This window comes from Eublepharis macularius, chromosome 5 (genome assembly GCF_028583425.1).
Source record: "Eublepharis macularius isolate TG4126 chromosome 5, MPM_Emac_v1.0, whole genome shotgun sequence".
NCBI lineage: Eukaryota > Metazoa > Chordata > Lepidosauria > Squamata > Eublepharidae > Eublepharis > Eublepharis macularius.
In genome coordinates this window covers 172760715-172831410 of record NC_072794.1, presented here as the reverse complement: position 1 = coordinate 172831410, position 70696 = coordinate 172760715, and the positions used below count along the sequence as shown (strand labels likewise).

Below are 70696 nucleotides of genomic sequence, written 5' to 3'. Positions count from 1 at the left end.
GCTACTGCACATCTCAATGGGATTTGCACAAAAGAAGTGCCAAACAAATTATGGCTATTGCCTCTCACGGCAAACCAGAAATTTAAAGGCAACAGAAGTTCTAATAAATTGCTTCAGAACAGAAATTCCAGTCAGTCCAAAGTAGTAGCTTGCTACTTGCATTTCAGTTAATACCCCCCCCTCCCAAGCTGGAATAGCAGAAGAACTGAACAGGAGAATAAGAAGAATAGTCCGAGACGGTTCGGGGTCCTTCACTCCTACTTCTTGAACATCTGTGAGTGAATACTTATCACGACCTGAGACTGTATTTAAAACAAAAACAGGAAGAGTTTAAAATATTGGAGTACTGCAATATGTTGAAATGAATTTGGAAAAAAATACAGCAATACGTTTTTGTTATCTAAGTTTTTGTGTTAAAGTTTCCCTGTCCCAATGGCTGACTTGATCTCACCCCTAACTACCCTTGATTAATTGATTCCAGTTTTTTAAAAAATTTGTCTTGGGGCTTATGGCAGAGAACTTGGTTTCAGAACAGGAAAATTTCTGGTTAAAACATTTCTTATGACTGTGAACATGGCAAAGAGCTTAAGTAGGGTGATGGGAAAGTTCAAGAAGCTATTGCTTATTTAAAGAAGACATCCAGTAGCTAAAAGATTCTGAACTTTAGAATTACCATTTTTATTCAATGCCATGTCTCTGACATGAACAGTTCATAGCCACTTAATAAACAGAGACGCTTTGGTTTGGCAACAGGTTGGGAGGAGTTATTGTTGACTGTCATGAAATTGCTGATAATTTTCCCATTTGTTCCATAGAAGTCCTATCTGGAAATAGGTCCACGAGAAAACTTAGCTACAGCTCTGTACAGTGTGTTGGTTAGGGTTGTGATCTGCCAGGAGATGAGGGGTCAGGGGAAAGGGGGGTCTACGTGGTGCATGCAGTGAAAACCAGAAATGATGTCATGTTGCTGAGGGTTGCCAAGTCCCCTTACTCTCCCGGCAGGAGGGGGGGGAACCTTCTTAATGTTCCTAGCATGCTCCTTGCATGCATGCAAAATGTGTACTCAGTCCCATGCCTTGCACAATGATGTCACTTCAAGGTGGAGGAGTGCACAGCGCTTCACAGTGGGCTGATTTGGGCCCCAAACAGGCCTGGCCTAAACTGGCCTGCTGTAAAGCAGGGGAGCACTCTCGGGTGGTGCAATTATGTCAGTGACGTTGTTGCACTGGCCCCAGGAGCGCGCATGGGAGACCTGTTCCCTGCCTTTTCCTGCACTGACTAGGTAAGTGGTGGCAGGGGGTGAAAGGTGGGAGCAGGGGATCATCGACCCCCACCAGGGGAATGAGATCCATATGCCGCTCTAGGAATCACCGGGAACTGTATGGTAAAACCATAGAGTTTCCAGAGATTGATGTGACATCACTTCTAGGCTTTCTCTGGAAGGGACATCATACTCTGCGAGATACTGGCAATTTAAAGTTTTTCTCCCTACTGCCAGAATGCCTGAATTGAAAGTTTCCCCCTCTGGCAATTCTGGGAAGACACAATTGCCAGGGACAGGTCTTTTTCCATAGTGGGAGACGTGGCAAACCTGGTGTTGGTGTGTTGAAAAGCTGTGTGTGAAATCATTCACCGAAAACGTCCACTACTTACTTCACAATAGTCCGTTGTTAGTTCTGCTGCAGTGCCCATATTCGCTGGAACAGGCACCTTCATCTTATCCATGGCACCTGAAACGGGGTAGAGGGGGGCACGCAATCCATGACTTTTTGCTCAAGAGAACACCTGGGTGCCCACTTTTGTTCCTAGGAGGCCTTGACGAGCTATAATAGAGTGGCTGCCAACTCTTCCCCAGATTCCTGATGCCTCCTCTCTGCCCCAGTACGATCTCCTTCAGAGAGCCCCGCAAAATTAAACAAGGGCTTGTTCCGCCTGCCTTTTCCATTGGTGTCTCTTTGTAGCCAAGCCTCACATCCAAGGGAGGAAGAATGGGGTGTTGTGAGCACTGCCCTTGGGCAGAGAAGATCCAGATTAAAATACACACGAAGCTGCCTTAGACTGAATCAGACTGTCAGTCCATCCAAGTCGGTATTGTCTACTCTGACTGGAAGCAGCTCTCCGGGCTCTTTGCGTCACCTACTGCCTGGTCCTTTTAACGGGAGATGCTGGGGACTGAACCTAGGACCTTCTGTGTGCCAAGCAAATGTTCTACCGCTGAGCCAAGGTCCGTCCCCAAACTATGGCCCAAACTAATAACCTTTTAATTCAGATTTGCCATGATAATTTATTTTCCTTATAAATTTTAATATTGTTTTCTCGATAACAACAGCAGCAGCAGCAACGTTAGATTTATATACTACCCTTCAGGACAACTTAACACTCAGTCAGAGTGGTTTACAGAGTATGTTATTATTATCCAGAGAGCCAGTTTGGTGTAGTGGTTAGGAGTGATAGGATTCTAGTCTGGAGAACCAGGTTTGATTCCCCACTCCTCCGCTTGAAGCCAGCTGGGTGACCTTGGGCTAGTCACAGCTTCTCGGAGCTCTCTCAGCCCCACCCACCTCACAGGGTGTTTTGTTGTGGGGATAATAATACCATACTTTGTAAACCACTCTGAGTGGGCATTAAGTTGTCCTGAAGGGCGGTATATAAATTGAATGGTATCATCATCATCATCATCATCATCATAATTATCCCCACAACAACAAACACCCTGTGAGGTGGGTGGGGCTGAGAGAAAAATACCAATCATTACAAAATTCATACAATAGAAATAGCCTTTAAAAGGCAGTACAATTAGGGCTGCCAGGTCCATGTTGGGAAAATTCTCAGAGATTTGGGGGGTGGAGCCTGAAGAGGGTGAGGTTTGGAGAGGGGCGGGGCTCAGTGGGGTATAATGCCATAGAGCTCACCCTCCAAAGCAGCCATTTTTTCTGGCTTGCCACCCTGGGAATGTCACCCAGGCTCCTTAACTGATTGCACCTGTAAGCAGACCAAGATGTGGAAAGGAATCTCAGCTCTGCTCGCCCTTCCTTCAGCTCCGCTCGCCCTTCCTTCGTTTCTCAGACCTAGCAATGCTGATAGCGAAGTGTGCCCTGATTGGCTGACAGTTCTGGAAAAGATAGCTCCTCACTGCACTCACACATCTCTGACATGCTGTCACTTGGACACCTGACTCGACCTTTCTATCGCTACCTTTATTCCATCAGCACGTAAGAGACTTTGCTCCGTGTCAGGGCTGTGATGACGCAAGTCACCTGGCATGTTTTTGGACTTTGTGAATATGAGCAACTCAAAGCTACTTCAGAGAAAAGCAAGCTAGCAAGCTTCACGTCTAGTCAGTTAGTATTAGCTAAGAATTAGGTAAGCTGTTATTTTATTGTTTTTTGCTTGTGCCTTATAGAGTGGTTCCTGCTACCCTGCATACGCTCTTTTGAATTAATAAACAATACCTATATTTCAGCCACTGGCCACTTGTGTGCAAATTCACCCAGATAAGTGAACCCAGAGATAGACAAGCCTCAAGCAAGATCGGTGACCTCGGTCCCCCAGAAGGGTTACTAGGGGTTCTGAGTGGCTCTGTTCAGCGTTTAGAAGTGGTAGTTGAGAACTGAACGCCTACATAGTCACGTTTGGAAATTGGTCTCCTGAAAAGGAGTCAAGGACCAGTTTGAACTCTTTTGAACGCAGCATGCCAGTTCTTGAATTTCTTTTGGGTCATGTGCCAATATCCCGTGATTCTTACCAATAAGACCACAAGATGCCTTCTGACAATTCCACTCCTGTCCATCACTGGGCTGCAAGTAAGGGGGAAAAATATCCATCAGCATTCCCAGGTACAGACTGGTTTCCCTGAAAGCAACATGGATTCACCACCGACACTGAGAACTGCACGGATCTGCTGGTGGCTGCTCTCAAACAAAAAAGCTTCAAGGGCAGATTAAAACGTGAGACTGCTGAAATGGAGTTCATTCACAAGTTCCGAAAAATGGAACCCCCCAGGGCTGAATAGAGATACGGGATTCTTATTTCACTACAAATGCTAATTTCTGAGCCGATCAATCTGCATTGTGCTTTTACATCCTGATTCCCTTCTTTGCTGCACCCCTCCTACCTCATGAATGTGATATAAAGGCTCAGGGATCTCCACTCCTCCCTTTATCTGAAGAAGGGAGCCTTGACTCTTGAAAAGTCATACCCTGGAAATCTTGTTGGAGCCTAAGGTGCCACTGGACTCAAAGCCTGCATGGCCTCTGTGAGTGTGCAAAGTGTCTAAAGACGTGAGCTTTGACTCCTGAAAGCTCATTCCCTGAAAATCTTCTGGGTCTCTAAGGTGCTGTTGGACTCAAATCCTGTGGCACGGTGAAGTGGCACGAAGGACTTTAACTTGCTGCCTTAAAATATTTATATACAGCTTTATCCTGTGCATAATGCAGCTGCTGTGCACAGGGTGGAATATCTCCGTCACATGGCCCTCACACGAATCAATATGAGGCACAGTCCTTGGGGAAGTTCTCCTGCACCAGCCCTATTGGAATGTGCTCCTGAACAGCCCCAATTCATTTTGACTAGGGTTGAGCAAGAGAACTCCCCTAGGAATTCCTGTGGGTTAGATCTATCTTCCATTGGAAAGTGGGCCATAGAAGAGACTCCCCCCTTTCCCCCTCTTCTCAGAGCATGATGTTTCCCCCCTCTTCTCAGCGCATGATGTTTTCCCTTCAAACAGGGCCCCTGAGCTGGCTAGGCACTTTTAGAGTTGCGCATGCCATCAGAGCGTCTTCTCATGCTGCTTCTGAGATGTTCTGAGCAGCGTGTGAGTAACCGTACTCTTGAAGTTTTGGTCTTGGGGCTGGTCTTGGGGTTCCAGACAACACCTGATCTCACTGCCCTCTAGAACCAGTCCTACATATGGGGATAGGCATTCCCTGAGATGGGGAGGAGAAGGTTTAAAGGGAAGGGCCTTTATTGTTTAAGATCAACCCTGGAGGTCACCGGCATGCAGAACAGCCAATCCAACTTGGCCAGTATATCAGTTCTTCCCATCTGACCTGGCGGAAAAGCAGGCGACTGTGGTTCAACTGGGGCTTCCAAGCCAGTTTCAAAGGCCACCTCAAGCAGAACGCCTGAGCAAGATCAATCAATCAAGATCAAGCAAGATCGTTGCCACAGGAGGTGGTGGCAGCTACAAGCATTGCCAGCTTCAAGAGGGGACTGGACAAATATATGGAGCAGAGGTCCATCAGTGGCTATTAGCCACAGGAGATAGATGGTATTCTCTTTGTGGGGAGGTGGTGCTCTGTTGTCTTGGTGCTGGAAGGAAGGCAGTGGGAGGGCTTCTGGTGTCCTGGCCTCACTGACAGTCCTTTAGATGGCACTGGATTTCTAGCCACTGTGTGTGACAGAATGTTGGACTGGATGGGCCACTGGCCTGATCCAACATGGCTTTGCTTATGTTCTTAATCCCTGAACTGTGTGCAATGAACAGGGCGGCTTGGGCAAGAAATTCCTGGACTGCCTTGGACGAGCCAGGATCTCCCCCCCCCCCCGGTTCCCTGCCTATGGCCTGGAAGCTCCCATGATCTTCCAGGTTCAGGAATGGGTGAAGGAGAGAAGTGGAAGGGGAGATGACGAGGGCTACAGGAACGGCTTTTAGGAATATGCGGCAGGCCCCAGGTCTTACTTCGGCAGAGTCCGTATTCTCTTCACAGCTGCAAATGAAGAAACGCTTCATTAAAGACTGTAAAGCATATGATGTTTCTGTACAAGGCAACGATTCACAAACTGCCTACTTTGTAAGGTTGTCCCAGCCACATGACCCCCTCCGAGTTGTATCATAAAGTGGAAATATTTTGGAGAAGGATGCCCCTCAGGGGGCATGTGCCTAATGATGCTATGGTACAATGCTCAGATCGTGTACAACCCCAGGCAACATGGCCAGAGACCCTGGAACACATCCTAGATGGTGTGGATGAGTCTCCCAGGGTAGTACGGCTGTCATTTCAGGGTAGGGAATTTCCTGGAGATTTGGGGATGGAACCTGGGGAGGATGGTGTTTGAGGAGAGGACAGAGGGACCTCCACAGGGGTTAATGCCATAGATCCCATCTTTTAAAGCAGCCATCTCTGTAGTCTGGAGATGAGTTGTAACTCTAGGAGATCTCCAGGCCCACCTGGAGGATGGTAGCTATGTGGGGTAGGCAGCAACACATCTTGGGCCAAGCCTACCAATTGGCCCTGTGAATTTGCCCGTCGGCTATGGAACCAGATTGCAAGTCATCACTGCGCTGAGCCCTGTTTGAGCTAGAGATCTGGTTGGCTTTGGGGAATAGTTCAAACATTCACTAATTGTAGAAGGGAGAGCTAACTCTTGAAAGCTCAGTCCCTAAAAAATTTGTTGGTCTCTAAGGTGCCATTGGCCTCAGATCCTCCCATTTCTTCCAGGAGAAGCAACCAGTGTCATCTGGAGCTCTAGGAGACACCCAGGCCCAGGCTTTGGGTTTCCTGCATGGAGCAGCGGGGTGGACTGGATGGCCACTTAGGCTCCTTTCAGCTCTCAGATTTCATGCGTCCGGGTCAGCTGGATGCTAGTTTCTTCTGGGCTGCATTAACGATGTCTGAAGAAGGGAGCTGTGACTCTCAAAAGCTTACACCTTGAAAACCTTGTTGGTCTCTAAGGTGCCACTGGACTCAAATCTTGCTATTCTGTAGCACTCAAAATACAAAGATGTTAAGTGGCTACCCACTTAACATTATCTTTGTATTATGTAATCTTCATTTTACTAGGAAATTTATTTTTGAAAGGAGGTGATAAATGAAAGGTGGACAAATAGTGGCCCAGGGACTGCATGCAACCTGCTTTCAAGCTGCTAAACCATTTGTTGGGTGGCTTAGCCTGGTGGACTGCAGCAACACCTAGGAGGCGAATGTTCCTCATACAGTGTCCTGTTGTTCGGGCACCAAGCACCGCAAAGGGTGACGGAGCGGGAGAGAGGGCCACACCTGGGCCTCTGCCTGCTTTTGGAAGCCAAACAACAATTACAACCGTGCAGTTGAAAAATTACAAACAATGCATTGGGTAAGTAGTCATCAAATAAGTATCTAGTAACAATCCTATGACTCATAAAGGCATATGTAATCCACTGTTCACACAATGGCCATTTTCACACTGCTTACCAGCCACGGAGCATCGTGCCAAGCTCCCGGAACGACACTGTCTTCCTGGCGCCGTTTCGTGCGAGAACTGCAGTTCTCATGTGAAATCGTGCTAGGAAGATGCTGTCGTTCCGGGAGCTTGGCATGATGTTCCGTGGCCAGTAAGCAGTGTGAAAACAGCAAGTATACATGGAGGACCCCGTTCAAAGACACAGTCCTAAGAGACCACTGTACATAAAAGTATAAATTTAATATGTCAGTGAAAGTGCAAAGTGCCAAAAATCCCAATAAATATTATAGCTGATGTATTGTCGAAGGCTTTCACGGCCGGAGAACGATGGCTGTTGTGGGTTTTCCGGGCTGTATTGCCGTGGTCTTGGCATTGTAGTTCCTGATGTTTCGCCAGCAGCTGTGGCTGGCATCTTCAGAGGTGTAGCACCAAAAGACACTGAGAGATCTCTGTCTTTTGGTGCTACACCTCTGAAGATGCCAGTCACAGCTGCTGGCGAAACGTCAGGAACTACAATGCCAAGACCACGGCAATACAGCCCGGAAAACCCACAACAGCCATCAATATTATAGCTCTTAATAATATTCCACGCTCTCTGACAATTATATAACCAATGCCTAATATCAGTATTCACAATCAGACAATGTCCCAATTATTATCAATAAATTGTCACTGGAGAAACAACGCTGGTGAGTTCCAGTTTTTGTAACATAACCCTATGATGATCCGGTTTCTTCTTTTCCTTTCCTCGGCAGGCAAACTCCCGTCAGTATTTGACAGCAGGAGGACACACCTCTAGGAGAGCTGAAGACAGAAAAACACTCTCCTGGGCTGTTGGCAACGGATGCGGCAGCCTTATCACAGCCCGTTTCGCATGGCTTTTTCAAGCCCCATCATGACTGCATCACCAATGACAAAATCCTCTTAACAGGCAAAGGTTGATTTCCCAGTGTGAAAACGGCCAATCAATGCAGCTGGTCATATGCAATCCAAAATAAATATCATTTACGGGTTTTTGGAAGCCAGCTCCTCCTGTTTCCGGTGCGGACACTGAAAGAGCGGACATCCCAGGCTGAGCTTTCGAAGTAGGAAGAGAGTCAGATGCAGGGCCGTATCTAGGGGGGGGGCAGGGGGTAGTCTGCCCACGGCGCCGCCAGGGAGGGGGCGCCGGGAGCAGCTCCCAGCTGCCAGAGCGTGCAGGCGGCAGCACAGGCAGCCTCACAGCCCCCCGCGCTGCTTTTGCCTGCCCTGGAGGGCAGGGGGTGCGCAGCAAGCTGGCCGCCCCCTGTCCTCTCCTGCGGGGCAGGCGAAAGCAGCGCGAGCAGCTGCGAGGCCACCCGCGCCATTCGCCTGCAGGGAGGCGAATGGTGCGGGCGGCCTCGCAGCCTCCCACACTGCTTTTGCCTGCCCTGGAGGGCAGGGGGTGCGCGGCAAGTCGGCTGCCCCCTGTCTTGCGGAGCAGGCGAAAGCAGCGCAGGGGGCTGCGAGGCCCCCTGTGTTATTCGCCTGCCGGGAGGCAAATGGGGCGGGCGGCTTCTCAGCCCCGCATGCTGCTTCCATCCACCCTGCGTGATGATGTCACCAAAGTGATGTCATCACACAGTGCGGGGAGTGCGCGCGAGAGAGGCAGTCAGTCAAGGGTTGCCCCGGGGGTGGGCAACCCTGGATCCGGCACTGGTCAGATGTGACATCCCAGGCTGAACTTTCGAAGTAGAAAGAGAGTCAGATGTGGTGCCCCTCCTGGACCCCCAGCCCATCTCTGAACCCTTTTGTTACCTGTGTGAAGCAGAAAGAATTTTCAGCTCGTTGTTTTGAAGAGTAATTCCAATGTTGAGAGAGCAGTCCTGCAATTTGAAAAATTGGTTCCACTCAGCGGATTGAGGAGGAGAAGATGAAAGCATCACCCATCATTCTGTCACGCCAGCTTCCCCAGATCGCTGGATTGCTACTTACGCCAGGTGAATAATGTGTACAACTGTTTGGGTCCTCAGCGTCACATGAGGTGAAGTGCGGTACATAATTCAGAGCTAATCCATCGGGGGTCTGAACGAAACTGAATTTCTCAGGAACAAACGTTGCTCCCTGCAGAGATTCATTTTAGCCCATGAATACATGACTGAAGAATTAGGCTATACATTTTGTAATTAAAAACAAACAGAGATTAACCTGTAGGTTGCTCTTCCCTGAAGAGTATCAGCAGGCGATAAGTAAGATGTGAACTCTGGTTTATTTCAACCACATGCTGGTAATGGGGAGGAAAAAATACTTACCTGTAGACTTTGGAAAAACACAGAAAATGGCCGTGTAACTACTTTGCACAGGTTCTTCAGGCTATGGTATGAGTGCAAAGTTCTATAGCCTCAACTAGCATGATGCTGGAAGGGTGCGTAATATGTGTGTGTGCTGGGTGTGTGGAGATACGCTCTCACACACAATATGACCAAGCGACAGAACTCAGGCTGGGGCTTTGTGGATAGGAAGAGACTTAATTCTCAATGCCTGCAGTCACCAGAGAACACATAATTCCACCCCACCCCCAGAAATAATATGCCTTTCACCTATATAAGTGATGGCTTGGTATTAATTCCTGAAGGAAGAAATAGTCTACAGCCCTCAGAGAGGGAAGGCAATGGTTGGGTGTAGGGTTGTATGAAAGTAATAACAACATTCTATTTATATACCGCCCTTCAGGACAACTCCCCGCTATGCTGGGGATTATGAGGAAGGGAATTGAAAACAAATCGGCTAGTATCATAATGCCCCTGTATAAATCAATGGTACAGCCTCATTTGGAATACGGTGTACAATTCTGGTCACCGCACCTCAGAAAAGAGATTATAGCACTGGAAAAAGTGCAGAAAAGGGCAACTAGAATGATTCAAGGGATGGAACACTTCCCCTAGGAAGACAGGTTAAAGCGCTTGGGGCTCTTCAGCTTGGAGAAACGACGACTGAGGGGTGACATGATAGAGGTTGACAAGATTATGCATGGGATAGAGAAGGTAGAGAAAGAAGGATTTTTTCTCCCTTTCTCACAATACAAGGACTCATGGGCACTCAATGAAATTGCTGAGCAGTTGGGTTAGAACGGATAAAAGGAAGTACTTCTTCACCCAAAGGGTGATTAACACATGGAATTCACTGCCTCAGGAGGTGGTGGCAGCTTCAAGCAGAGGCAGCTTCAAGAGGGGACTGGAGAAACATATGGAGCAGAGGTCCATCAGTGGCTATTAGCCACAAGGTATAGATGGAACTCTCTGTCTAGGGCAGTGATGCTCTGTATTCCTGGTGTTTTGGGGGGGCAATCAGTGGGAGGGCTTCTAGTGTCCCTTCCCCACTGGCAGACCTCCTGAGGACACCTGGTTTTTTGGCCACTGTGTGACACAGAGTGTTGGACTGGAGGGGCCATTGGCCTGATCCAACATGGCTTCTCTTATGTCCTTATGTTCTCTATTCTCTTTCAGTGTTGAGAAACAATTTGTGTGTCCTGTGGAAGGCCTTCCAAGGTCCTGATGGGAAGGGAAGGGCTCAACGAAAAGGAAGAAGTGAATATTAGCAGCAGGATTAACTCACCGTAGGGTTATTTGGATCCACAGCAAAGGACTTTGACTGCATGCGCATCATATGGTTTTCGATCGCGCTGGGGTCTATGGTCACGTCAGCCAAGGCTCCTTCTTTCATCGGGCAAAGAGGCTTCCAGGAGGTGGTGGTGGAAGTGGCACATTTTTCCCGCTCCTCCTCTTCTCCTTCTTTTTTTGACATCTGTAGAGTAACAGAACAAAACTGTCAACACCAACAGAGGCTGTTCTCCCCCTATCTTCTGTGGCTCTTGCTGTTCTCCCCCTATCTTCTGTGGCTCTCGTTGCCCCAGTTCCAACTGCCACACTTCCGCAGAATTCCACACATGTGCTCAGATGTGTTCCAGGGCAGCATCTTAAAGAAACACGGAGAGAAGATCTATACAGCACCATCAGATCACAGATGGGCCCCAGAGTGTCGAATCATGCACTGAGCTAATCTATTCCAGGAAGATGTATTGTCAAAGGCTTTCACGGCCGGAGAACGATGGTTGTTGTGGGTTTTCCGGGCTGTATTGCCGTGGTCTTGGCATTGTAGTTCCTGACGTTTCGCCAGCAGCTGTGGCTGGCATCTTCAGAGGTGTAGCACCGAAAGACAGGGATCTCTGTGATCTCTCAGTGCTACACCTCTGGTGCTACACCTCTGAAGATGCCAGCCACAGCTGCTGGCGAAACGTCAGGAACTACAATGCCAAGACCACGGCAAAACAGCCCAGAAAACCCACAACAACCATTATTCCAGGAAGGTTCATTGATCTCTCTAAATGGCAGGGGAAGATTTTTCTTTACGACAAGCATGATAAATTGCCTGTCATTCCAGGTAATCTTAGCTTCGGTTTTGAAAGGTTTCAGCTGTTTGAACATAGTTTCAGGAGGGGATCTGTGTTGGTCTTCAGTAGAACAGCAGGATTCGAGTCCCGGAGCACCTTGAAGACCACCTAGATTTCCGGGAAGATAGTTTAAGGCATGTTGATCTGTAGTAGAAGAACAAGATTTGGGTCTCGTGGCACCTTGGAGACCAACTAGATTTCCAGGGTAGGAGCTTTCAAAATATCAAAACTCCCTTTGTCAAACACACAGAGTGGGGAAAAGGTCAGTCTTAAAATCCAGGTAGAGGAGGGGAGGCATATTGCAAGTCAGATGATCAGGAAGCTAGCGATAATACATTGTAATTAGGTTGATCGAACATAAGATGCGAAGCTGTTTGAAGAGTTGCCTACTGGAAGGTTCATCCCCAAAGGCAGAAGGGTCTCTCGGGGTTCTTCTACCATCAATCCTGACTTTGTGAAATTTCCAAATCTCAGATAAATATGGCCAATTGACATCATTTGAGCTTGTGTCTCCAATGCTACAGGACAGAAAAGCAACTCTGCCTTTACAGCATTCCCCACATTTTCTCGAACATGAAATACTTCAGCCTCCCCCCGAGTCCCTTGTTCTGGTGTTGCAACTGCTCCTCCTAGGAGTTTAATCTAAATTCATCATCATCAACCTGTACATTTCATGAATAGCCGTGCAATAGGCAGCATTCCTCGGTCTCTCTTTTCATGTGTTGGCAAGCAGAAATACATTCAAATTAGTGATTGGTACCTACTAGGAGCAAAAAGGAGATGTATTCGTCGTCTGTCTCCATATTGTAGAAGGTGAACCTGGTGCCATCGGGTGGTACAAATGCTATGAAGAAATCGAAACTGTGAGACGGCTCAGTACACTTGGGGAGAAATCTCAAGCACAGTTAACGCTTTCTAAGATTATTATCTTCAGTAGATTTAGAAGAGTGTAACTCCACTTAGGATTGTACTGTTTAGCAGCATGGTTGAAGCGAGGTGGGCTTCCTTAGGGCCGGGGACCACAAGTTATTATTTTGTTATTTTGAGATTTTGATTCAGTCCTGGAAGATGCTGCCCTTATTTACATGGCTGTTCCCAAAGGGCTCGTTTCTCAGACATTGTATGAAGGAAAAGCATAGGGCCTGTATGAGTCCATGGACCCAAGGACACCAGAAATCCTGCCTGCCCAACCTCCTCTCAACAACAGTGGTGGTTTGTGAGATTTTTAAAAAGTATAATGGATATGTACAATGTGATTTGCATTATATAATTGGAATATTAGACAGACAGACAGACAGACAGACAGACAGACAGACAGACAGACAGACAGACAGACAGACAGACAGACAGATAGATAGATAGATAGATAGATAGATAGATCGATCGATCGATCGATCGATCGATCGATCGATCGATCGATCGATCGATCGATCGATAGAGGGCTTTTTTTCAGCAGGAACACGGTGGAACGGAGTTCTGGAACCTCTTGTAAATGGTCACATGGCTGGTGGCCCCGCCCCCTGATCTCCAGACAGAGGGGAGTTTAGATTGCCCTCCGCGCCGCTCTGGTGCAGAGGGCAATCTCAACTCCCCTCTGCCTGGATATCAGGGGGTGGGGCCACCAGCCATGTGACCATTTTCTCTGAGGGCAACCCACTGAATTCCACCACCTCCTTTCCTAGAAAAAAAGCCCGAGAGAGAGAGAGAGAGACAGTTTGGTGTAGTGGTTAAGAGCATAGGACTCTAATCTGGAGAGCCGGGTTTGATTCCCCACTCTTCCACTTGAAGCCAGCTGGGTGACCTTGGGCCAGTCACAGCTCTCTGATGCTCTCTCAGCCCCGCCCACCTCACAGGGTGTTTTGTTGTGGGGATAATAATAACATACTTTGTGAACTACTCTGAGTGGGCGTTAAGTTGTTCTGAAGGGCAGTATATAAATTGAATGTTATTATTATTATAGACCGACAGATTTGAAAGTACTTTACTTAAAAAAAGAAAACATTTAAAGGATGCAGCTTTCACGTACCCTTGCTTAGCACGTCACCAAGGGGTCCCTCAAGAGCCGTTTTGACCAAATCACACAGCTAGAACGACACAAAAGAAAAGCCGCGTGGGGATAGAGTGGTTGTTCATGATAGCCTTCAAGTTCTCACATTCACTCAGAGCCAAGCTACAAGTGATGCCTGACACAGGTTGGACGCTTGTCAGCTTCCCTCAAGTTTTGATGGGAAATGTAGGCGTCCTGGTTTTGCAGCTTGGCTCTCCATTACAGCTGCAAGACCAGGATGCCTACATTTCCCATCAAAACTTGAGTGAAGCTGACAAGTGTGCAACCTGTGTCAGGCGTCACTTGTAGCTTGGCTCTTAGGCCTCATTGCTGAGATGTCACAGAGAGATGACTCAATCTGACTTGGACTGAATAGAGACTCTGGATGGTTATCTCATTACCAGAAGTGACTGCCTTCAGGCATTCCGTTCAGATTCAGCAATGAAGGGAAGTGGTCCCACCCAGCCTGGATTACGCACTCCACCTCTTTCATGACTTTTGCAACCAATTTGCATTTGCATGGCCCCTCACCCCCTGCACCCTCTCCCCCCTCCCCTCCCCACCTATATATCTCTGGCCAGTTTCTTCATACCCTCCATGCATCTGACGAAGAGAGCTGCGGTTCTCGAAAGCTTAAGCTACAATAAAGTTGGTTCGTCTTAAAGCTGCTACTAGACTCTTTACTATCTTGATGCATCTGAAAAAGAGAGCTGCGGTTCTCGAAAGCTTATGCTGCGATAAAGTTGGTTCATCTTAAAGGTGCTACTGGACTTTTTACTATTTTGCAACTACAGACTAACACGGCTACCTCTGCTGGACAGAGAGATGAGCAGCAGATGGGGAAAAAATCAGCCATAGATTGCTGACAATGAATCCAGTGGCTGAGAAGAAAGTGAAAGGTCAGTTCTGGGGCAGGGAGGACAACCTTCACACATTGATGGGGGAAGTGTGAGGCAGGTGTGTGCTGTGCAGGAGCTAGAAAGAGAAGGTTCTGAGGAACAGGTTGCCTTGGGGGCAGGTGGCTCAGAGCGGAACTACAAGTGACAAAAGGCACAGATTGGACACTTGTCAGCTTCCCTCAAGTTTTGATGGGAAATGTAGGCATCCTAGTCTTACAGCTTGGCTCTCCGACTGCTGCCCAACGGACTTTTCAACTGTCACTTGTCCAACATTCCACCAAGCTGCCTACATTTCCCATCAAAACTTGAAGGAAGCTGACAAGTGTCCAACCTGTGCCTTTTGTCACTTGTGGTTCCACTCTCAATGTCCAATGAAGGACAGAAGAACTGCGACACATGGCTGGGAAAGACAAAGAGCCATTGGTGGGAAAGGATGCAGTGTGTCAACTCAGACTCTGTGGCCAATTTCTGTTCACAGTTATACCTGTGTCTCTAGCTATATACATCTTCTGATTTTGTTCTGCATGTTGGAAGTTTTGGACCTCAAGAAATGCTATTTAACTTAAATTATCTTCTAGTTCCGTTGCAGGGTTAGCCCCACAAAAACCGTGCAGGCAGAGGTTGTATTGAGCCATCGGTTTAGCCAGGGAGCCGTGGCTCTGCAGCTCTGTGGGCCCCAGAGCATTGCAAAGTGTTACAGGTCAAAACCAGCACCTCAAAGTGAACCTAGAAACAAATGGACTTTTTTTTTTGTTTTTTTTAGGACTGCAGGATTGAGTCTGGAGATTGGTTGCAATGCCTGGAGCTCTCCGGCCATACATACGGTTGGCAAGGCTTTCCCCACCCCACAAGCATTTCCAGGCAGACCTACGTTTTGATCAATGACAGGTGCCACTTGGTCCTTCACTAATTTCATGACAGCTTCTCTCACAGACTGGGTCAGACCTTCGGGAGAGCTGAGAAGAAACAACCAAACAGAACATTAGTGCGGTCTGCATCCCAGCTCTATAAGCCCGTGCTGCGGACGTCACGTTGTAGTCAGTGGTGGAAAACTTTAAAGGGCATGAGGAGGCCTTTCTGCTCAGGAAGATCTCAGAGTTCTACTGCAGAGCAAATAGAACTGGGGCACTTTTGTGCCCCAAGAGCAGGGACACTTTAGGGACATAGGCACCAGAAAGGATACAACAGGGACAGTCCTTCTTAGGAAAATTCACAGAACCACCAAATGAGATGTTGGACAATCTGAGATCGGACACCCCCAATGTTTTAAAAAGTAGCAAAACCACAAGAGGGTCCTGGTTTGGACTGGAGACAAGGTGCAGGGAAGAAAGGGCTTAATCCTCCCCCCTCGGTGGTTTCAGTCCCCCTAGGCTGTTGTTAGCTCTGGAAGGCAAAAAATACAGGCACCTTCTCTCGTGCTATGCTAAGTGCAGCCATCAGTCTCTAAGGTGTACAGGGCTATCTAGTGATCCAGGGCATATTCATCCCAAGGGGCTGGGGGTGGTCTTCATGGCTAGGCTGACAGTATGTGACTGGTTCAAGGTCATCCATGGCTAAATAGCAATTTGAACCCAAGGGGTTTGAAAAAACAGCTCTAGAATCAGCACCCCACGAACCTAGTGTATGGTTCCGGTTTGTGGATGATACATTTATCATTTGGAGCCATGGTGAGGAAGAATTGATAGAGTTTTTAAACCACCTCAACAACATCCACCTGAACATACAATTCACAATGGAGAAAGAAATCGAGGGTAAACTCCCATTTCTGGATACCTTGGTCATCCGCAAAGCAAACTTTCAGTTAGGTCACACAAGGTCTACAGGAAACCAACTCACACGGATCGATACTTACACAAAAACTCCAATCACCACCCTTGACAGAAAAGAGGCATAATGAAAACATTAGTAGACCGTGCTAGACGGATAAGTGAGCCGCACTTTCTCAATGAGGAAATTAATCATCTAAACCATGCACTTCAAGCAAATGGCTACTCCAGAAATGAAATCAGAAGAGCAATTAAACCCAGGATAAATCACTAAGGAAAAACAGTCTCCTACAGGAAAAGTGTTTTTGCCATATATCAAAGGAATCACGGATCAGATGGGAAAGCTTATGAAAAAGCACAACCTACAAACGGTATTCAGACCCACCAGAAAAATACAACAGATGCTACGTTCAGCAAAATACAGTAGAGACCCTCTCACCTCTGCAGGAGTATACCATATACCCTGCAGCTGTGGACAAGTTTACATCGGGACCACAGAGCGTAGCATCCAGACAAGAATCAAAGAACATGAAAGACTTGGCCATCCTGAAAAATCAAGAAAGAAAGAAAGAAAAGAAAGAAAGAAAGAAAGAAAGAAAGAAAGAAAGAAAGAAAGAAAGAAAGAAAGAAAGAAAAGAAAGAAAGAATCTGTAAGAGGCCCCTTCACTCACAAATGAAATAACTAAGTAGAGCTCTACACGTGAAGGACAATCAGGGAATGTACATCACCACCAAAACAATGTGGAAATACACATCCTGAAAAATCAGCAGTGGCTGAACATAGCGTAACTCAAACAGGACACAGTATCCTATTCCAGGACACTAAAATACTTGACAACACTTCCAACTACTTTGTCAGACTGCACAGGGAAGCCATTGAAATTCACAAGCATAAGCACAATTTCAACAGGAAAGAAGAGACTTTAAGAATGAATAGAGCATGGTTTCCAGTTCTGAAAAACACCAGGCTAACAAAACACTCTACAACCCACAATAGCCCTGCAGAGAAGATTAGCATATCAAGCACCAATCCATATGCAAAAGAACCTCCTCAGGATACAGTGAAGCCTCCCGCCATTAGCATTCCACACCCTGGGAAACTCTTACAGGATGACTCCGCTCAACCCCACCCCTCCTGAGTAGATACAAATGACCTACATCTTTTCCACACTGTGACACTGAGAGATCTCTGTCTTTCGGTGCTACACCTCTGAAGATGCCAGCCACAGCTGCTGGCGAAACGTCAGGAACTACAATGCCAAGACCACGGCAGTACAGCCCGGAAAACCCACAACAACCATCGTTCTCCGGCCGTGAAAGCCTTCGACAATATAATTTGAACCCAAGTTTCTCTAATCCTAGCCCAACACTCTCACCACTACACCATCTTGCCTCTTCCTTTGTCTCTTTCCCCTTGGACTAAAAGCAGGTGGGGATCGAGGAGACAGTTTCAATTGGCAAAATGATGGAGGGGGAAGGGTTAATGGCATACACCCCACAGCTGCAAACAGGCACAGTTCAAGATATTGGGTCTCCTCAAGCAAGGTACTCCCATTGCCTCCTCCCACGTGGTCCTTGCCATGGGCCCAGATGTGTCCCTGGAGCATTGCCTGCTGCGACCCACAATTGTCCAGTAGCAAGCAGAGCTTCTGTGGTGAATCAGTGTCTTGTTATGCCACCCCAAGCTACCAGTCATGCAGTTTGCTTGAGTAAACTGCAACTTAACCTTTCCAAAAGATGAGAAAGTTCCTATCGGGCATTTTTAGTGACTCATCTGGTTTTGCCCTTTGAAACGGATGCTTGACTTTTTTACATTAACATAAGAGACATGCCAAAGAGGCTGGTACTGCAATATTGTGAAGTGGTGTGCAGTCTCTTCTGGAATGTGATTTAAATATCATTAAAGTCTGCTCATCATCAGGGCTTTTTTCCAGCTGGAACGCAGTGGAATGGAGTTCCGGCACCTCTTGAAAAGGGTCACATGGCTATTGGCCCTGTCCCCTGATCTCCAGACCGAGGGGAGTTTAGATTGCCCTCCACGCCCAGTGGCACAGAGGGCAATCTAAACTCCCCTCAGTCTGGAGATCAGGGGGCGGGGCCACCGGCCATGTGACCCCATGTGATTTAAACTTTAACCCGCCCCCTTGTTCCAGCTGTTCCAAAGTGACGTCATTGTGTGGTCCTGGGAGCACACGTGCACTTTGCACATGCTTGTGGTACCAAGGACACCATCTCCCACCAAGAGTTGCCCCCTGTGCTGGCAACCCACTGATTTCCACCACCTCTTTTCCCAGAAAAAAGCCCTGCTCACCACAAACTTCAGTTGATTAATTGGGGCGGACCCATTTTAATCAGCACGGCTGCAAAGCCAGAGAGCATCTATTTGTTGGTTTTATTAAGGGAAGGGAGTCCTTTTTCTTCTGCCTGGTGAGCCCATTACGTATGGCAAAACAATCTTGCAGAGATAGGTTGTACCTCTCACACTTGAAGGGGGGGGAGGCATCCCAAAAGAAATATTGCCTCAGTCCAAAGGACGCACCAATCACGGAGATAAGAAATCGGGCAAAAAGCCTATGGTGTGAATAAGGAAGGATTTTGATTGTTCAGTTAAATAAGGTTTCTTCAGGGAATCTGCTAAGCCTTCCATGTTCCTATGTGGCGAGAATGCAACGAGAGCTCTGCTACAACTGCCCTTCCTTATTTGCACCATTGGCTTTTTGCCTATTTTCTCACCCCTAGAAACAATTCAACAGAAGGCAGATTTCTGCTGCATCACTTGATCGGCATCCTTTTATCCCTCTGAATACAAAATTTAGCCATTTCTCTTCTCCCCCACCCCCACCCCACATATATACAAAGAAGATGACCAACGCGCGTTTGCTAGTACCGGCTCATACCTAATGTTGATGTTTCCGTCACCAGGAGGGCTACTGCAGTGCTTAAAGGTGAATCCATCTTGGCCAATGCCTATGACAGCCATGAAGTTCTTTTCTATTTCAACAACGACTGTACCTACACCTGCAACATCTCTGAAGAGAGAAAATGTGTTTATTTGCATTTGAATCCCACCCTGGAGTTCTTAAGCTTGACCCTTACAACAGCTCTGTGAGGAACGTTGGCCTGAGGGAAGGACTGTCTTGCTGAAGGCCACCCAAGGCTGAGAACTTGGGTTTCCCACCTCCAAGCTCAGTGACTTCTACAAGAGTCCTCAACCTCATTGAACCGGTGGACGTTTTTGGAATTTGGCTTCCCCAGGGGCTGGGCCAAAACAAAATGGCTACCGCTAGGATGGGGCTAGCCACAAAATGTTCCAAGCCAAGCAGTCTCCTATGATGGAGGCAGCTGCTTTCCTTGCAGACGCAACAGTGATGGCCCCTAGGCTCTTTGGAAGCACCTCCTGAACCATGGTATTGTTTACAAAGCTCTTCACGGCCTTGGTCCGGCCTACCTACGGGACCGCCTCCCTCCCTATACTCCTCCACGGCAGCTTTGCTCTTCCAAACAGGGTGTCCCACAGGTGCCACCCTGCACATTGGCGAAACCGACAGCAGCCCAAACACGTCCTTTCTCTGTGGTGGTCCCCACCCTGCGGAACGGCCTGCCTGAGGAGGTCAGGAGAACCTCCACTCTCCTGGCTTTCCGCAAATGATGCAAAACTGAATTATTCAAAAAGGCTTTTTACTCAGATAGGAGGGCTGTATTGTAGGGAAGGGATCTCGGATGATCCGCTAATGAGTTAGGAACCATAGATCTCACCACTATGTTGTATTGGATTCCTGCTAATGCTCCGTCTTTGTGAACTTGTATCTATTTACCCGATGGCATTGTTTGAGGAAATGCCCTTGATATTGACTGTACTAATCTCACACTGTATAATCCGCCTTGAGTCTCAGTGAGAAAGGCAGACCATAAAAGACATAAATAAATAAGAAATAAATAAGAAAGATGAGGCTGGCTTTTTGCTTTGGGGAAGAGAGCCTGGTTTGTTTCAGTTTCCTAAGAAAGGGGAGCGTTTACTCCCGGGGTGCCCACAGGGAGATGTTGCTGAGGCTAGAGCCATAAGAAAGTCTTGGGCAAAGCCAAGGATGTTGTGAGCCTGCACAGAATTTTATTTATTTATTTAGATTTATGTTATTTCTTGCTGAGACTCAAGGCAGATTACACAATACGATCAACGACTGAGACATTCGATAGAAAACGCGAAGAGGTATGAATGGCAGAAATCCGACGCAGAGCTAAAATGAGCTGGGTCCTTTGCTAGTCAATCAAGTGATAGGGGGGGGGGGAGCTGTAGATCCCCCAATATTTCAACTGATCTCCAGACTATAGAGAGCAGTCCCCCTGGAGAAAACAGTTGTTTTGTAAGGCCTCTGATCCAGGTGGGGCCTGACCGACACGGTATATAGTGGGATAATGACAACCCGTTGTCAAGGGTTGATCTTATATGGTGACGGTAAAGCAGCTTTCCAAAAAAAAGCATGCACAATGAAAACAAAAGATGTGGTAGAGCTATCCAAAGCTCATGGGCTTATTGAGAGAAAAAAAAACAAGAGTCCAGAGACACCACGGAATCACCCTCATCCATCTGGATGTATACTCCATGGATCTGATGAAGTGAGATCTGACTCACAAACACTTCTGCTGGAATATATTCTTTCAGTCTCTACAGTGTCACTGCAAAATGATAAAGAGTCCAGTAGCACCTTTAAAACTAACCAATTTAGTTATAGCATAAGCTTTCAAGAGCCATAACTCTCTTCGTCAGATGCATCTGATGATAAAGTTGGTTACTCTTAAAGGTGCATTCCAAACAGGAAAGAGTCCAGTAGCACCTTTAAGACTAACCAACTTTATAGTAGCATAAGCTTTTGAGAACCACAGCTCTCTTCGTCAGATGCATCTGATGAAGAGAACTGTGGTTCTCAAAAGCTGACGATGCATCTGACAAAGAGAGCTGTGGTTCTCGAAAACGATGATGCATCTGATGAAGAGAGCTGTGGTTCTCGAAAGCTGATATGCATCTGATGAAGAGAGCTGTGGTTCTCGAAAGCTGATGATGCATCTGACAAAGAGAGCCGTGGCTCTCGAAAGCTTATGCTACAATAAAGTTGTTTAGTCTTAAAGGTGCTGCTGGACTCTTTACTATTTTGCTACTACAGACTAACATGGCTAACTGCTCTGGGTCTACGGTGTCACTGGACTCTTGTTTTATTTGCTGCTACAGAATAGCATCTGGAATTATCTGGAACTGCCCGTCTAGAATCCTCACAGAAGCCTGGCACATTACTGGTTTCTAGGCTCTTTGTGGAAAGGAAGAGGCTCGATAAGAACTCACGAGATCGTGATGGTGAATGTCAGGGTTACGTGGGCTGCCAATTCATCGTCAGCATGCTTGGTTATCTTGACGTCTGGGAACCTCTCGATTTCACATTTCATACTGCAAAGGAGAACCCAGCACAATTCACACAGTGCCCCAATCACAGAAGATGGAAAGGTGTCTAAAAGTATGGGCTAGAAGTTGTGCCTCCAACCGTCAACTAAGTAGCAACGCCCTGGAACATTCCCCCAAGCAAGCCCCACCGAGGAAGTGGGAATTGTACTAGAGTAGCCAAGTGTTCTCATGCCCCCTTCATTCATTTCAATGGGGCTTGCTCAGAAAGAAGAACCCCTCAGGGTAGAAATACACGTTATGAAGTACGTAGGGACACTCAAGTGAACCTCATTTCACGTGTTCCCCCTCCCACTTCCCATGCACTCGCTCACACAGTCACACTTCCGTTTGCTCCGCGTGAGTACGTTCATGCATTTGATATCAGTTCCTTCTTGACTGCTAAAATAATCCCATTTCTTGTGAGGCGCCACTGTTTTCCATTTTTCCCTCCTGATAACAATGTGGTTTGAAATGGATGCACACTGTTGCATTACATTTCTGTAAAGAAATAGTTCTGGCTGTGCCTTTCCTTACTACCCCTGGAGGTAATCTTTGACAAGGAAATTCTCTGTTTAAAACTGCAGGTTCCCAGTTTCCCCACCTCCCACCTCCGTTCATTGAAATGCAGATCTTGACACTTTCTCACCCCTTAGAGAAATGCAAATTGACAAGTCAAAGGAGCCTATAGTACTTGAAGCCAGAGCCAGTTTGGTGTAGTGGTTAAGAGCGCAGGACTCTAATATGGAGAGCCAGGTTTGATTCCCCACTCCTCTCCTTGAAGCCAGCTGGGTGATCTTGGGCCAGTCACTTAAGAGCAGCAGGACTCTAATCTGGAGAGCCAGGTTTGATTCCCCACTCCTCCCCTTGAAGCCAGCTGGGTGATCTTGGGCCAGTCACTTAAGAGCAGCAGGACTCTAATCTGGAGAGCCAGGTTTGATTCCCCACTCCTCCCCTTGAAGCCAGCTGGGTGATCTTGGGTCAGTCACTTAAGAGCGGCAGGACTCTAATCTGGAGAGCCGGGTTTGATTCCCCACTCCTCCGCTTGAAACCAGCTGGGTGACCTTGGGCCAGTCGCAGCTCTTTCAGAGCTCTCTCAGCTCCACCCACCTCACAGGGTGTTTTGTTGTGGGGATAATAATGACATACTTTGTAAACTTCTCTGAGTGGGTGTTAGGTCATCCTGAAGGGCGCTATATAAATCAAATGTTGTTGTTGTTGTTGTTATTGTTCTCACAGCAAAACTGGAGCTGAATTGGCGTTTTGCCCTCCTGACTCATTTGCAGATGCAATTACACAAAGGCAGCTCCTGAGAAACCGGCATGCATGTGCGCTGAGCAGGACACAGCCTGCTTGTGAATTGTGAATCTTACATAATGCCTTGCACTTGAGCATCCCCTGGTACTTAGCAACATGTATTTCCACACTCAGTGGGCTGTGATGTTCCAGAGCCAGATGCTGGCCTTTTGGCTGCTTTAGATGTTTTAGAAAAAGCCGCTTTCAAAGCCACTTCCTGCTTAATCTCCTCTCCACGTTTCTGTAACTCCAGGCTGACCGAATCATCTCTTAAAAGATCAAACCATTTAAAGTAGCTTTTAGAAAACAGCTTTAAGTTGAATTCTGCTGTTTTAAAAGGATAAACGTGCTTTGGAGAGAACAGCCGCCACCCACAATAATGGACATCGGAGTCGTCATAACTCTTCCCCACTGCCTCGCTTCCACCAGCCTGATGCCTGCCCAATCCACCACGCTGAACGGGTTATGAGAACCCAGCCACAAACCCATTGAGGGTCACAGGAAACCAGGAAAAACTCCACCCCTCAAGTCATAGCTCCCTGTGCCCCCTTGCAATTGAGAACACTAGTTTTCTCTAAAACCAGGCTGTTTTTCACCCTGTAAAAAATCTGCCAAGAAAACATCATGATGCGACGTCCCCCATGGGTCAGTAATGACTCAGTGCTTGCACAGGGGACTACCTTTACCTTTACCTTTTTTTCTCTTATCATCCTGAAATTTTGCAGGGAAGATTGGCAAAGAGTCAAAACCCAGAGACTATCATCCAAACCGGGTGGAAAACAAACAAACAAAAAGCTATAGGCAGGAATGGGTTCCCCATGGAAACCGAGGGCAATGGGAAAAATAACGGCAAACTGGTTGGCCCTTCTGTGAAAAGGAGACAGGATTAGATGGGCCGCTGGTAGCGTCCAGCAGGGCTCTTCTGACATTCTTAAGTCTGCTTCCTTCATGTCAGTCTCTCCTTAACTCTTCCAAGTGTCTCCACCTGAAGACAGGTCCTACCTGGGTGATGAGGAAGCAGGGATATTCCCCAGGACCCCAGACAGCGTTGGCTGATTAAGAAGCGTCGTTATCCGATCGGCCATGTTGGAAGAGGCTAAAGTAGCTGCAATAACTGAAAGAATTTGGCAGGCATGGCATTCGTATTGTTTTCCGTACGGTGAATAAAAACACAGCAAAAACCAGCAAACCACCCTCCATTAACCACCTGGGTCCAACCAATTTAATTTTGTGCATTCACCTGCAGTCATTGTGAGACTGGATCTGATTGTTCAATCCCACACAGAACATGGGGGGACACGGCTCAGATTGTGCAAGTCTCGGTTTCAAATTTTGCCACTGCTCAGTTTCCTTAGGTGTCCCTCAAGCTGATCTTCCTCCCGTCTCAGTGCCGCCCCCACAAGGGCATGGGGCCTTGGCTCACTGGCAGAGCATGTCCCCTCTGTGGAAGATTGCTGACCTCCTGGAATTACAACTGATCTCGAGACTGCAGAGATCAGCCCCCCTGGAGAACATGACAATAGACTCTGTGGCATTCCACCTTGCTGAAGCCCCTCCCTTCTCCAAACCCTGCTTTCCCCAGGCTCCACCCCAAATCTTGAGGAATTTCCCAACCGAGACTTAGCAACCCTACACAATATGCCAAAGCACCCCGGATTTATTCCTGTCATTGCCACATCAAAGCATCTCAGGGCCGAGCTGCAAGTGACGAATGACACTCGCCTGGCCCTGATCAAGTGGAGCGCAAGTGAATGGCGAGTGAACAGGGAGGAATACACGTGAGTCTGTTCACTTGCCAGGCAAGTGTCATTCGTCACTTGTAGCTTGGCCCTTAGGTAGTAAGAGTTGAGAATGATCTTTCTTTGCCCAAGACTTTACCCTGCCTATGGGCTTCTGGAGGGTATCTGGGAAGCAGCATGCTGGGCGTGACGAACATTTGCTCTGTGGCCACATCGCCATAAAGCTCACTGCCCTGAGCTTAAAGCCAGGAGGACGGTGATTTCAGGCAATGGGCAGACAAACACTCTGGCTAGTTTTTATTACCACTGGACTCGTACTGGCCCCAACTGCACGTTTCTTCAGCCTGCAGCCCCCATGCTTAGCAAGGAGCCATAGGCATCTCCCGAAGGATTTCTAGGATGTCCTCCATCCCTCTCTAGACCGCATGGATCCCGCATCCCAGAGGCTGTGCATTTAGGAAGCAGCCAAAGAAGGGTCCTGTTTGAAGCTTACGGTTTTCAAGTGACTCCTTGTTCAGCCTGACGATGGCCTCAAAACACTCCTGTCCCACAGACAGGCTCAGGAAGCCACAGAAAAGGAGCACGCCACAGACCAGGGACCTCTTCATCGTGGACACCTGCTGGAGAGATGGCTCACGTTTTGTTTCCCCAAAGAGAAATTATTAACCAGACGCACTGGAGAGCCAGTGTGGCATGGCGCGGTGGTTAGAGAGTTGGAGTAGGATCTAGGAGGCTCAGGTTCAATTCCCTGCTTGGGTCAGTCATGCTTTCCCAACCTACCTACCTCACAGGGTTGTTGTCAGGATAAAATGGAAGCTGCTTTGGGTCCCCATTGAGGAGAAAGGCAAGGTGTCAATGAAGTAAATACAATGAATGAATGAATGAATGAATGAATGAATGAATGAACGTGCACAGGTGCCCACAGAGATGGGAAAGGAATCAGTCAGGACTGAGCTCCTCCGAGACCCAAATTCAGAGACATACAATGAAATCCTGAACAGAGTTACTCCAGTCTAAGCCCATCAATTTCAATAGGCTTAGACTGGAGTAACTTGTCTTAGGATTTCACAAACCCAGAGTGGAGCAGAAAGGGCCTCTTTTGGACTTCAGTATGGAAGTGTGTGTAGGTAGGAGAGGGCAGGGTTGCCAACTGACCAGAAAAATTTCCAATCCCGCTCCTGAGCCTTTTGCAGCAGTTTAAGGTGCAGAAATGACCATTTCAGAACATGGAGATAAACACCGCAGCCAAAGTGACCGGTGAAAGCACAAGAGCCCGGCAGGGTAAAAAAGGGTTGTCTCTCAGGCCCCGAACTCCACAGCTGATGAAACCCCGGGGAGGGAGCTCCTACTGGCTGCTTCTGATGTCCTTCCCCAAAGGTTGCACATATGAATAGAGACTGCCAGGAGGAGGACGAAAAGCATCACTTCCACCCCAGCTCCTGCTACAACAGGCTTACCTGCCCCTTCCCTCCTGGCGAGGTCCAGGCCGGACTGGGGAGTGGAAATCTGCCCCCATCCCTGCTCCCAGGCTGCCCAATCAGGCAGGAGCTTTGCACTGGATGTATCCCTCAGAGAATCTCTCCTTCCCAGCCTCTCTGCCTGGCAAGCCAATGGCAATGCTTCTGCCACCAGAGCACCTGCTGCCTGAGCCAGTGAGGTGGGCCAGGAGCAGGCCTGGACTTGGCGGAGAGGGGGGCGGGACGGAGAGCATATTGCTCAGACCTGGCCCTGCTGCATCTCACCTAGTTGGTGCTGGGAACTTCTGCCGGCCAAGCAGGTGCCCCTCCCTTGTTCTGTCTCCCTCTGCAGGTTGCAAATCTTTGGGCAAAAAAAAAATGCTTTCCCCATCTCACCTGTCCAACTGGACAGAATATGGGAAGCTCCGCCTGCCAAGCTGGGCCTTCGCCCCCCTGCAAAAAACATACTCAGTATACAGCATATTCTCATCTACCTGTCCTTACTTTGCTCCGTTGGAGTTGGCTTCGGTGTCTGAAGTCAGGGGCTAAAGCAAGCGGCCCTTTTATATCCCGAACCACTTAAGCATGCGGAAAAAGAGGAGCCGTAATGGATACCCAAGTTGATTATTGGCTTTGTCTGGCATTCATTGTGTGCCAAGACAAATTGTAGCTAACAGCATCAGCTGTCAACTACTCTTCCTTAGTTGGACAGTCATTGATTGACTTCAAAAATACACACACAAACACTAGGGCTGCCAACCTCCAGGTAGGGCCTGGAGATCTCCCAGAATTACAACCAAGGCTTTTTTTTCAGGGGGAACGCGGGGGAACGGAGTCCCGGCACCTCTTGAAAATACTTGGCAATAGTGCTTGAAGATAATATTATTTCAAAGACTCCTGTGTATTTTTTCTTCATTTCCTTCCTGAGAGTTCCGCCATCTTTTTCCCCAGAAAAAAAACCTTGATTACAACTGATCTCCAAACTATAGAGGTAAGTTCCCCAGGAAAAAAAATAGCTGCTTTGGAAGGTGGACTCTATAGTATACCATAGATTCTAGTGAAATCCCCTGGATTCCCCCCTCCAATGGCACTAACCTCAAATCTCCGGGGTGGAGCTGGCAACTCTAATCCCTATGGAGGGATTAAAACATTTCTTGGAGGAATGTTTGTCTAGGGATCCGGGAGGTGTTTTGCCATCTTCTGGGCATGGAGCAAGGCTCGCTGGGGGTGGGGGGTGGGGGAAGGGGAGGTAGTTGTGGATTTCCTGCACTGTGCAGGGGGTTGGACTAGATGACCCTGGAGGTGCTTCCAACCCTATGATTCTAGGATGAATAGGAAGATCAGGTAGCGGTCCCAGTGGGTCAGGCTCTGGGAGTGCGTTCCAGACCCACAGGGACACAATGAAAAGGCCTGGCATTCCTTCCAGGCTTCAGCACATGGGAGAGGACAGTTGGGTAAGGCCTTTCCTGAAACTTTAAGAACATGAGAACATAAGAGAAGCCATGTTGGATTAGGCCAATGGCCCATACAGCCCAACTCTGTGTCACACAGTGGCCAAAAATCAGGTGTCCGCAGGAGGTTTGCCAGTGGAGAAGGGGCGCTAGAAGCCCTCCCGCTGATTGCCCCCCCAAACCTCAAGAATACAGAGCATCACTGCCCTAGACAGAGAGTTCCATCTATACCTTGTGGCTAACAGCCACTGATGGACCTCTGCTCCATACGGTTATCCAATCCCCTCTTGAAGCTGTCTCTGCCTGAAGCTGCCACCACCTCCTGAGGCAGTGAATTCCATGTGTTACTCACCATTTGGGTGAAGAAGTACTTTCTTTTATCCGTTCTAACCTGACTGCTCAGCAATTTCATTGAGTGCCCACGACTCAATGGGCAACAACCGGGGAGGGGCACCCTGGCATTCTCCTTAGCAACCTACCCTAAACCCCTCCCCTTTTCTTTTCTCTTGGGTTGCCATCCTCCAATATGGTTGCCAGGTCCCCTTACTTGGCACTCACATTTTTACTTCTCTTTATGCACGCACAAAGTGCACACAAGCTCCCAGCACCAACGTGATGACATCACTTACAGAAGTGACATTGTAATGCTGGCTGCTTCCCGCAAACTATGAAAAACTGAATTATTCAGGAGGGCTTTCTACCCAGCTGATAGGGCTGTGTCATAAGGAATAGCTCAGAGAGATGCTTTGGGAGGGACAGGGACTATATGCTACACTACTGGATACCGATCAAGATGGGTAGCCATATCAGTCAGTCTGCTGATGCAGATAGGAGCCACTAGGAGTTTCTGCATTGCTTAACATGCCATGGAAATTAGTTACACTTTGTTTCAGAAAGATTTCATCTCTGTGCTTGGCTTTATGCTTGTTTCCAGATTTTAAGCAACTATGCCCTGTTGTCTCTCTTTTACTGGATGTCCAAACTGGTGTTTATTATTGTCCGTGCTCAGTGAATGTCCTACCTATTGATTATATTGTATTTCCCTTGCACTGTGGATCTCAGTGAGAAAGGCAGACTATATATAAAATAAATTTTAAAAGCTTCATTTGTTTTCATTGTCTTATACGCTACCATTCTGCTTTTCCAAGCTGGAAGTTTTTCCCAAGCTTTCCAGTGGGAAACATTTCCAGTTGTCATTTCTCTGTTTTCAAGATGAAAGGTCCAAGGATTCCAGTAGCACCTTTAAGACTAAACAACTTTATTGTAGCATAAGCATTCTAGAACCACAGCTCTCTTCATCAGATGCATGGAGGGAAGAAGAAACTGGACAGAGATATATAGGTGGAGAGGGGAGGGGGAGTAGATGCAAAGCAGTTGCAAAAGTCATGGAAGAGGTGGAGTGTGCAATCCAGGCTGGGTGTGACCCCTCCCCTCTCTAGCTGAATCTGAATAGAGTGCCTGAAAGGCAGATACTTCTGATAATGAGATAACCATTCATAGTCTCTATTCAATCCACGTCTGACTGAGTCAAATTTACATATGAATTCCAATTCAGCCGCTTCCTGTTGGATTTTGTTTTTGAAAGGTTTCTGTTGGACTATGGTGACCTGCTACTGGACTCTTTACTACTTTGCTACTACAGACTAACACGGCTAACGCCTCTGGTTCAAGGATTGTATTCCTTGCCCAAGAGATTCTTTCTGCCTAATTGCAGCCCCAGAGCAGAAAGAGCCACAGTTTTATACAGTCCTGAGAGATCCCGGGGACAGCTGCCTTGAAAGAGGCAGTCACCATGCCATTTTTAAAGAAATCCCCCCTAGACGCAACCCATCTTGGATTGTTCCAGCTGTCATCAGCCTACATATCTTGCACTTCTTGGACACGGTGTTTGAGTGGTTAGTGGCAGTTCCATTCAAGGTGCTTTGGGATTCAGACCAAAAAAGGGGAGGCACCTTCAAACAACGTACTGAAATGCCAAAAGTGGAAAACCACAAATGAAGGCAAAAGAAAATGTATAGCCACAATATATATTATACCACGTCTGTGAATTCAATAAGCAATATAAGAAACAACAACTGTAAACAACTTGGTCCTAAAGACAGTTAACGACCAAGTCAAACAAGTCAAGTGTTCATAAAGGTAATGCCAGACCAAAAAACAGTGCTTGGCCACCATTATGGACCTTCTGACTTGTCAGTGCTGTGAGATTCTTTAGTGCATGCTCGTGATGGACTCTTTAACTGCCCCCAAGGAGGTTTCAACAAAACATGAGGAACCTTGCCGGCCCTGAATGTCGGGTGGGTGGGCTGCGTCCGTTGGGCATCCCGTTCTTCAGCGCACCACCCAAGGGAACGATATGAAATGAGGAAGAAATATTGTTAATGGTATTGCAGAAATTGCAAAGTTAACTGACTTGATTCATTTACCTTATAACAGCTGGACATCTTCCTCATTTTGGACTTTTCTGTCCTTTTTGCACCTTATATTTAACTGTTTGTTGGTCCAGGATTACCTTATGAACACTTGACTTGTTTGACTTGGGGCCAAGCTACAAGTGACGAATGACACTTGAACAGCAAGTGGATTGAGTGGAGGGCAATTGAACAGGGAGAAATACACTTGCCGTTCAAGTGTCATTCGTCACTTGTAGCTTCGCCCTTGGTCATTAACTATCTTTAGTTGTTGTTTCTTATATTGCTTATTGAATTCACAGACGTGGTATAATACATACTGTGGCTACACATTTCTTGTCTTTTGCCTTCATTTGTGGTTTTCCATTTTTGGCATTTCAGATCAATTCAGTGTCTGCATACATTTAATTTGCTTTAGGCATGAGCTTGGCACAGAATTTCCTTTGCTTGCAAATGTCCCACGCCTGGAACAAGACAGCAAGAATTCTGCCCTGTTAAGTCTCTTGGATTTTTCAGAGGCTTTTGATACCATTGACCATGGGATCTTTCTGGAATGCCCATTTAGGCTGGGAGATGATGTGTGATGGCTACAGTCAACGAGCACGCAAATATAAACACCTAAAGCTGAATCAAACCATCAGTCTATCAAGGCCAGAATTGTCTACACAGATAGGCAGTGGCTCTCCAGGGTGTCTCCATCAAAGGTCTTTGGCATCATGTCCTACTTGTTCTTTTAAACTGGCACTGCTGGTGCTAGCGGTCAGACCTGCCCTCACGTTATTAAGAAAGGTTATGAATATGGAATATCATAAGTCCTTCTCCTTATGTGCTTCAAGCCCAAGCAGGCTGCCTGGCTAAGATGGAAAACTACTGGAATGTGAGTATGAGGTCAGATTAGCTTCAGCCCCTACTCCGGAGATGTGCAGAACTGGATAACAAAAGGGTCTCCAGAAGCTCTTGAGTTAATCTTGTCATCCACCCTCCCGATCTTTCCTGATCCCATTTCCCCACCCGAGGGACTCATAAGCCTCACCCATCCAGCCAGCAGGAGCCATCAATCCTCTTTTTACACCTTTAGTTCCTCTCAGGAAGGCACAATCAACCCCACCCAGTCCTATTGTCCCACGTCCAAGACAACCATCAAGCCATTGTTTTAGGGCAGAGACTCTCAGTCCTGCTTCAGGGCATGTCTGAGTCCCCTCTCTCCCCTTTCATAAGACGCTGGTCTTCCATGCTGCTTCTCCTCCACAGAACCTTCTTCACCCTCCAAGATCTCCTGGAACTGGTAAATATCACCCAACCCTTGAACTTCTGTTCCCGCTTTCCTCACTGTTTCTCTAGTTAGCTCTGTGAGTGTGCTGTATGTATATTTGTGTATATTTTATGCCATTGATCTTTATTATTTTATAAAATTTAAAAAGCCCTTTTGGTTGAGCATCTGCTTGTTTATTGAAAGAGTTCTCTCGAGGAAGGGATCCTTGTATACACAGGGGAATGATCTGTATGTTACCCTTCCTCTTGCTGCCTCTCCTTGCATGGTAATTCCCCCAACTAGCAAGGAGAACTGGTAGGTAACGTTGGGAATTGAACCCGGTTCCCTCTGCATGCCAAGCAGATGTTGTTCCACTGAGTCACAGCCTTCCGCATTCACCCCAGCTCAGCGGGACACCAAAAGTTCCAGGTGAGAATATTTACGTCTTTGAAACCTATATAAACATCACTCCAAGGCAATTATAAAACTTATCATGTGTCTTAATTAAAGCACTCACATGCAGGTTTAATGAACAGCATGAAGCACACCCAAACGTGAACAAAATTTCTGCAGAATTTGGTTTTCATCTGCTTCCAACAACAACAACATTCGATTTATATACCGCCCTTCAGGATGACTTAACACCCACACAGAGCGGTTTACAAAGTCTGTTATTATTATCCCCACAACAAAACACCCTGTGAGGTGGGTGGGGCTGAGAGAGCTCTGGAAGAGCTGTGACTGACCCAAGGTCACCCAGCTGGCTTCAAGTGGAGGAGTGGGAATCAAACCCAGCTCTTAACCACTACACCAAACTGGCTCTCCTTCCAAGAAGGAGCATGGGTTAGTGATAGCAAAGAAAGTTGCAGGCTCAGTCCCCTTCCCATCTCCAGCTAAAAGGATCAGACGTCAACTGATGCAGTGTGAATGACTGCCACCTCGGACCCTGGAGAACCTCTGCCAACCAGAGACAAGACTGAGTTTGACTCAGTCCGGCTCAGTAGGAAGCAGCTTCAGTTGTCCAAGCACCCAAGCAGCCCCAGCAAGTTAACAGCCTTTTTTCATTTGTCACTGCTTCTGAACATGGAGGTTCTAGTTAACTATCATGCCTAACTGCCTTTAATAAACCTCTTCCACTCCATAAATTTTCCTAACTCATTATTTAACACTAGCAAGAGAGCCCTTTTTTTTAAAAAAAGGGCCCTAGAAAACCCAGGCTTCCCACGGCGGAGGCTCCCTCTGGAGGGGCAGGTGGCCCCACCTGGCCACCCTGCAGTGGCGGCTCCCTCTGGAGTCCACGTTGGCCAGGACGCACTTTTTATCCTGGTGTTCCTGCACAAGCACATTAGGATAAAAGTGCGTCGTCGGAAACACGGTTTCCCTTTTATATAGAAAGACTGTAACCTTTTGGGACAGCAAATGTCAGAAATTAATCATGTCTTATATAAAGAAGGATTTTTGACTTTCCATCCTGGTTATGGTTGTCTATGGAGAGTTACTTAAGTAATCATTTCTTCTGCTAAAGGCGATTAATTTCTTACTGGTTGCTGCACTCTCACGTCAGCGTTTGGGTCAGAAGATTGCATGCTCATGTGTTTCCTTTGTATTGCTCAATCCGTTGAGTGTTGGGGATGTGTGCAGACATTTTCTTTTTAGTGAATTCTTCCTGTTCTAAAAGAGTAGTTCTCCGACTACATAAACTTCCACCATTCAAACTTGTTATTCAGAAATAGAACCAGGGGAAGGGTTGGTGGTAGTTCAGTATGTCACTATTTCACACGGAGTGTGTGACTGCCATATATCCACTTGAGGGAGAGGCAGAGCGGGTTGAAATGGAAGCCCAGAATTAACTAATTGGCAGAATGGAGTCCAGCGTGCTGCCTTCTGGTGATGGAAGTATCCAGAATGAAGCAGAGAAAGCTCACTGAGAGTTGAGCAGATTCTGAGAAGTGGCTGGGTTGCCTAGCAAAGACTCAAAACAGCCATTGAGCTCTCAGGCTCCTCGGAGACTGAACCAGGATGGAGTTGGCAGGTCAGCAGGATAGTTTCCCCACAGTCTATGACATCACTTCTGGGTTTTCTCCCGGAAATGACATCACATCATGGGCCATGATACTTTCCAGAGCTCTACCTCACAAAATCACCTGAAGGTTGCCAGCAGACAGCTGGCTGGCAATCCTGGCTCACACTGCGAAACAGCCAACATGACGGAGTAATAGCTGACTTAAGTTTTATGTTTGATGGTTTACATGCTACTGCTCCTTTAAGACATAACCACTGAAGGTTGTTATGGATTTTCCAGGCTGTATAGCCATGGTCTTGGCATTGTAGTTCCTGACATTTCGCCAGCAGCTGTGGCTGGCATCTTCAGAGGTGTAGCACCAAAAGACAGAGATCTCTCAGTGTCACAGTGTGGAAAAGGTGTTGGCAGGTCATTTGTATCTACTCAGGAGGGGTGGGGTTGGGCTGAGTCATCCTGTAAGAGTTTCCCAGGGTGTGGAATGCTAATGGCGGGAGGCTTCACTGTATCCTGAGGAGGTTCTTTTGCATATGGATTGGTGCTTGATGTGCTAATCTTCTCTACCACAGACTGAAGACTGTCCACCACCCATAACCACTGAAGACCGTCTACCCCCCATGCAGGAGCTCATAAGTGTGACGCAGGGCAAGTCCTACACCCAAAATGCTGTATTTTAATATTTATATCTGCCAATTGAGAAATTTGTATGATATATGGAATAGTGTTTTAATGTTATTTATAATGTTTTTATTGTTTTTAAACTATATGTTACAAATTGTACGTTGTTACACCGCCCTGAGCCCATCTGACAGGGAGGGCAGTCTAGAAATGCAATAAATAAATAAAATAAATAATAAATAACCAAATGGCGTTCTGGGAAAGGAGATGGCAGTTAGCAGACTTCACTACTGAGGTGATTTTAGTTCTGACAGTTCATGTTCAGTGAGTTCTTGAGAAACAAAAGTTGATGTTTATTACATTTCCTGCCTTTTTCCTGGTTTGGGGCACCAGCACTGAGCATAAGTTCATTTTGGTTTTCACATGCTTGGCACCAGACCTTTGTGCCAAGGAAGCTGCCTCTTACCCACTAATGGCTGTAACTCTGCCCCTACGTTTTCCATTGGACTGAAACACACCCTTCCGTTCACAAATGAACCCATCCCAGGAAACCATCCAGTGGGGACTGTGTCCTTCTAAGAACACCTTCTTCAGGCAGGAGTTTCTTCTGTAAAAGCCCCTTTGGAATGAAAGAGAGGGCCTGTGCAGAAGAAATTCCTACCAGAAGAAGGTGTTCTTGGCTCATGTTGATTTCTGCTGTTCTGAAAAGTGGCTGAAAACAGGATGGACTACAGAAAGAAATCTTCTTCATGCAATGCTTAACTAGCATATGGGATTCCCTGCCCCAAGATATGGCACAGGCATCTTTAAAAGGAGGCGAGTCATGCCCCACTCAGATAGGGAAATGGGATCTCCCCAGGCTCAGAGGCAGCGCGTTTCTGTCAAGAGGGTGCTTGCATTTAAGGCCCCTGCTTCTAGGCTTCCAGAAGTTGTCTGGCTGGCCACAGTGCAAAACCAGGCGGCAGACAAGGTGGCCGTTTAGGCTGCTCCAGCAGCGCTCTTCTGACGTTCTTAAACTCAAAGAAAGAGGTCGCTTGTGGCTTTCTTTTGAGAGCTCTCTAGGAGAGCATGTGTGAAGGAAATCCATGTGTGAAGGAAATCTGAAGATATAAACAGGCTAAAGTTGTTGCTGGCATTTGAGGCGCACTGTGATTCTGTTGTTTTGAAATAAGAAAAAAATAGACTTTCTTAGATAAGAAGCAGATAAGGATTAGGGTGGAGACAAAGAAAAACCTGTTTGATTTTCCCGTCGTTGGCATGGATCGTGCCCAGTTGTCTGGCTTGGCTGTATCAAAGCTCATTTCACTCATTATTTTTATCGGTGCTTTCCTAAATTCTCAATTGTTGTTGATGCAGAACTGAGAACTGCAAAATGGCAAGATGTTAATCTCTGCCCATGATACCTAAGAGAACTCCACCTGGTTGTGTGTGACGGAAGTGAATGTTACAGAATGTGTCCGTTGTCTTTTACTTTTATAAAATATTGCCACTGGGGTGACAATTTGAACAGGAAGGTGTGTGTGTGTGTGTGTGTGTGTGCGCGCGCATGCATGTGTGCGTGTGCTGGAAGGGGGTCTTAATCTTTCCTCCCTTCTTAATAAAAATTTTCTCCCCACCACTTTTGGCTCTGCTGTGAAAAAGATATAATTCACCACCAGTCTGTATCTAGTTCTGATCCTCTCCCACACCAGACAGATTGATAGACCCAGAGAAAGGGGCCATGTTCAGATACTTTTGCAGAAAAATGTGCAGTCCCAAAACTCCAAGAATTTCCCCACTCGGAGTTGACAACCTGATGCAGCCACCTGAACTGAGTGGGTGAAGGACGGAGCTGCAAGCAACCACCGCTACCTCTGCATGAGCCAGGTAGACAGGCAGGTGCGGCAGAAGAACAAGAGGATGAACTGGAGCCAGTTATCACTGCCCTGCCCAAACACAGCCAGGCTACCTACGCCAGTAGTGCTGCAGGCGCGTGAGCTGGCCAGTGAGTGGGCAACCTAGAGAGGAAGTGGGGGAAGGATGAGATTATCTCACTGCAAGTCTAGTGGGTTCCCGGCTTATATTTGGCATCAAGTGAAAACTGACACATATTTGAAAATTTTTCCTCAAGCAGCGGAGGGAATTAAAAGGAAGTTACAGGAGTTTTAATAAAACCAGTAAGGTTTCTTTCCTTGTCCTTCCCTTCTTTCTCCCTTGCAAAAAGATCTTTGTATCGACCATACCAGCAGATTCTTTTAGAACCAGCATAAAGGGACTTGGTTTCTAACATGTTTTCTGAGAGCCAATTTGGTGTAGTGGTTAAGATTTTAATCTGGAGAACCGGGTTTAATTCTCCACTCCTCCGCTTGATGGCAGTCGGGTGACCTTGGGTCAGGCACAGCTCTCTCAGAGCTCTCTCAGCCCCACCCACCTCATGGGGTGATTGTTGTGGAGAAGATAATAACACACTTTGTAAACCACTCTGAGTGTGGCATTAAGTTGTCCTGAAGGGCAGTATATGAATTGAATGTTATTATGAGTATTATGATCTGGTAGGTAGCCGTGTTAGTCTGCTGTATGTTACCTAGATGGGTCTCCTTGCGAGTAGGTGGAATTAGCGAACAAGAAGAAGTCTGGGAGAGGTGGTAACAAGCGAGATCCTCCAGCAATGTATACCAGGTGTCTTTCTTGAGGAAACTGACTAGACTGAGGTTTTTCCAAAACAAAGATTATTTTATTAAAGGGGGAAAGCAAACACACAGCCAAAGGCGAATAAACGGTTTCCACACGCATACAAGAATCCTAGGAAAAGCAGTAAGGAAATGGAGAATAGTTGTAGGATTCAGGTGATAGTTATCAATCAGAGGAGTAGAGAGGTCCATAGAGGAAGGAGGCTCAAACAGCCAGCATTCTCTGCCAGAAGGCTCAGAGGATTGGATCCAAGTGCAATTTGGATGGGGCAAAGCCCAAGCAATTATAGGGAAACTTGGCCCTGGAGCTGGAAGGTGACTTCAGCCCGAAAGACAACAACCTTAATGGTTGTCTCTTGGGTTGGAAAAAAGGCTCAGGCAGCTTTGATTGGCATGCTGGAGTGTGACAAAAGAGTTAGCTTGCCTGTTCCCGGTGCCTAACAAAGGAACATTAGTTTTCATTAAGTGTCTCCAGGGTTAGCTGATGAAATTAGAGTTTTGATTTAATGTTCCCAGGAAGATTTTAACCTTATCAGAGATGATTGATGGTCCTTGATTACCAGATAGGATTTTTGTAGAGGTTGTAATCAATGGGAGAAAGGAGTTTGGACTGTCCAAGGGAGGGGTTAGGATAAATCCTCAAGTGCCTTTCTTGACATTGAGGCTGTGCATTCTGAGGCTAGGTGGGCAGGAATCAATGGCACCTAATCACTTGGCATTCCATTCACATGGCATGTGCATTCCTGTCTCCCAGCCGGGAAGCGGCAACATTTTGCCCAGCTGGGCAGCTTGCTACTGCAGCATGAAGCACATTAGTTAAGGCCTTATAATTTTTTCCCAATCATAAGAAAGTATTAAGAGAGCTAGGCAGACTGCTCACAGGTAGAACAGCAAGATTGGATTTTTCCCTTTTTTAAAAAAATTATATTTTATTAACTTTTCAGAAAATCAAGACGGAGAAAATGGGGATAGAGAAGGGGGGTAGGAAGGGGGAAAAGGGGAAACACGCTATGTAATCTGCTTACAACATTACTCTACGTATCATTTAGTACTCCAAATAGGTAGACTGTGATAATTGAAACCAATCACATTAAAGCCTTTATATCCTCAATACACTCAAATCTTTGTACTTATTTTTGGCCGATTCATAGAATAGAGTCCAAGGCCCAGCAAAGTCCTCTTCCATTTGTCCTTTCAATATTGAAGTCAATTTGTCCATTTCTGCACTCTCCATTATCTTCACCACTAGCTCTTCTTGCGTAGGTATTATTTGACATTTCCAATAATATGCTAATAAGATTCTAGCCGCTGTTACTGCATGTATTATAAGCAAGATTTGAGACCAGTGGCACCTTAGAGGCGAAGAAGATTTTCAGGGTGTATGTGTTTTGAGAGTCAAAGCTCCTTTCTCCAGATACTTTTTCAGGTATCTGAAGAAGGGAGCTTTGACTCTGGAAAGCTTATAGCTTGAAAATCTTGTTGGTCTCTAAGGTGCCACTGGATTCAAATCCAACATGTTTGCTGGGAACAAACTTTTAAGATTAGCCAGGTACCTCTGTAGTAAACCGGAAGGAAGGAAAGAAGGAAGACTTTTCCTTGTTCCACAGATCAGAAGCACCATAGACTGGCCTATATATTGTCGAAGGCTTTCACAGCCAGAGAATGATGGTTGTTGTGGATTTTCTGGGCTGTATAGCCGTGGTCTTGGCATTGTAGTTCCTGACGTCCATATACTGACGTCCATATACTGGCCTGTTTGCAGTATCAGCCCATTTGGTCATCTAGGGCCATAGCTGAAGTCATGTATGGTACAATCAACCACGTGGTTCCTTGCAGTGGGGTAGAAGAGGATGTTGGAATCTAAGTTCTACTTCTGCATATTCTGCTTTATTGCAGTCATTGCTGGAGAGAACCATTGAATTCTGACTCGCAATAATCCCCAAATCGCATCATGGTTTCCCCTTATGCAGAAGGAAGGAGAGGGCTATGATAGGCAGGTAACCATTCATCTATGGCTATATCCTCTGTTTCCTCCACATGGGTGATGGACTACATTAGCCAAGTTTGTAGACTGCTGCTATCTTTGCTGTAATCCTTTTGATCCAGAATAATTTAATTCACAGGACTGGAACTGTTTCCTCTGGCACATGGATGGGTCTTTTATTATGCACTTCTAGATGCTCCAGTTGTGAAAGGATTTTCCTCCAGCTAAGTAAGATCCTGTGAATTATTTTTCCTCCAGGCCATGGGGACTGTTGGAATTGGTATTTTACGTGGTATGAATGTGCTTGGCACTCTAAGGCAGTTTTATTTGGGGGCGACTTCCTGGAAGAGCTGATTTTATGAACAACACATTACAGGAGAGAGTTTGAGAGCCAGTATGGTGTAGTAGTTAGAGTGCCAGACTAGGATCTGTCCTGGAGACCCAGGTTCGAAACCCCGCTCTGCATTGGAAGCTCGCTGTGTGCTCTTGGGGCCAGTCGTACGCTCTCTGCCTAACCTACCTCACAGAATTATTGTGAGGATATAATGGAGGAGAGAAGACCGATGAAAGCTGATTTTGTGGAGAAATGCAGGGTATAAATCAAGTAAGTAAATAAATAGAAGTTGCAGGGTGGGTTGGGCAAAGAACATTTTTCTGTTGTAGAAAGTTGGTAAATATAACTGGCTTTATGTCCTCAGTGTCACTGACTGGGTTTGGGATGAAGCTAAAGGGTAGGCTCCTACGAATCTCACATGGCAAGAGAAATTCAAGAGGTGGGCATCATAGTCCAGGAGAGGCCAGAAGAGGCAGTGAACCTCTGAATATCAGCACCAGGTGGCAACTTCACGGGAAGGCCTCAGCCTCTATGCCTTCCATAGCAATGGTTAGCTACTGTGTGAGAGAGGCTGCTGGACTAGATGGACTTAGGGATGCCAGACCCCCGGCAGGGGTGGGGGACCCCCCACCCTGCCCCCACTTACGTGGCCAGCGGGGGGCGCGGACCTTCCATGTGCACTCCCCTGCGGCACTGCGTACTCCCGTGCACAGCAGCTGCCTGGATCAGGCCCATTTTGGCCCGGATTGGAGCTGCGGTGGCGCACGGGAGCACCCCTGCCCTCCACAGCAGCTCAAAATGCGCCCATTTCGGCCCAAATTGTGCTAATTTTGGGCCTGTTTTGGCGCGAATCAGGCCCGTTTTTAGGTGCTGCGGAGTGCAGAGCACTCCATCACTCCACAGCACCTGAAATGGGCTTGTTTTGCCTCAGATCGGGCCTGTTTTGGGCTGCTGCGTAGTGCAGGAGCACTCCCGCGCTCCGCAGTGGCTCAAAATGGGCCCAAAATGAGCTTGTATTGGGCCCAAACGGGAGTGTTTGGGGTCACTGCAGAGGGCAGGAGCGTTCCCGCGCTCTGCAGCGGCCCCAATCTGAGTTCCTGCAGAGCGTAGGCGCGCTCCAGGGGCCACGTAATGACATCGCTTCCCAGAAGTGACATCATCACGCTTGTGGGAGTGTGTGTGCACTTTATGCGCTTGCACCTCCCACGCACAGGTAAGTGCCAGGAGCCAGTCCCCTGCCGGGAGGTTGATAGGGCCTGGCAACCCTAGATGGGCCACTGGTTTGATACAACAAGGTTCTTCTTATATTCTTATGCTCCCTCCCCGGGGGCACATGCAGAATCTCCAGGTGATTGTAAAAAGCACATCCAGATTTTGAGGGTGCCTGCTTGAAGCAAAGCGAGGAGTAATTTACAAGTCGAGGGCAGCCGCGGGGTAGAGCACTGAAATTGCTGACAATGGCTGAAAGTCACTTGGCAACCAGCTATTATCTGGTGCCAGGAAATGCCTGAGGGGAAGCACTCACGGGGGAGAAGAGCTCAAAGCAACAGCCAGGAAGAGCAATACCCGACACATATTAAACATGGTTAGCAACTGTCTATTACCGCCCTATAAAAGTTTTTTTGGCCGACGCCAAATATCAGCGGAAACATCTTATATCTTCCTGAGGTCATTGACATGAGATTCCCATCACAACATATCCAAGCCCTTCCTTTCTGGATTTCCTTCTTTGTGTCACATTTCAGAGTGGAGTCGGGAGCTGAAGATCAGCTCTGGCGCTGAGCCCTCAGTGACTCTCGGCTCAGATGAGGTCCAAAACTGGACTTCTCTTTAGAGTGGAAATGCACATGGCAAATTACCTGGGAACGCTCAAGTGCAGGATTTTATGTGTGGGCCTCAGTTCACGTGCAGGCTGTCTCTTGCTCGGCACATGTGAATGACGCTTCCACGGGAACTCCCTTTGTGTGATTGCATTTGCAAGTGAGTACAAATGCCGCCACCGAGTTGGGAGGGCAGAACTCCCTCTGTTTTCACAGTGAGAACTCCCAGGGATAGACACTGCAGAGCAAGTACTGCAGGATCCTCTGACTTGCCAATTTGCATTTCTTTAAGGTGTGAGAAAGTGCCAGGATTTGCATTTCAATGAATGGAGGTGGGAAGTGGAGGAAACACAGAATTTGCCAGTTGATACTGAATGCGTGAATGTGCTCATGTGGAACAAACAGAAGTGTGACTGCACGAGTGAGTGCATGGGAAGTTGGAAGAGGGACATGTGAAATGAGGTTCACTTGAGCATCCCCAGGTACTTCGAAACGTGTGTTTCCACCCTTAGTACATTAAGGAAAAAGCTTCTGACTGTAGCTGTGGCCGAAATAACACAATGGAGACACAAAAGTCTTGCAAAGGGGAATATTTATTGGCAGTGTAAGAGAAGTGAGCAGAATGTCTTAAAAACTAACAAAAGAACCCCTGCCATGAAGGTCAGCCTTTGAGTAACAGAATTCCTGGAACATGCCACTTTCAAATTTCTGAAATCTTGGGCAGATTTTTTCAAAGGCAGTAGCTAAATCTCGGCTTATGGGTTTTTCAAAAGCACAAAAGATCCAGCAACTCTTCCTTTTATCCTTATGAAATGTTAAAAGAAGACACAATTCCTCTCGTTGACAGACATGAACTTTGAAAAGGATCCGTTTCCGCTCTGAGTTCCTTGAATAAAAGAATCACAGTCTGCCAATGTTACAGAGTTTAGAGCATTAAATCAGAAGTCTTGAAACAACGAAGGGAACAAAAGCATCTAGCTTGAACCAGCTTTGCCTCTTTGAATGGGGCCACCGTTTCAGTTCATTCAGGCACTTACAGGGACCTCGCCGGATGGAACGATCATGACAGCGTCCTGTAGAAAGAAAGCACCACGTTCATTCTGTCTATGAGAGCCAAACTACACAATATGTCTGACACACGTCGGGTTCCTGCAAGATTACCTGGGAAGTGTAGTCAGGGACCGCCCCCGAGCTCCCAGAGGAAAACCTGAGTGGAGTGGATTTTTGCTAGAGTTGCTGTTTCCGCACATGTTGGATAATGCACTTTCAATGCACTTTAGCAATCATTTGGAAGTGGATTTTTTGTTTTACACACGAAAAATTCAGTTCCAAATGATCTCTAAAGAGGATTGGAAGTGCATTATCCAATGCGGAATCAGCCAGTGTCTCTTGCAAAAATCCACTCTGCTCAAGTTTTCCTCCAGGAGTGTGGGGGTGGGGGCATGTCAGAGTAGCAGCAGCAGAAGCAGGGCCAGAAGGACGGGAGGGAAAGAGTCAGTGAGCGGGGCCCAAAGAGAGCCAAGCCTGAAGACAGGCAACTAGCAGTGACAGAAAGAGCTGCGGAGGCTGCAGCCGCTGCCACAGCTGCTAGACTCAACCATCCCTTCTGTGAGTCTAGCCGCCTGTCAGCTTCGGGCTCCGCTCACTGACTCTTTCCCTTCTGTCCTTTTGGCCCTCTTGCTGCTGCTCTGACAGGCTCTAAAAAGGCAAATGTGGCTCTGGGCTGTATCAACAGAAGCACAATGTCTAGATCATGAGGTGATGGTATCGCTCTACTCTGCTCTGGTTAGACCTCATCTAGAGTATTGTCTTCAGTTTTTGGCACCACAATTTAAGAAAGATATAGACAAGCTGGAAGGTGTCCAGAGGAGGGCAACAAAGATGGTGAGGGGTCTGGAGGCCAAGTCGTAGGAGGAAAGGTTGAAGGAGCTCGGAATGTTTAGCCTGGAGCGGAGACAACCGAGAGGTGATATGATAACCATCTTCAAGTACTTGAAGGGCTGCCGTATAGAGGATGGCACAGAGTTGTTTTCTGCTGCCCCAGGAGGTCGGACCAGAACCAACAGCTTGAAATTAAATCAAAAGAGTTTTCAGCTAAACATTAGGAAGAACTTCCTGACAGTAAGTGTGGTCCCTCAGTGGAACAGGCTTCCTCCAAGGACCTCCAGGGTCATCTTGTCCAACCCCTACACAATGCAGGAAATTCACAACTACCCTCCCCCCCCTCACACACACACAGTGACCCTTACTCCATGCCCAGAAGATGGCAAAACACCATCAGGATCCCTAGCCCAACTGGCCTGGAGAAAATTGCTACCTGATCCCAAGATGGCGATCGGCCTTACCCTGGGCATGTAAGAAGGGGGGGCCATGAGAACTAAGCCCTGATGCAGCCCTTCCTGCCCTCCCTCTCATGATCTGTCCAGGTTCACAGAATCAGCACTGCTGTCAGAGGGCCATCTAGCCTCCGCTTAAAAACCTCCAAAGAAGGAGAGCCCACCACCTCTCGGTGAAGCCTGTTCCACTGAGGGACCGCTCTTACTGGAAGTTCTTCCTAATTTTCAGCTAAAAACTCATTTGATTTCATTTTGTTCTGGTCTGACCTTCTGGGGCAGTGGAAAACAACTCCGTGCCATCCTCTATCTGACAGCCCTTCAAGTACTTGACGATGGTTATCATGTCACCTGGTTATCATGGTTATCACATTATTTCCATTCAAACAGCAAAGGATGCTCATAACAGGATATAAACATACATACCAAAAAATATGATAGTCTGGAGGTTAGAGTTCACCAAACTCTGCCTAATCCATATATTTCAGCCCATCAGGAAGTCTGACTAGCAAGATGTATAGAAACGAGGTAATGGAGAAAGGAGTTGGTAGCATGAGGGGAGGAGGAAGCGTGTGGCATATTCCTGGTCCTCCATAGCACAGTTTTGAGGACTGGAACCCTTTGAACTGAGCCAGTCTGGGTACAACCTACGTATTCTTCTGAGCATGCTCATTTGACTCCCCTCCCTCCCTGCCCCCAGATCGATCCTTACCTTGCCAACAGTAACATGCAGGGATCTCAAGCCAAGGTTTTGCACCAAGGGCAACGGGATTCCCACAGCCAGCGACTCTGAAAGGGAGAGCAAAAGACAGACACATTTGTCTGGCATGAACAGCAAGAAAGGGGCCGATGTAGCCTTGGACATGAAGAAGGCTTGTACGGAATGGGACCTTTGGTCTGTTGAGGCCAGTATTGTCTGATCAGACTGGTGGCAGCTGCCCAAGGTCTCAGGCGGAGGTCTTCCACATCACCTCTTGCCTGGTCCTTTGAGCTGGAGATGCTGGGGACTGAACCTGGGGCCTTCTGCCTGCTAAGTAGAGGCTCTTCCACTGAGCTACAACCCTTCTCAGTTGAGACCCAGTTTGGTGTAGTGGTTAAGGGCATGGGAGTCTAATCTGGAGAGCTGGGTTTGATTCCCCACTCCTCCGCTTGAAGCCAGCTGGGTAACCTTGGGGCAGTCACAGCTAGACATAGGCACGGACAGAAAACCCCCCGAACATGGTGTTAATTGTTCGTTGCCATCCACGAACAACAAACAACGAACATCGATGAGCATGACCTGTTCACAAACATGTTTGTTGTTTGTGGAGGCCAGCAGGCTCTCTTCCAGCCATCAGGACCCCTACCACACCACTCCCAGAAACCCTACCTGAGCAGGCAGCAGGAAATGTACTAATAATAAGTAATAGCTTGGCCCCAGAGCCTGGTAGCAGCCCTGGAACTTGAAGGGGTACATCCCTATCACACCACACACAAAGAAAATTCAAACTCCAATGCACTCACCCTGTCTCTCTAACAGCAGCTGTCTCTCCCTGAAAGCCAGAGCTGGGAGCCCCCCCCCCCCCAGTCTTTTCCTCTTGTAACAAATGTGGAGCTCCACACTTGAAAGGAAGACCTGCCTATCAAGCTACATTGGGCTTAGATTGTGGTTTCCAGGGCAACAGCAGGAGTTCAGGCAGAGTTCAGTCCCTCCCTGCCTCCGGCTGCCAAGGGAATTGATTGCAGGTGCCAGACTGTCTGGCTTGACGAACAGCAACGAACGCGGCGTGCAACAACCACCTGTTCGTTTAGAATGGGGCCTCAAGAACAGCTTGTTTGGGAACAGCAGATTGGGCTGTTTGGAGGGTTTTTTGGTTCGTATTGCTGTTTATGCCCATCTCTAGTCACAGCTCCCTCAGAGCTCTCTCAGCCCCACGCACCTCACAGGTTGTTAGTTGTGGGGATAATAATAACACACTTTGTAAACCGCTCTGTGGGTGTTAAGTTGCCCTGAAACGCTGTATATAAACCGAATGTTGTTGTTGTTGTTGTTGTTATAAGTAGGTTTTTGCCTATGGTCTCCCATCCAAATTAACTAGGAGACTCCAATTGGTTCAAAACGCTGCAGCACAACTGCTATCAGGAGCGAGCAGGAGCATGAACATCACCCCCATTCTGCAGTCGCTCCATTGGTTACTTATCAGTTACTGGGCTGAGTTCAAGGTATTGGTTACAAAGCTCTTCATGGCCTTGGTCTGGCATACCTATGGGACCGCCTCCCTCCCTATGTTCCCCCACGGCCACTTCGCTCATCTGAACAGGGTCTCCTGCAGGTGCCGCCCTGCATATGGGCGAAATCAACAGCAGCCCATACAGGGGCTTTCTCTGTGGAACGGCCTGCCTGAGGAGGTCAGGAGAGCCCCCCCCCCCCCAGCACTCCACAAATAATGCAAAACCAAATTATTTAAAAGGACTTTTGTATTGTAGGGAGGGGATTCTCTGAGCCTTGCTACAAGTGACATTTTACACGTGAAGGATAAAGGATCATTTTCGCAAGTCTTTCTGGGAATGGAAGTTCCTCTCCCCCACCCCTTTTCCTTTTGTTCCTTCCCCTCGCTGCCTGAAGAGACAGAGAAAGCCTGCGGCAACAGCAACTTTTGCAAATCGTTCCTCCAGTCACAAGCCTGCTCTCAATGATCTTTGGGGCAGGCAGCTGCAACTTTCTCAGCTTTCTCCGGAGCATTCCCCCCCCCGCCCCCCAGCAAGACGATTTGCAAAAGCTGATGTTGCCGTAGGCTCTCTCTGTCTCTTCAGGCAGCGAGGGGAAGGAACAGAAGGAAAAGGGGTGGGGGAGAGGAACTTCAGTTCCCAGAATGCCTTGCGAAAATGATCCTTTATCCTTCACGTGTAAAATGTCACTTGTAGCAAGGCTCTCAGATGCTTCACTAATGAATTAGGAACCATAGACTTCTGCACTCTGTTGCTTTATGTACTACCTGTTGTCTTAAATATGTGCTCCTGTGAGCTACTTGTGCTTCGTGTGGTCTAATGTCAGCCCTTGAATTGCTTCTGTTCTGTTCCAGCATATCTTCAACTCAGTGTTGGATTCTTATTAATGTTATGTCTTTAAAAAATTGTGGGTTTTTTATCCTATGGCATTGTTTATGGAAATGCCCTTGAAATTGACGGTACTAATCTTACACTGTGTAATCCGCTTTGAGTCTCAGTGAGAAAGTTGGATTATAAATGACATTAATAGTAATAGTAATAGTAATAGTAATAGTAATAGTAATAGTAATAGTAATAGTAAAGTGGATTTTAGGCCCAGTAGGAGCAGACCTATGTGAACATAAGAAACAAAAGAGAAAAGGGAAATGCAACCCGGGGATGCTTGGCTCACATCCCATTTGGCGCAATTGCCATGCCTGAACGCTTTTTGCAGGAATCCAGCACTTACTGTTTTGGTGTGGTAAAAGGGAGGTGGACACCAGCTGGGCAATTAAGTTAGCCATACGCTGAACCTGGAACCAAGAGAAGCAAATGAGAGAGGCTAAAACGTAAGCAGGGTTTCTGTCCGGATGCCTTACTAAAAACAAGGGCCATGCCTGTTCCCAGGGCTTTTTTTCTGGGGAAAGAGGTGGTAGAACTCAGTGGGTTGCCCTCAGAGAAAATGGTCACATGGGCCGGTGGCCCCGCCCCCTGATCTCCAGACAGAGCGGAGTTTAGATTGCCCTCCACGCTGCAGCAGCGCAGAAGGCAATCTAAACTCCCCTCTGTCTGGAGATCAGGGGGCGGGGCCACCGGCCCATGTGACCATTTTCAAGAGGTTCCAGAACTCCGTTCCCCCACGTTCCAGCTGGAAAAAAGCCCTGCCTGTTCCCATCTTGTGGGGCAGAGAAAGGACTCTCTCTTTCAATGAAATTTGTGGCCAACAGGAGATCTGAGCCCTGGACTTTGTGACTCCTCATTTTAGCCAAAACTTATGTTCTGTTGAAACTTGGGTACTTACATCAAAGTGTCTGTCCGAATTCACCAGCTGGAGATTCTGAATCCTGAAAAGAAAATCAGGAGCCTCTAAAAATTGTTCCCTTAGTTCAACATTTTTATGTACTATAGACCTTCATTTCCAAAACTGCTTGGAATATTTTACATTTTACAGCACGGATATTTTAAAAGGATGGGATCCACTTCTTTTGGAGTTGGCATTTGCAGGCCAGGTTGAGATCTCAGGGATGCACACGGACCCAGCCTGGCTATTTAAAAAGCAGGTTGGTGGAGTGGCCAAGAGCGCCTCCTATCATTTTCTACCTGGATCAACAACGCTCCTTCCTTAGACTCAGCCAATGGGGCCACACTGATCCATGCTTTTGTAACCTCATAGCTGGATCACCATAAGGCACTTTATGTTGGTCTGCCTTTGAAATCAACTCAGAAACTGCGGTGGTCCAGAATGCAGCAACCTAAATATTGCCAGGGGCTAGCAAACAGGGACATATCCAACTTAAAGCAGCTACATTGGCTGTCTAATCTGGAGAGCCAGGTTTGATTCCCCACTCCTCCACCTGAAGCCGGCTGGGTGACCTTGGGTCAGTCACAGCTCTCTCAGAGCTCTCTCACCCCCACCCACCTCATAGGGTGATTGTTGTTGTGGGGATAATAATGACATACTTCGTAAATAGCTCTGAGTGGGTGTCAAGTCGTCCTGAAGGGTGGTTGTTGTTGCTGTTGTTGTTACATCTGAAGGCCCATCACCTGTCATGTGCCCCCATGTGCCCCCTATGGTCTTTAGACTGCCCTTAAAGCTAGCTTGCTTGGTATAATTTCTCTTGCAGCTCCTACTCTATGAAACAGGTTCCCTGAGGAGGTGAAGGAAGCACTCTTGTTAGAAATCTTTAGAAGGTACTGCAAGTCCATTTTATTCACAAGGATTTTAATGGGGTATAAAATGCAGGCATCTTTTGGGGGAAAGAGGGGGAATCTGGGATTTTAACCTATTGGTTTACAGTAGTAATGTTTTAACTGTGACATGTTAGCCACCTTGAGCCAGAAGTAAAGGTGGGACAAATGTTTTAATAAATAAAATTAAAATAAAAACCGGAAGCTCTGGACAAAATTCAGTTGAAAATGTTTGGAATAAAAGTGAGTATCAATCAACTGGCCCAGGGAGGCCTGCCTAGCGTCATCCAGAGCCAGGGCCTTCTTGGTTCTGGCTCCAGCCTGGTGGAACGCTCTGTCTCAAGAGACTCGGGCCTAGCCAGATGTGCTATCTTTCTGCCGGGCCCGTAAGATGGAACTGTTCCGCCAGGCATACGGTTGACGCTGGCTAGGGCCTCCCTGCCGGCTGAATAGAAGAAAATCTGCCCTCCCTATCAGATATATTTCCCCCCAGCCTCTCTCTTAAACATCTGTGGAGAGGACTGGGTGGTGGACCCCTTTTTGGAGAACCTGCTACATTGTTTTAAATATTTATAATACTTATGTGATTTTATTTCTGTTTTAAAGTGTTTTCCCCCCATGTTTTATATTGTATGTAATCCACCCTGAGCCTGCTATTGTGGGGAGGGTGGAATATAAATCGAATTAAATAAATAAATAAATAAATAAATAAATAAATAAATAAATAAATAAATAAATAAATAACTTGTTTTAATTGGCATGAATAAATGCATCAGGAATTCCATGACTCAAAAAATGTCTTTTGAAGAAAACAATCTAACAGCATTGAATTGACTGTAACATGATCCATACGGGTAGTTCTTGTGTTAGCACCGCTGGATCCGGCTGAGGGACCGAGCGAACTACTCGTTTCCAGCCATGACTAATCAAATGCCTCCTGGGAGCCCACAGACAGAATGCAGTATGAGCTAAGAAGGTTACAATCAGATGCAATAAAAAAAATATTGACAACCAGGAGTTTGCACTGATTTTTGGTTTTGATTAAAAGAAGAAAATCTAATAAATGCTATTTTATCACAATCCTTTCTCTAAAATTTGTGCAAGTACAAAATGGAAAGATATTGCACAGTTAGACGATGAACGTTTTGTCTGATGTTAGAAATCTGGTGTATCTTTCTCACTAAGCCAGAAAAAAATAGCTCAGCTGTACCCTAAGGGGTCCTCCAAATTGTACCTATTTCATCCTGAATTTTTGAAGTAATGCTAGATGTTTTTCAGCTCCCAACAGTTAAGGTAAAGGTAAAGCTAGTCCCCTGTGCAAGCACTGAGTCATTACTGACCCACAGGGGGATGTTGCATCACGATGTTTTCTTGGCAGACTTTTGTTACGGGGTAGTTTGCTATTGCCTTCCCCAGTCATCTACACTTTACCCCCAGGAAACTGGGTACTCATTTTACCAGCCTCGGAAGGATGGAAGGCTGAGTCAACCTTGAGCCGGCTAGCTGAACTCAGCTTCCGCCAAGATCGAACTCAGGTCTTGAGCAGAGCTTGGGCTGCAGTACTGCAGCTTACCACTCTTGCCCACAGGACTCCAACAGTTACAGGGTTAAAAAATAAAATAATGAAGAAGAGAATTTTCAAATAATTTAAAGTGGCACCATGAAAGATCCATTTCACTTACTTCCGTCCCAGTATCATCTGAAAAACAGATAATATAGGAGGTTCCCTCTCTGCTCTGCAATATCTATACAACACACCTACTTTAAATGTTGTGAATTGCAATCAAAATATGTTGACAGTAAGTCCAGAATACAAAAAAATAGGGATGGAGGACAGAATGGAGTCTCTAGAATCTGTCCAGAATAAAGGCCCAGAGGAGACAAGAGAGCTTCAGCTAGAGAATAATGCATAAGAAATGAGATATTTACCGTACGCTATGAAGAGCGAGTATCATTTTCCCATCAATGACAGATGGATGCACCGTGAAAGCAACAGTCTGTGATTTAAAAGGGTTATGGTTATGGTTAGGGTTATTGGTTATATTTAGGGAGACGGAGACATGTTCTGAATCTGAGCTAAACCTTGTGGGGGGAAACAGGAAGAAAGCTCCAAATGAAAGAAACGGGGAACACAAAAGTCCTTTTCAGGTTTTATAATCCGACGTACCAGGAGTTCCCCAACTGCGTTTAATGGGAGTATGTGCTCCCTGTGTTCTGATACCCACGGTTGACATGTTGTATGAAGAGGAGCAACATGTGCCTACAGTTACTGTGCACCTACAGCCCTGATACATGTGAAAATGGACCCTGAAAAAACCCAGTGGTTAATTTGTGCATACCGAAACTGTATATGCACAATAAGTATATGTGTGCTGTTCACATGACATGGTGACAAGTTGTGGCAGGAAGATCACAGGTAGCCAAGTGCTGTCATTAGGCCCACCCAGCAGGTTCCTGGTATGCATGACTTTGACATCTAAAAAGGCCTCAAGTCAGAAGGCAAAAGCCACACAACCAATTCTCTGCACAAGCAAACCCAAAGGACAGGGCATGGTAGGCACTCTGGTAACTCACTAGTAAGAGAGTCAGCTTGCTGGAGCTGCTGCCTCAGTTCAGTTGCTATTCACACAGTAGAGCTACAGAAGGGTTTAGAGGGTGGCTATCAAAGGCACCAAGAGCCAAGCTACAAGTGATGAATAACACTTGCCTGGCAAGTGAACAGACTCACACGTATTCCTCCCAGTTCACTTGCCTTCCACTCGATCATGTGGTTCATCACTTGTAGCTTGGCCCCAAGTTGGCCTTTAGTGCTTCAGGCATTTCTGCACTGTAGCCCTTTTGACAACTGCATTACTTTGGGCTTCATTTTCACTTTCCGCCTCTGTCATCCCACATTTGGGCCTTTGCAACGAACAAAGAGCAGTCAGCGCAAACAGCAAGAAAAGATATGACAAAAACGCAAATCAAAGCTATTTACCCTTGGGTAGGTGCACCAGCTTCTCACTTGAAGTGGCAAGCTGGCACACCTACTCAGAGTAAATTAACCTAAGCAGAGATTTGTACTTTGAATCAGGGGGTGCTGTTCCTAAAGGTTTTCTTGGACAGTTCATAGTGGGAAACTTAGCACCTCTTTCATATGGCGCTAACTTCTGGAAGGAAAGAAGGAAGGAAGGAATCTCTGACTAGAGGTTATGAAAATTACACACACACGGTCCAGCTGCAGCTGATTCACGGGCCTTTACTTACAGCACGGAGGATAAAAAGGGGTCTGTAATCTCTTGTTAAATGTTCCGTGAAGAACCTAATTTTGATCTGCTGCCACAGTTGGATCTTTCCGACCGTCAGGGAGAGCGATGGTACCCCAGAAGCAATTTGCAGCATCCGAACGTTGGACGCCTGCAAGATTCGAGGGTGTGAGAAGGAGACGTCACCCAGCTAGGCTTAAATATCTCTGCCGAGACCTGCCATTGATTCACGCAGTCAATATATGAAGCATTTTGCAGAGTAATATGAGCAAAAAAGAACGGTGGCTTTTCCCAAGGAGGGAATTGCCATAAGGCTCCGTGGCATGGAGTCCCCTTTCCACCCTCCAGACTCTATTACTTGCTGGGGTGTGTGTATGTGCAGAGGATGACTAAGCCACTTTCCTTTATCCAGCATCCAAATGGGAGGGAGGGGAGAAGATCCGAAATCATTGACTATGCAGATTTGGTTTCCATCACCTGTGTTCAGGTTTCCAAGTAAAAATGACACTCCCCCCGCTCCCTACTTGAGATGGGGTCAGTGCAGATATGGCCTAATGTGGCCTCATCGTGGCTTCCAAAGTGTTGGGTAAGTCATAGAGTTCTAGAGCTGAACATAGAGGCTTTTTAGTCCACACACACGTAAACACGCACCATCCCTGCTCAGCACAGGGAATCCAAAGCTAGAGCCAGTCTTTAGTTGAACACTTCTGGCAAGGGAGACCCCCCCATCCCATACACAGAGGAGGGGTTTAGTGAATCTCCGGTCTTGAGTAAAAGTCAAGAAGGGGCCCCCAGAACCCCTGCCACCTGCCACCCCCTGCCACAGCCCTCTGCTGCCCTCCCCCCCTGCCAGAGCGAGGGGATAGCCCCTCCCCAGTGAGATGGGTGGGATCATCTCAGCCATTTATTTATTTCAGAGAGGCCACTGGAAAAAGTAATAGTATGTGATGAGAAACTGCTTTAGGGTTTAGGGGAGAGTGAAAAGGCACCAACCTCTGGTAGCACAGCTGCTATCTGTTGTCTGAATGCAGCACCCTTGGAAGAAACAAAAAAAGAGGGAATTAAATAGATGAGGGGCAGATGGATGATGGCAGCAGGAAAGCAGCGCTTGGATCTGTCGGAGAAACTCTCTTAGTTGGTTTCGTGTCAAAGTGATCGATGGGCAGGGCTTTTTTTCAGCAGGAACGTGGTGGAATGGCGTTCCGGCACCTCTTGAAAATGGTCACATGGCCGGTGGCCCCGCCCCCTGATCTCCAGACAGAGGGGAGTTTAGATTGCCCTCCATGCCACCGAGCGGCGCAGAGGGCAATCTAAACTCCCCTCTGCCTGGAGATCAGGGTGCGGGGCCACCAGCCATGTGACCATTTTCGCCGAGGGTGATTTAAACTTAAAAAAACTCCCCCCTTGTTCCAGCTGACCCAAAGTGATGTCATTGTGTGGTCCTGAGTTCCACCACCTCTTTTCCCAGAAAAAAAGCTCTGTTGATGGGAATTTGGTTTTAAATCAGTTGGGATTTGGTTTTATGGCTGGCAGAGGCACTAAAGTTTGGGACCTTTTACCTTTAGGGCCCTTCCCCTCCTTTGGAGATCTGAGAAAGAAAAGTGTTCCTCAGAAGGCTGGAGCCTTTGGTACCAGGTTTCCAGGCAGATAAGGACTAGCTTGTCTCTGGAAGATCTCAAGGCCGAAAGCCTGGGGCCATCCAGCTCTTGCATTCCCCCTAATTAGCAAGGTTTCCTGGGCCTTGAAAAATGATTTTCTCCCTCACACCTGCCAGGCTTAGGAAATGCAGAACTAGCCCTCATAGGTCTGCCCTTGGCTTGGCTACACTGTGGGCACCCTGCTGGCAGCCTGCCTCTAAAAGATATTATTTATTAAATGTGTATTCCCTCTCCCTGCAAGAGGGCTCAGAGCAGATAACATCAAGTAACACGATCACAATAAAATTACATTAAAAGACACAAAATGCAGTAAAACATAGAACTTAAGGCGGCAGCCCGTATTGCTTAACCCATGCCAAAATATCCCACAAGATGGGGACTGGTAGCTGATATTAATGTATCAGTGGGAAACCTGGATGAGGGGTTTTTAATCCCCACTCAATAACACGAGACTAGACAGATGGCTCGCCTATGCCCCGACCGCAACCATATGCCTGGCGGAACATCTCTGTCTTACAGGCCCAGCGGAAGAACAGCAAATCTTGCTGGGCCCTAACTTTAACAGACAGAGAGTTCCGCCAGGTTGGTGCCAGGACTGTAAAGGCCTTTGCCCTGATCGAGGCCAGGTGAGCATCCTTGGGGCCTGGAGCCCTCACCAGCTGTTTTTCACCCGAACAGAGCCCCCTCTAGGGAACATATGGTGAGAGGTGGTTTGACTTTTGTATTTTCCTTCTTGTGGTGCCATCACGGCTTCCCTGAGAATCCATTCTGCCTTCTTGCCTGCCTATTTTGCTGAAAGACTCGTCTTTGGAAGACCCTTTGCAAGCATCACCTTAGCTGTCCTTCTCTAGATTTTTGGACCTTTTGATTTCTTTTGGACTTGTCATCTTGAAGCCAACTGTTTGCCTGAAGGTAACATCTGGAAACTAGGTTAGGGATTTTAGTATATGCAAGGTTAGTTAATTAGTCTTTGTTATACTACTTGCTTGCTGCACTATTCTATACTTCTGAGCATGGGGCAGGGGTCCCTGGGGCAGTTGGGGGGTATTTGTGAATAGAGATGGGCACCAAACAGAAAAAAACCCCAAACTGTGCAGTTTGTGGTTCATCGCATTTCACAAACCACGAACTTTCATAAACCTGCCCTGGTTCGCAAACCTATTCATTTGGTTCGTGAAAACGTCACATCCAGGTCAGCAAATTGTCACTTCTGAGGGCGAAGCTACAAGTGACGAATGACACTTGAACAGCAAATGGATTGAGTGGAGGGCAAGTGAACAGGGAGAAATACACTTGCCGTTCAAGTGTCATTCGTCACTTGTAGCTTGGCCCTGAGTCAGCAGAAGGTCACTTCCAGGCTAGCAGAAGGTCGGCAAGAAGTCCATTCCCTGTTGCCTAGGAAACCGATTGATCAGTGCCAGGCTATCTGCAGTGACGAACCAAAAACTGAACCAAATGAACCAGCCTAGATGAACCATTGGTTCGAGAACCACAAACCAGCCCAGTTCATCACGAACTTTGGTTCATATTTCGGTTCACACTCATCTCTATTTGTGAATTTCCTGCATTGTGCAGGAGGTTAGACTAGATGACCCTAGAGGTCCCTTACAACTCTATGATTCTATGATTCTATAATTCTATGATTCTATACTTCTCGGTATTTGACTTGCACTCTTTAATAAATTTTATGAAGTATAATCTGTGTGGAATTCCTTGTGTTGCTGATTCAATCTGCATCCAGTTCTTTGGCCCCTTTGCCATGTGCTACCCGGCTAATTTGTCTGGGAACGCAGTCTGTGGGGTGCCTGCCTACCTCGCAGGGCTGGCTTTTGTTCATTTAGTGCCCTGAGGGATGGAGGCTTGTCTCTTAGTTTCTAAGCTGTGGGGGTAAATAGAGAGGCTGGTGGTAATCGCTACCAGACTCCAATTGTTGTCTTGCCTTTTGGGGGGATGTTAGACTGTTCTTTCTTGGAGGTTTTAGCTTGGGCCAGCCCTGGGTTCTCCTACAGGATCCACAGTGCATGTCCCTAAAAAGAACCTCTCCCCTTTATCCACCCTCATTTTCAGCTCACCTCGCCTTGACTGGCAATGTCAAAGTTGAAACTCTGGGGAGGCAGGAGCGCCCGGACGGCGGAGGAGAGGTAGTTGCTGCTCAGGACCATGTTCATGGAGGATCCTTCCAGGGGCACAGCTGAAAGGGGAACGGAGTCCGGGCGGATCACCTCTCTCTGTCCTCCAGGCCGCTGCATCAGACCCTGGGAAGCCAAGACAAGCAAGAGTCAGGAGCATGAAGGAATGTTGCCTGCCCCAAACGTGGGCTAAAATGTTCTCCAAAGAGGAGGCCAAGAAAGGGCAGCCAGCCTTTTGACCCATCCAGGGCTGGTGACAGGTTTTTGGGGGGAGCGGGCAGAGAGTTCCCAGCCCCCCCCCTGTATCCTCTGCCCATCACCAGGCCCTACCAATCTCATGCCCTCCTTCCCTCCCACTCACTGGCATGCCTCCCACTTGAAAATAGGAGATTTCCCCCCAAGTCCTGCAATATCACAGGGATCTCCGAAGCAACCTCTCTAGTGCATTCTTGTCCTGCTCTTCGTCCAAGGATCTCAGAGCATGTCCATTTTATGCTCTCAACAACTCTAAGAGACGGATGACACTGAAAATAACTGTCCCAAGGTCACCGGGAGAGCTTCATGGCAGAGTGGAGATTTAATCCCAAGTCTGCCAAATCTTAATGTAACATCCTAACGTAGTGGCAACATTTCCAGGTTGGAAGATGTCCAACAGAAAACGGGGGAGTGCAAGAACTTCCAAGTCTCCCCTGACCAATGCGGGGGGGGGGGGTGCTCAGCAGTGAGCTCGAAGGTCCTGGAAGCAGAGGCCAGCACCGAGGTTCCTCCTGAGGCCCCGGCAGCCGCCCGGTGGTGCTAGGCCCATACATTTCTAGCAAACTCCTCTGTCTGGGTTATTTTAGAATTAGAAATTCCACAATAGCGTGGAGCCACAGGCAACATTTTCATTGCTACAGTGCCCTTTCTGATCCTTTTTTGGCTCACAGGATTTAGTATTACAATGTGAATGCTAGAAAACACCAATGCGGGGGGGGGGGAGGGGCACCAAGAACTGAAGGGAAAGCAAAGGAGATGAGAGACCACCACAGAACCAGGAACAGCCAAGACTCACTTGATAAGCAAGATTGAAGCTGCCATCGTGAACATCGAAAGACTCGGGCAAAAACTGGACTCTTTCTCCGTGCATTTCTGAGTTGAAGGCACCTGGGGGGAAACAGGGAAAGAAGCTGTCAACCAAGGACCGCTTCTGCAGCGCTACTCCTTCTTTTCTTTAAGGCGTGAGACTTCCCCGGTGTTACCCATTCATTCTGGCTGTGAAATGCCAGCTCAGGAGGGGCTACGGGGTGGTCCACGGTCGAGCCCCTGCGTTGCATGCAGAAGGTCCCAAGTTCTATCCTCAGCATCTCGAGTTAAAAGGATCAATTAGTAGGTGATGTGAGAGAACACAGCCTGAGACCCTTGAGAGCTGCTGCCCGGTAGAGTAGAACATACGGACCAGGATCTAGGATCGGGCTCAGTAGAATGCAGGCCCATGCGGAGAGAGGCATGGCTCAGCAGATGAGCAGGGGGTGGCAGGTTCAGTTCCTGGCAACATTTCCTATTAAAATCTGGGGATGGGAAAGACCTCAGCCTGAGAACCTGGAGAGCTGCTGCCAGGCAAGGGCCTTTGGGGCCCCTTCCAGCTTCACTGCTCCACCAACCTGAAAAAGAAGAAACTACAACTACAAAAAAGATATCAATCTAATTGCATCGGAGACACAGACGGATTTCTGTCTGCTACACCAGACGGATTTCTGTCTGCAACACGGAGAATCATCGTTAAAGACTCTGGGGGGGCTTACAAAGTGCACCCCTCTGGACACTGTGGGCCAAGCTACACATGACGAATGACACTTGAACGGCAAGTGTATTTCTCCCTGTTCACTTGCCCTCCACTCAATCCACTTGCCGTTCAAGTGTCATTCGTCATGTGTAGCTTGGCCCTGAGACATTGAATATCACCTTGAAGGGTGTATTATGATAAGTCTTTTGAAAATATTGTATGAGAGTTGATCATTATTTTTGCATCAAGTATAGCAACTGAGAAATATTTGCATTAAGTGCATTTAAGAAATATTATTCACTTAATCTTTCCCTGGTGTGGGTTTCTTGTTGTTAGGCAAGGAGACAAGGCTGACTTGGCTCCGTATAGGCTCATATTTTCTTTCTTTTTTATTATTAAGAGTTTTATAAAACAAAAACAAAAAGAAGACAAAACAAAAAGATCCCTAGGAGTTAGCCATGTTAGTCTGTAGTCACAAAATAGTAACGAGTCCAGTAGCACCTTGAAGATTAACCAACTTTATTGTAACATAAGCTTTTGAGAACCACCGCTCTCTTCATCAGATGAAAAGAGTTGTGGTTCTTGAAAGTTTATGCTACAATAAAGTTGATTAGTCTTAAAGGTGCTACTGGACTCTTTACTATCATGAAAATACAATAACCCCAAAAACTAGCCAAATAAAATCATCTAGCAGACAAACAAAATAGAAAATATACATAAAAAGAAGGCGGAGGGGAAGAAAACTATATAAACTAAAAGAAGGCTACTGCTTTTTTCCACGACAAATATTAGTCTTTTCAAATTTCCTATATTAAAAATAAAAACTCTCCTTTTTTCTCACATCCTTTATTCATATTTTCCGAGCGATGCCAAACTCTCAGGCTTTGGGAAGACTCTGGCACAAGAGTGTTGTACAGGTGCGAAGCGGCCACTAAAAGCATCTCTCAGCCATAAGTAGACAATCATCAGACAAAGGCTGGGGTATTAAAATGGCTGAAGAGTCAACTGAGCCAAGTAGCCCAGGCAGGCACCACCAAGCTCAGAGTTGGCAAGGTGGCAAACCACCACCTCTACAGGATTGCCTTCCTCTTTGCCCCCCTCCTCTCATGCTACCATTGTCCTGGTAGGCCCCTCCTTAGAATTTTATCATCCAAGGAGATGAGGGTACAGGTGGAGCGGAGGAACAGAGCAGATTCTCCATTCAGCTCTGCTTTGAGCTCCAGCACTTTTTGGTTAACCTTTGTGGAGTGGGGGAGAATGCGAGCATTTCAGATTTTAAGAACTGGAGCTTTGACTTGGTTGGTTCAAACTGGGTTTTTGCAGTTCTGGGAGATCACAGAGTTGCTTTTTGTTCAATATCGGTTTTGCTGGCACAGGTTTTTAAAAAGGTTTTCAATCCTGTCATGGAAGCTGCCTTGAATAGCCGACAAGGTGGCTATTCGAGGCAAGGTGGCTATTCGAGGCAAGGTGGCTATTCAAGAAATGATGGTTGTTGTGGGTTTGCCGGGCTGTATTGCTGTGGTCTTGGCATTGTAGTTCCTGTCGTTTCGCCAGCAGCTGTGGCTGGCATCTTCAGAGGTGTAGCACCAAAAGACAGAGATCTCTCCATGACACTGTGACACTGAGAGATCTCTGTCTTTTGATGCTACACCTCTGAAGATGCCAGCCATAGCTGCTGGCGAAACGTCAGGAACTACAATGCCAAGACCACGGCTATACAGCCCGGAAAACCCACAACAACCATCGTTCTCCAGCCGTGAAAGCCTTCGACAATACATATTCAAGAAATGTTTTCAAGCCAAAGAAGGGACAGATAAATGTGTAAGAAAGGTGGTGATGCAGCCCTTCAATAAGCAGGTATTGGGAATTAGGAGGGGGCAAAAGGGGAGGGGCTCACCTTGCAGTAAATCCAGCACGTTTTGCACTACACCATTCACAAGTGGGCAGAGCTGGAGAAGGAAAACAAATACACACGGTGAAAAGAGAGGGTGAGTAGCCAGGATAAGTCACGACGAGAAACAAACCTCAGAGCAGCAGTAACATAGAGGGAAACTACACGAGACACCCGGGAGCATGTCGGCTCCCTGGGTAGTGTAGTCTTACAAAGAACAGCTGCTTGATGCGATTCTCTGCCAGGGATTCTCTCTCTTGCAAAAAGCCAACCTGAATTTCCTACCTCCTGTTATGCCCCCGCCCCCTGCTGAGCTCCTGGAGGAAAACCCGCACCAAGGCTTTTTGCAGGAGAGTGAATCTTTTCTATTGCTCTCCTCCTGGTGGAGAATCACATTGAGCGGCTGTTCTTTGTAAGACTACACTACCCAGGGAACGTTACATGTGAAGAACACGTGTCTGGCATCTCGTGTAGTTTGGCTCACAGTCGCTTTATTAGGACCAACTGTGGTGGGATATGTTTCCTTGGGTCTTTTCTTGGAAGCCCCATGGGGTCCTGGTGGGTAGCCGTGTTGATCTGTAGTAGAAAAGCAAGATTCAGGTCCAGTCTCACCTTAAAGACCAACTAGATTCCCAGAGTATGAGCTTTTGAGTGTCAAAGATCTCTTCTTCAGATACAAGCAGGAATGGAGATCCGTGAAAGTGGGAAGGGTCTTGCAAAGAAGGGAGCCAGGGTGCAAAGGTACAATGCAAAGAGCGCTAACTCTTGAAAGCTCATACCCCCGAAAACTAGTTGGTTTTTAAGATATGACTGGGCCTGAATCTTGCTCCTTTAGGTCCTATGACCAAAAAGCAGGATGGAATTGTTGTTGTTTACAAAAATCTGAGCAAGCTTTCAAGTTCCTCAAAGATTTTCATCCGGCTGTGCACTCAATAGCACCAGGACTGCTTCTCCATCCAAGCCACTCAAGGCATGGGGTACCAAGAACCTCTGTAGCAGCATTACTGAGCAGCCACTGGCTCAGGTCCAGCAATGCTCAAGCTGAAACATAACCAGATTTAGTGTCGTTCCACTTGCACAAGATCTTGTGCAACACCTGGTGCCTGGTGCCCAGCAACTGGTTGCACAAGAACTTGCACTTCGCACAAGTGCGAATACAATACGTCTGACTCGATGCAAGTGACTCCTGCGGTCTTTTTCTTGCATTTCTGCTTGCTCGGGGACTGTAGCGCAGGCAGATCCAATTAACAGTAAGGCTGCCAGAACGCCGACCCGGATGGGCCATAGGCTTGTGCCAGATGAACAGCTCTGGAGTTTGAGAGGAGAACTGGAGAGCGGCCGTGCTCAAGACTCACTTCTTTCTGCAGGAGGTGGGGGAGTGTCTTCTCCAAGACGTCTGTCACCAGTTTGACCACGTTGTTGACTGTTCGTACGACAAAATTGGCACTGAAAGAAATGTGGAATATTAAAGAGTCACGATTTCAAATACAAGGGTAGAGGGCAGAACTCACTTTAAAATTTCAGCGCTCCTATGGGTGTTGGTTCCCCTTAGTATAATTTTTCCTTTGCCAAACATTCTTCTTTTATGGTCTGAACTTTTATAGTATCTTAAAATAAAGTGTCCTAAGCATCAACATGCATGTGTGTTATTTTTTTAATTATTTACAATATGAGCTCTCTTGCTTTGACCTCAAGGGCAGAGTCCAGGCTGCCTAAGAGCCAAGCTACAAGTGACGCCTTACACAGGTTGGACACTTGTCAGCTTCCCTCAAGTTCTGATGGGAAATGTAGGCATCCTGGTCTTGCAGCTGTAATGGAGAGCCAAGCTGTAAAACCAGGATGCCTACATTTCCCATCAAAACTTGAGGGAAGCTGACAAGTGTCCAACCTGTGTAAGGCATCACTTGTAGCTTGGCTCTAAGTCAAGCCCCTGCAGGCTGAGCCTGGAAACCAGAGGCAGGATTAGGGGCAAGGATGGGTGGGGCACGTGACATTGGCTGCATCCCTACATCACTTCTGGGGAAACCCTGGATGTAGGGTAGTTCTAGGAATTGCTGGAAACTCTATGGTTTCTGGAAAATCCAGAAACGCACGGAATTGTTGGAAACTCTAGAGCTACACTACCTCACTGCCAGATTTTTCATTGTCTGGCAGGGACAACGAGTAATGGAACCTGGCGACAGAGGATCCCTTGCCCCAACCTGGAGAATGAGAAATAACAAAGGGCAAATACGGGTAGAGTTACCAATAAAGACAAACGACCCCGTATGGGAAAGTAAACAAATTAAACCACTATTTATATCAGGTGTGAAAACACCAACGAGATCAAAGTGTTGTAATACATAAACACAAATTATGCCTGTATTTGGCATGCAATGGAACTGTAAGGATGGCTACACTCTCCTCCAATTACAGATTAACCAGTCCATAAACACAAAACACCATAAATAGTCCTGGTGTGACTTCTTTTGCGATGGAATTAGTCCTGGTGTAATTTCTTTTGTAGTGGAAAATATTTGGTGATCCCCACAGAAGCGGGATGAAAATAAATGACGATAATCTCCCAACAGGATTCCGGATGTTTTCCCGTTTCACTGCATTCTTGTTCACGGGAATTGCTTCTCTGTAATAAACATCAAGAACACAATGACCCCTATCTGCCACCTATTTACAACAGGATTCTAAGTAGAATTACAGAGAAGCGATTCCCGTGAACAAGAATGCAGTGAAACGGGAAAACATCCGGAATCCTGTTGGGAGATTATCGTCATTTATTTTCATCCCGCTTCTGTGGGATGAAACTTGCCAACCTGGAGAATGGCAAGTTAATTGCAGGCAGTTTTTATTTTTAATGATTTAAGGATTCATTATCTGCTCATCAATGAGTTCTCAGTAAGGAGGTCAGCATGAAAAAATCAAAGGAAGAAGCCGGTTGAGTGGGCCCTTGGCCCTTGGCCCAAGGATTGCTAACTCTGGGTGGGAAATCCGTGGAGATTTGGTGGTGGAGGGGGGGGGGCGCTAGGGAAGACAGGATTTGTGGAGGGCAGGGAGCTTAGCTGGGTATAACGCTCTGGAGGCCACCCTCCAAAGAAGCCCTTTTCTCCAGGGGAACTGATCTCTGAAGTCTGGAGATCAGTTGTAATTCTGGGACCGCTCCAGGTCTCAGCTGGAGGGGGCAAACCTAGTTTCCCCCCATGACCTGTACCTGTACCTTTGCCAATGGGGGAAGCTCAGGTAGGATTCTTCCTGCCCAAGAAGAAAGGTAGGAAAAGGAGGCAGGAGAGCAGGGAGCGGCAAGGGAGAAGAGAACAGGTGGGGGAAGCAGGTGGAAATGTGAAGCGTTTTCAGCTGGGACAAAAAGAGGAAGCGAAGAAGGGGAGAGCTGAGTGGTCTTGGAGTGGGGGGGCAACAGCAAATGGAGGGCAGACAAAGGATTCCTCTTGCTTCGCTTGTAGTTCCTTCTGGGTCCAATCTTGCATATCTCTTGCGTATCTATTGTGATCGACAGATATCACAGCAGCAGAAGTGGCTGCCTTTTTTCAAACAACCCCCTGGATGAGTGGCTGACTTGCATGTCTGAAATGATCTCGGTGGCTGGCAAGTAGGAGGGATGAGAATCAGCTAATCAGTTCTTGGTGAGTAACCAGAGATCAAAACAGGATGCCAATAAACCGCTTCCTTCTAAGATTTGCATGATGTATCCTGGGATATTTTTGTGCGGCACCAGCTAGACACGTAACACATTTCTGGACCTCATGGTCAAAATCAGGAGGCTCCACTGTGCGTTACGAGAAGAAGAGGAAATTGTCTTACTTGTCGAGGACTGTGATGCGAAGGTGACCCGGTGTGTTGTGGCAATTTCCAATAATCAGTCTAACATGACCAGTTGAAGGATCTCTGTCTACCCGGACGCCGACTTGAATGTCCAGGTACAACTTCAGGTGAAGAAGCCTGCTGAATAGGTTGAGTGGGCTAGACATGGAAAGGGGGAAAAACCTGAGTTATGTGAGCTGATACTGTGATGTGGTCCACATAAGCAGCCATCATCTCCAAAATACAGATTTGAGTGTGAAAGCTGGCCGTGTATTCTACAGCTTCACTGGTTTGCTGGAGGCCAACCAGTTTCTTTTGGAACATGTGGTTTCCGCGTTGTGTCCAAGGCATCCCCCAGACACAGGCAGATGTGTCTTTGGAATGCCATTGCCACATCCACCACCATTCCATTCCCACGGCAACACATAGTGGATCTGACAAAGCAGCCTCCAGATCACACACGCTTCTGCGACAAAGCTTTAAAGATGCCACTAGATTCCTTGTTGGTGATTTGGCTGCAGCAGAACAGATGGACATGGAGATCCCCCTTGAGAAGGGTCACTCCGCCAGACAACTTTTCAAACAGAAAATCCCCAGTTACATTTCCAGCTCTCTCAACTGGCTTTGCCTTTACTCCCACCACTCCCACCAAGAACTCCCAGAACACTAACATTACGCTGCCTCTTTCACTTGCTTCAAAACCCTCCTCAACACTGCCTCCGCTTTAGTCCCTGTTCCCTCCTCAAGCTGAGCACTCTTTCCTGGAAATAATGCCGTATGGCAGATCCCAGTTCAAATTCCGCTCTTCCCTGAATGAATTTGGGCTGATCTGAGTTTCTCAATCTAACCCACCTCATGGGGTTGTTGTAAAAATAGGGAATGGATTGGCTGAGGTGGAAGAAGGACAGGGAAAAAAACATGCTAGATGAATTCATCCTCCATTTAGTCCAGCATACATCTCCCTTTGTCTCCAGTTCTAGATTGTAAGCTGCCAGGGGCAGGAGCCTTTTTTCTTGCCCTCTGGAAGAACTGTGCACCTTTTAAGCAAGAGGTTGCTAGATGCAGAAAGATCTCTGTTTAAGTCCTTGGAGATCCACCACCAGTTTAGACGGACCCATGTTTCGAGCAAGCTACGTATCCAAATTACTTTTTCAGACAGAGGGGATTCAGATAATTAGCTGCAAATCCCCAAATCCCAGACAATGAAATGTTGACAAAGCAAGGGATTCCTGTGGCATGTGTGGACTAAAGTTTGTAGTGGGTTACTCCAAGTTATCTACCACTATGACTAGCTGTGGTTCTCCAAGGGGATAGTTAGGTGGGGAGCTGTGTTGGTTTGCAGCAGAACAGCAGGACTGGAGTCGAGCAACACCTCAGAGACCAACAAGATTTTTAGCGTGCAAGCTTTCGAGAGTCAGAGCTCCCTTCTGCAGTACTCAAACCCTGCTGTGGTTCTCCAAGGTATCAGGCCCAGGCCCTGGAAATCTTTCTGCCTGAGATCTCACAGATCTATGTTGCATCCCTCCCCTCACTCCATTTCTCTCTCACCCTCAGGGACCTGCAAGCCCCTTTGAAGAATAACGGAAAGCCACTCACAGCTTCAACTCGAGCTCTATATCGGCCGGGATGGTCACAATAATCTTCGCTTCTCTCTCATCAAATCCGATGTTAAGTTTGAGAAGCTCCACGTTGTTGATCTTCACCCTGTGTTCCCAAGAAAAGACAGATGGACGGACGGACGGACGGACGGACAGACGGAAGGAAGGAAGGAAGGAAGGAAGGAAGGAAGGAAGAAAGAAAGAAAGAAAGAAAGAAAGAAAGAAAGAAAGAAAGAAAGAAAGAAAGAAAGAAAGAAAGAAAGAAAGAAAGAAAGAAAGAAAGAAAGAAAGAAAGCCACATACTCAATGATGGGGATGCTCCAGAAATATCCCATTTCTCATCCTTAACCTGAGAAGTTCCTTGTGCATTTCTCAGTACTTAATTGCTATAAGCAAGAGGCTAAAACCACACACACTGGTTATTATGAAGCCTTAATCCAGAGTTCCCATGCAGGGATCTCGGCATTCTCATAGCCTCCTGCTCACGGTCTCAGCCCATCTTCCACATCATCACTCGGGCGTGGCTGCTCAGGTTGACCACTGGGCCACTGGCAGCTCAAACCCTGCACCAAGGCAACATCCCCATTGCAAGCACGGAATTATCCCAAGCAGCTACTCCCAGGAGAGAAGGGCATGACTTTTACCCCAGTGCATATTGGTGTACACATGCTCCCGAGGGTGCGGGCTCTATGTAAGGGGCTCTGTATTTGAGAGTAATGAAAGCAAATGGTAGTGACAAGCAAATTCCTACAATTCTGTCCCATTTAGAGATTGATCCTTCTCACCTCCTGGGGATTCAGTCAGAAGATCTTCCATCAATTTGTTCCATTTCCCCCCTAATTTCTGCACAGACTGCAGAATCCAGGGAAAACAGTATCTGATTCAGGCATGCAGAGAATTAAGTGCCAAGATCACATCTTGACTGCATTTCAATTGCAAAATTGGATCTAATCAGATTTTTAAATCATCCCTACTAGGCCTTAGGGGAGGGGCCATGGCTCATTGGTAGAGCCTCTGTTTGGCATACAGAAGGCCCCAGGTTCAAAACCCGGCATATCCAGTTAAAAGGGATTAGGTAGCAGGTGATGTGAAAAACCTCGGCCTGAGAGCTTGGAGAGCCAGACTGAGTAGACAATACGGACCTTGATGGACCAATTCAGTGTGAGGCAGCTTCATGAGCATTCACTCTCATGGCTTAAAGCTGGGAAGGAGACGAGCAGGCAACCATGTGCCCAGAGTCTTCTTCGGGCTCCAAGAGGTGTGAGCAATATCAGCCCATTCACTGTTTTTCTTCATTTTGCCTTGGTGTGCCCCCTCCCCCTTCTTCTTCATCGATTAACTCTGGCCTTCACCTGGTCTTAAGGCTCACACACTCCCATTTCTCCCCTCCTTTGGAATTAATAGGGGGCCCTTTGCACATATGGGATCTCAGTACAGATATATTGTTGAAGGCTTTCACGGCCGGAGAACGATGGTTGTTGTGGGTTTTCTGGGCTGTATCGCCGTGGTCTTGGCATTGTAGTTCCTGACATTTTGCCAGCAGCTGTGACTGGCATCTTCAGAGGTGTAGCACCGAAACACAGGGATCTCTCAGTGTCAAACTGTGGAGGAGATGTTTGCAGGGGATATATATCTACTCAGAAAGGTGGGTTGGGTTGGGTCATCCTGTGAGGGTTTCCCAGGGTGTGGAATGCTAATGGAGTGCTAATGCTTCACTGTATCCTGAGGAGGTTCGTTTGCATATGGATTGGTGTTTGATGTGCTAATCTTCTCTGCAGGGCTATTGTCGGGTATAGAGTGTTTTGTTAGCCTGGTGTTTTTCAGAACTGGAAACCATGCTCAGGATGACCCAACCCAACCCACCTTTCTGAGTAGATATAAATCACCTGCAAACATCTCCTCCACAGTTTGACACTGAGAAATCCCTGTCTTTCGGTGCTACACCTCTGAAGATGCCGGAACTACAGTGCCAAGACCACGGCAATACAGCCTGGAAAATCCACAACAACCATCGTTCTCAGTACAGAGTTAACATTTTGTACATAACTTGCCCCCCTCAGGGCTTGATGTACATGGTTGTACTCACCCTAAGATGTTGCCAATCACGTTGTTTAACAATCCCCCCAGGAGAGGAATCCCTGAGAGAAAACCTCCCCCTCTGTTGCCTTCTCTGGCACCCTTTTTTATCACGTCTTCAAGGGGCAAGCCTTGGAGGCGATCCTTCAGTTCTTGAGTGTTCATCCGGTGCGAAATCACTGAAACCAAAGAGCAAAGGGCAGAGTTAGAAGTTGCTCCCAGGGGGGGTTGTAGGATTATTTTGCAGCCATTCAGGCAGAGGACCACCCTCCTATTTGACAGAAACAGGTTTTAGGGCTTGTAGCTGGACATGGTGTAAGATAGCTGGAGACTTTCTGCAGAGCAACTCAACCCGTTTATAGCCTGGCAACGGAGGACTGCTGGAAACTACTTGTCAACCCATTGCCAGGTCACTGTTTCTTCTATTGACTTGCCTTTTCATATTTCCTACAGGAGGACAAAGAAGATGGTCAAAGAGGATCTGGAAAATAAGTCCTATGAGTTGAGGCTGAAGGAACTGGGCATGTTCCACCTGGAGAAGATGAGGCTGAAGGGAAGGACTTTTGTGCTCTTCAAACACCTGAAAGGATGTCCTATGGAAGAGGGCGAAGGCTTGTTCTCTGCTGCTCTCGAGGGCTAGATCCCGTGGGACGAAGTTCCAAGAGGGGAGATGTCAGTTGAACCATAAGAGCAGTTTGACAATGAAATTGATTACCCAGGAGGGTGCTGCAGTTTCACAAGCAGAGATGTCGTTAGTTGCTGGTCTAGTTTTTCCATTTCCTGCTCTGAGCAGGCGGTTGGGCTAGCTGTCCTCTAAGGATCCTTCCAGCTCTAGAACTTGATGGCTGTACCCACACACATAATTGGATAGCTCAAGACGGGTAGCCGTGATAGTCTCTCTGTAGCAGTGGAAAAGAGCAGTAGCACCTATAAGACTAACAAATGTTTGTTAGTCTTATAGGTGCTACTGGACTCTTGCTCTTTTTCCACATAACTGGGTATTAGTCATTTATTGCTCTACGTCAATTGTCCTGGAGGCAGGCCTGGAAGAGATTGGCCTCTTGTCGCCCCCTAAATTCTCCCATGCCAATTGGGCCCACTCTGGACTTACACTGTTGCAGCAGTTGAGGGCTCAAGCTCGCGATGGCTAGAGGGTTGTCATATCCTTGGGCATTCTGGGTCAGCACACCGCAGAGGATGACGAGGCACAGAAAGGGAAGCATCTCCAGTCCTTAGTTCTGTTGCAAAATATTCTCAGTCAGTTTCATAAATAGAAAAGCCCTGGAAGAAGACAGCTAGAAACGTTAGGGAGGGCGCAACGGCTGAGGCAGGCCAAACTGCAGCCTCGCTTGTCCAACCTGCAAAGCGAGGAAGGGAGACGCCATTGAACCGAGGAGATGAATAGACGAAGCCAGGACTGGGGGAAGCTCTGGTTCTGCAAGTGGGACCCAAAAGGTTCGGAACATGTGTGGGAATTCAAGCAGACTGTCCCATTCACTCTTGAAAATAGCATCACTGTCCTCATATCTCCTCCTCGGGCGTTTAGCTGCGTAGGACTGGGAGAAAAAACTGCCTGCCAGTTATTTTTTTAAAAAAATGAAGGCGTTCTACAGGAGTATCTTGCTTCTGTACTGACCAAAGAAACCAAATACCTGCAGCCTTTTCAGAAGCAGAGATGAAATTATTGGTAGGGAGAAGCACGTTTACTTCAAATTCTCCTTCTCCCTTAAATTCACTTGTTAAGAAGTCTACTGTATATCTCCCAACTCTGAATGTTCTCTTTATCATTGCCACTTATTGATGTTAGATGCAGAGGAGTTAGCCGTGTTAGTCTGTGGTAGTAAAATCAAAAAGCGCCCAGTAGCACCTTTAAGACTAACCAATTTTATTGTAGCATAAGCTTTCGAGAATCAAGTTCTCTTCGTCAGATGCCTGATACAGAGACTGGTCAGATATAGAAGAGAACTTGATTCTCGAAAGCTTATGCTACAATAAAATTGGTTAGTCTTAAAGGTGCTACTGGACTCTTTTTGATTTTACTTATTGATGTTGTTGCTTGAGGGAGGGGGGGATCAAGTCCAAATGGATTAATGGCGATTTAACAGAGGATGTTTAAAAAGTTGCCATATGTGCACAGGGGAGAAAGCCAGGGAAAAGCCAGGGAAAGTTCAATTCTGCATTTCAAAACTCCTTTCCTGCGGAAATCCGGACATCAAAAGATGCAGAACGGAATCTGAAATGCCATAAATTGACCATGTGGAAAATACCTGAGTTTAGCAACTTGATTGTACACACTGAGAGTTAATTTGCCCACCAGTTGTCAGTGTGAGACCCAGCCAAGAGTTTATCTCTCTTAAGCTCATTGATTTCAGTAATGCTAAATGTATCTTACCAAACCCTGGGCTGAGCTGTGCACTACAATTCTTAACATTGCCTCTTGAAGTCAGATTTCTATTCTGAAATTTTACTTCATTTTGAAATTTGTGAAATAATATTTCAGAACATTTTATGATGAAACTTTAGTGGGAGCATATATCCTGGCAAATTTGAAGATAGTTTCAGGAGGGTAGCGGTCTTGGTCTGTAGTAGAAAAGCAAGATTTGGGCTCAGTAGCACTTTAAAGACCAGCTAGATTTCCAGGGTATGAGTTTTCGAGAGTCAGAACTCCTTTCATAAGGACATATTTGACGAAGGGAGCTCTGACTCTCAAAAGTTCATACCCTGGAAATCTAGTTGGTCTTTAAAGTGCTGTGTGTGTGTAAAGTGCTGCCAAATCAGAACTTATGGTGATCTTAGTGGGGTTTTCAAGGCAAGGGAGAAGCAGAGGTGGTTTGCCACTGCCTTCCTCTACAGAGTCTTCCTTGGTAGTCTCCAATCCAAGTACGGACTCTGCTTAGCTTCTGATCTGATGAGATCGGGCTACACCGAGCTGCCTTCCCTCTCCTTTAAGGTGCTACTGGATCCAAATCTTACAAATATGAAGAACTTCTAGAAATCTCTCCTTGGCTAATGCTAGATCATCAAACCATACGGAATCCCTGCATATGCATATAGGTTACAAAGCAATCTCCTTCAAAGCATAAATTAAGCTTTCTGCAAACTATGCAAAACTGAATTTATTCCAAAGGGCTTTCTACTCAGATTATAGGGCTGTGTCATAAGAAATAGCCCAGAGAAATGCCTTGGTAAGGACAGGGACTATAGACTATGCTATTGGGTACTGTCTGCTGATGTAGATATGCTCCTATTGGATAGTTTCCACATTGCTAATAGATGCCCTGGAAATTAGTTACATTTTGTTTCAGAAACAATTTGTATTTTGGCTTTAGACTTGCTTTCAAATTTTCTGTTACTATAACCTGCTGTATCTCTCTAAACTGTGGAGCATATTGTATTTTGCTCAGTGAATATTCTAGCTGTTGATTATATTGTATTCACACTGTGTAATCTGTCTCAGGTCTCAGTGAGAAAGGTAGACTAGTAACAACAACAACAACAGCAGCATTTCAGACTCAAATTTAAATGATGCAGCATAATCTCAATATATATGAAAAGATATTCCAGTTCCCATGATTCAATAACATGTAAGCCACAAATGTATACTTTTCTTACATCTCAAAGCACTGTTTTAGATTTAAGTAAAATCCGCCAATTAACCTCTCATTGCATTATGAAAATCTAAACATGCTAATGTTAATAATTTCTTACTCTTTTATATATTATGGTTATATGTTAACTGCTGTTTTGCTCACAGAAGGAACTCATAATCTGATTTACCAGCAGAATCAAACCTGATACAATAAAATACTAATTATGACAATTGTTAAAATGACCATGACAGTAGGAAGAGAACAGAGTGTTGTTCGGACCAATAAATGTAGTCTCACAGAAAACCTATTAAACATTTAACAAGGGAAAAATAAGTGTTTATGGTGGCAAAATAACAAACTGAAGAAGAGGCATTCTTCTACCACTACCATCAGGAATATCTGAAGCGCAGATGCTAGTATTTATTCAGTTCATGAATGTCACACCCACCGTTAAATAACAAGGGTTAGAGTTAGAGTTAGAGTTAGGCCCTTGAGATGTCCTTTTCTACCAAAAATGCTCGCCCAGATAAATGCCACTCAGCCTTTGCACAAAAAATTGACAATGCGCATTAGAAACAGAACTAAATGGAGACATTCCGGCACAGCCTCCAGAATTGCATCTCACTTACCGAGCTTGTGTGCAAAGTCAACTTGTCCTCCACCTGCTCGTGAAAACTGGGTTGATTTTATATACCCCTACGAGGAGGAAAAACTAAGGAGGCCCTCACGCAGATGTAATTGCATTAATAAGCAAATATTTGTATATAGAAGCCTCCCAAATAAACAAATATTGATCTGCAGGCTGGGCAGCTTTGAGTTCAAAAGCCTGTGCCGAACCAGGTCTCTTTGCTTTGGGTTCTTCTGTCACCAGGATGCTTTTGTCGAGGGCTTAGCTGAAGTCGACCATGAATATGAGACAAAGCCCCTTTTGGCACAGGTCGACGTGAGTCCACACGTGTGGAATCT

General features: G+C 46.9%; 2 protein-coding genes and 1 long non-coding RNA gene across 3 annotated transcripts in view; all 3 read right to left on the bottom strand.

Annotated features, from left to right (window-relative positions):
• LOC129331419 (uncharacterized) overlaps positions 1–1737 on the bottom strand; it is a 2093-nt gene extending 356 nt beyond the window's left edge. Inside the window, exons 1-2 of the long non-coding RNA XR_008597125.1 lie at positions 1654–1737; positions 1–302 (exon numbers count right to left, since the gene is read on the bottom strand). The exon at positions 1–302 is cut by the window's left edge and continues 356 nt beyond it. This is a non-coding gene — a long non-coding RNA (uncharacterized LOC129331419). The remainder of the gene's footprint in view (positions 303–1653) is intronic.
• Positions 1738–3618: 1881 nt separating this feature from the next.
• LOC129330452 (uncharacterized) lies at positions 3619–26724 on the bottom strand. The gene is made up of 14 exons (XM_054980486.1): positions 26706–26724; positions 25238–25361; positions 24008–24119; positions 21617–21718; positions 19179–19310; positions 15387–15471; positions 13596–13653; positions 12334–12413; positions 10735–10923; positions 9115–9243; positions 8938–9005; positions 5681–5708; positions 3746–3797; positions 3619–3647 (listed from the first exon to the last, which is right to left on the bottom strand). The coding sequence occupies exons 2-14, from the start codon at positions 25350–25352 to the stop codon at positions 3619–3621; spliced, it is 1179 nt and encodes a 392-aa protein (XP_054836461.1). The 5' UTR covers positions 25353–25361; positions 26706–26724.
• A 14611-nt stretch (positions 26725–41335) lies between these two features.
• Positions 41336–70433, bottom strand: LOC129330977 (BPI fold-containing family B member 1-like). Its single transcript, XM_054981278.1, has 16 exons — positions 70360–70433; positions 67252–67378; positions 66151–66319; positions 64063–64170; positions 62467–62625; positions 60009–60099; positions 58660–58711; positions 56052–56143; positions 54944–55126; positions 52207–52248; positions 51215–51364; positions 49898–49965; positions 47082–47124; positions 46530–46593; positions 43806–43882; positions 41336–41833 (listed from the first exon to the last, which is right to left on the bottom strand). Exons 2-16 carry the CDS (start codon positions 67361–67363, stop codon positions 41786–41788), a joined length of 1458 nt encoding a protein of 485 aa, XP_054837253.1. The 5' UTR covers positions 67364–67378; positions 70360–70433; the 3' UTR covers positions 41336–41785.
• Between the last annotated feature and the right edge of the window lie 263 nt (positions 70434–70696).

Excerpts from the sequence above, each read along its gene's own strand:
- LOC129330977 (XM_054981278.1), bottom strand. The coding sequence starts at position 67,363 with ATGCTTCCCTTTCTGTGCCTCGTCATCCTCTGCGGTGTGCTGACCCAG. Across the intron at positions 60,100-62,466 it reads CGCATCACAGTCCTCGACAA|TGCCAATTTTGTCGTACGAA; the intron begins GTAAGACAATTT and ends CATTTCTTTCAG. Across the intron at positions 43,883-46,529 it reads CCTTTTACCACACCAAAACA|AGTCGCTGGCTGTGGGAATC; the intron begins GTAAGTGCTGGA and ends TCTCCCTTTCAG.
- LOC129330452 (XM_054980486.1), bottom strand. The coding sequence starts at position 25,352 with ATGAAGAGGTCCCTGGTCTGTGGCGTGCTCCTTTTCTGTGGCTTCCTG. Across the intron at positions 15,472-19,178 it reads GACGGAAACATCAACATTAG|CTCTCCCGAAGGTCTGACCC; the intron begins GTATGAGCCGGT and ends GTTTCTTCTCAG. Across the intron at positions 3,798-5,680 it reads AGAATACGGACTCTGCCGAA|CCCAGTGATGGACAGGAGTG; the intron begins GTAAGACCTGGG and ends CCTTACTTGCAG.